The sequence below is a fragment of the Canis aureus genome, chromosome 2, assembly GCF_053574225.1.
Source record: "Canis aureus isolate CA01 chromosome 2, VMU_Caureus_v.1.0, whole genome shotgun sequence".
Lineage (NCBI taxonomy): Eukaryota > Metazoa > Chordata > Mammalia > Carnivora > Canidae > Canis > Canis aureus.
The window spans coordinates 83,168,240-83,240,328 of record NC_135612.1 but is presented as its reverse complement, the minus strand read 5'-3'; the positions used below and the strand labels follow the sequence as shown (position 1 = coordinate 83,240,328).

The 72,089-nt window shown below is 35.6% G+C and overlaps 1 long non-coding RNA gene across 1 annotated transcript; it reads left to right on the top strand.

The window, feature by feature from the left end:
* Positions 1-34,000: 34,000 nt before the first annotated feature.
* On the top strand, positions 34,001-41,916 carry LOC144291111 (uncharacterized). The gene is made up of 3 exons (XR_013358486.1): positions 34,001-34,150; positions 41,137-41,199; positions 41,848-41,916. It is a non-coding gene; the product is annotated as an uncharacterized LOC144291111 (long non-coding RNA).
* The last annotated feature ends 30,173 nt before the right edge of the window (positions 41,917-72,089 follow it).

Genomic DNA, 72,089 nt, shown 5'->3' with positions numbered 1-72,089 from the left:
TGTAACTCTGTGGGAGAGAGGACTGTTTCTGATTCTTTCTTTTGAGGTGAGGTTTTCCTTCTAGTCATTTTGCTCAGTGCAGAGTGGCCAAAAGCAAGTTGTACTGGGAAAAGGAGAAAAAGAGAGGAGAGAAAGAAGGAAAGAAAAGAGAAAGAGAAAAAAAAAAAGGAAGAAAAAAAAAGAAGAAAAAGAAAGAAAAAGAAAGAAAGGAAAAAAGGGGGTGGGGGAAGGAAACAAATCAAAAAGCAAAACGAAACAAAACAAAACAACAAAACAAAAAAAAAAAAAAAAAAAAAAAAGAAAGAAAGAAAAAAAAAAAAGAACCAGGAGGGAGTATCTTCTGATTCTGTGTACTTTAAGTCCTTTGACTTCCCCTGGAACTTGTCCGTCTAGCTGGTCTTCCGGGGGAGGGGCCTGTTGTGCTGATTCTAAGGTGTTAGCACTTGGGGGAGCTGCTCTGCCCCTGCCTGGTGCAGGGCTCAGTGGGGGTTGTTTACCCCGTGAGGCCGCAGGAGGAGCAGCCCCAGTGGCGGGGCAGCTCTGGAAACCTGGATTCAGCTCCGGCAGGAACTCCGTCTGCAGGGCCTGGAGGCTCCGGGGCGGGGCCGCTGATCTGCTCAGCTCGGGGCAGGAGCGTCCTTGCTGTCCTGGGCCCTCCCTGTCCCGGGGGAGGCCGGATCCTGGGCTGTGTCCTGGCGCCCTGTGCTCCGAGGCCTGCGCTGTTGGAATCGCGCTGCCGCCCCGCAGCCCCCTCCGCGGAGCCGCCCCCGAGCCCCCCGAGCTGCTCCGGGTCCCCCCGTGCACGCTGCAGCCCTTAGGGAGCTCGGCGCACTCTCCCGGGGCGCAGGTGTCTGTTAGTGTCCCCGGGAGCCCGAGGGCATCCCCGCCCTCCTGGGTCCTGCTCCACCTCCCCGCGAGCCCCTCTCCTCCCGGGAAGGTCGGTGCAGCTCCTGCTCCTCCGGGACGGGGCTCTCCTGTCCTGGGGACACTCGCCCCGGCCTCAGCCCGGCTCCTCGCGGGCCCCTCCCCCTTGGAGGCCTTTGTTCCTTTATTCCTTTTTCCCCGTCTTCCTACCTTGATAGATGCGCGAACTCTTCTCACTGAAGCATTCCAGCTGGTCTCTCTTTAATTCTCAGGCCGAATTCATAGTTTTTCAGGATAATTTGAAGGTTTTCTAGGTAATTTGGTGGAGACAGGAGATTTGGGGACCCTACTCTTCAGCCATCTTGCCCCTCCCCCCAGATTCTGTTATTTTGGAAGCATGGTTTTATAAATTTGTTAAAATACAGAGACCTTTACATTACAATACTAATAAGAGTGAAACTTCATGTATGCAAATTAAAAAAAAAAAAAAAAAACTTCAGGATGTTGAGATGTAGAATGTGACACAAAAATCTAACTATATTACCGTGTATGAAACAGCCTTTCTAAAATGGAGAAGGGAGAAATGTTTACCTGAGTAACTTTGGTGATGAGTGGAGTATGGAAGCTTAAAGGCAAAAGAAGCTGTACATAAGCAGTGTATTCTAATTGATAATTCTTTCTCACCATGGCACTCATGAGCAATTCTAATACTATCATACAATTGCACTAGAATTGAACAGTAAGTAAATGAATGACAAGCATTGAACTAGGTTTCTCTCTGACTATGAGTTTAAAGATAAGCAAGGGGAATAGGCTACAATGATCCATTTTTTTTAATGAATTAAAGGTGGAGATAGCAGTATGAACTCATGTTTAGCTGGATATAGATATAGATGGTTACATGTATACATGTTTAGATATAAGTACATACACAGATTAGTCCACATATATATTTCTTGCTCTGTCACCTGAAAGAACCTAGAAACACTAATAGTACAGTAACAAAGACCACATCTAACTCACAAATCTGAGTTGCTAACACTATTTTCCAATGAAAAGACCTAGATCTTCTTTAAAAAATGGCTGATTTTAAGACTGGGAGAGGAAATATATAAGATGATCCTGGAGCATCATCTTCTAGTGTCAGAAAATAGAAATGACTCAAAAATAAAACAAAGGAAACAGCAACACTGTCCACAACGATGAAGATATGTCAAAAGAGCATGACTTCTATGAAGGATGTTCCAATGCCCACAGTTGGAAAATTTGGGACAAAATCAAGTATGTTCATATTATACCACAAAACATAAAATAAATGTCTATAAGTTATTCTGATACAAATAAATACTTGAATGTACAAATACATGGGAAAGAAGAAATCTGTGGGATACCTGGGTAGCTCAGCAGTTGAGTGTCTGCCTTCGGCTCAGGGTGTGATCCTGGAGTCCTGGGATCAAGTCCAGCATCAGGCTCCACCCAGGGAGTCCTGGGATCAAGTCCAGCATCAGGCTCTGCTTCTCCCTCTGCCTGTGTCTCGGCCTCTCTCTCTGTATCTCTCATGAATAGATAAATAAAATATTTTTTTAAAAAGAGAAAGTTGTAAAGAAAATTCCAATAGTTGATGTAGATACATCTCCCTCAAGAGATGAAGTGTAGCTCCCCACACATAAGTGTGTGCTGGGAATAATGGCCTCCTTCCACAGAGTTCAATTTGGAATGGGGGTTAAGTGAGGAGTAACTTTCAGTGAAGAAAATTGACAGACACTACTTCAGCCAGATGCTCCAGATCAACATCAACATTTGCAAGTCAGGTTGATAGCATGTATTTTTGATATGATGTGATGAAAATGGCACTTTACTTCTGTGGTCTTCCTCCCCAAAACCCATATTCCAGTCTCATCATGAGGAAAACATCATAAAAATTCCAGTTGAGGTGTATCCTGCAAAGTATCAAACCAGTACTCAGTGGTCAAGGGCATCAGAAACAAGAAAAGTCTGTGGAACTGGTACAGCCCAGAGGAGCCCACAACAATCTATGACTAAATGGAATGTGATATTCTGGATGAAAGCCTGGAATACAGAAAGGACATTAAGCAATCATAAAGTATAAAAATATGACATACTAATAAAAGATGTTGCCAGCAAGGGAAACTAGGTGAGGAATATATAAGAATTTGCTGTTACTATCTTTTTCAACTTTTCTGTAAGCCTAAAAGTGTTCTAAAACTAGTTTATTTTTAAAAATACACTTTTAAAGGAAACCCAAGTAAATAGAGAATAGATTGCTCAGACTGCTTTCTTTTCAGGAGCAGGATTCTGCTGTTGGGAATGATAGGCTAGAAGTTGACGACTTTCCTTTAGAAACTTGTAGAAGTTTTCAATTAAATACATTTTGCTCATGATTTTGTCTGCAAAGAAGAAGGAGCAGAAGGAAAGAGGAGGAGGATGAAGAAAATGAAGAGGAAGGGGGGGAAGAGAAGGAGGAAGAGAGGGACAGAAGAGAGGGAGAAGGTGGGGGGAAAGGAAGGGAGGAAGGAAGGAAGGAAGGTAGGAAGGGAGGGAGGGAGGGAGGGAGGGAGGGAGGGAGGGAGGGAGGGAAGGAGTGATAGGAGGAAAAGAGGGAGGAAAAAGACTTAGGCTAACCTACCCCAAATTATCCAGGTAATAAGATAAAACTAGGGCTTGAACTCAAATCTTTCTGATGCTAAAGCCCATGGGATTAATCACTTTTTCTTTTCACTTTTGTAAAAAGAGGATGAAATAGAAGGGCAGCTAGGTGCCTCTTAACTGTAGCTAAAAGGTAAAATTTCATTTCTCAGTCTTTCAGCAATTTTTTTGAAAATGTATTCAGTGCCAGATGTTACTGAACTGAACAACTCATTATAATTTTAAAAAGGAAACTTGGAACTTGCAAACAGTTAAGTCAACTCTACCCGCTTTGCCTTCTAACGCTACTCTGAAGCTGATCTTCAGGAACCCCTTTGTCACATCTTATCCGTGTCATCTTAGAATTTTGATTTGCAAGGCCAGTTTTGGGGATAGAACTTTAGTTTACGTTGATGGAAAGAGATTTATCAACTCTACAAAAGAAAATCTTGTTTGGGAAGCGTAGGAAGGAAATAACCTCTGTGTGATTGAGTGAGAAAGTTCTCATTGCAATCTGTAAAAGCTGCTTTGCACATAATTTTATTCACTTCTTAATCAGTGAAGAATGATATATGATTTTTTTTTTTTTTTTTTTTTTTTTTTTGCCAGGGCATAGTGTTATTCTTTAAATGTTTTGTATTACCCATGTAGCTAAGAAAGGGAATGGGCTAGATTACCTCCTCATCTCCATTTCTTTTTCTTTCTTTTTCTTTTTTTTTTTTTTAAAGTAGGCCAGAGGGATGAAACTAATTTTCTGTGTAATTATTTTAAGACTCAGAGAATTATCATTTTCTTGATTCTTTCTCCTGTTGTGTTTACGATTGAGGAGGTGCAAAACCTTTTTAATGAGTTGTGTCTAGACTAGAAACAATTCTGAAGATTTGTACCTAACCACTGGGGTTATTCTGGTTGTGGCAGTTGTTTTAGAGCACAGTCTGGGTTTTCAGGAGCCACAGGAGCTTCCTCTGCTTTTATAAGAAGGGAGGAAATGTCTCCACTGCCAGCATTCATAAACATGACTCCAGAAACAAAACACTAATTATTTGTTTATGTGGAAGGATATTATGAACAATAATTAGAAAAATGGTCATTTGAATTTATCCTTACAACGACTAATGTAGGAAAACTAAAAAGACAGCATCCTGTTAAAATCTTTAATAACTGCTTTTCTTCAGTTTCAACTGATGTACAAATGACATAAAAACCAGTTCTCTTCCAAATCCCGTTCCAAATGTTAAAACAACACCCAGATTGCAGCATATATACAGTTACAATTAGGTGTGCATGGTAGTCTTCTTAAATTTTAACTGACAACATATTTCTGTGTGTATATGTAAAAAATTATCCTTTTTCAATCAAATTAATAAAAACAGGTACTTGAAAGATTCTTTATATTATGTGATAGTAATCATCGTGTTTTATTTTTATTGGATTATATCACCATTTCACTTGATTCATTCAAGTCTTTTTTTTTTTTTTTTTAAGATTTTATTTATTTATTCATAGAGACACCCTAGAGAGAGAGAGAGGCAGAGACACAGACAGAGAGAGAATCAGGCTCCACGCAGGGAGCCCGATATGGGACTTGATCCTGGGTTTCCAGGGTCATGCCCTGGGACTGAAGGTGGTGCTAAAGCACTGAGCCACCCGGGCTGCCCCAATTCATTCATGTTTAAGGGAAAGCACCAGAGGGGCTCAGGGGTGGCTCAGTCAGTTGAGTATCTGCCTTCCACTCAGGACGTGACCTCAGGGTCCTGGGATGGAGCCCGGCATCAGATTCCCACTCAACCGTCTGCTACTCCCTCTCCCCCTGCCTCTGCCCTGTCTCATGCTCTCTCCTATGCGTTCTCTCTCTCTCTTTATCTCAAATAAATAAATAAAATCTTAAAAAAACAAAAAAGAAAACAAAAACACCAGAATAAGAGTCAAATTGTTAGTAGTTTCCCTGAATATTAGCTAAATTACCTTGGATAAGCTACAAGGTCTTTCAGAGTTTCACTTGTTCTCAAATTTAAAATAGGAATAATAACATCTGTTCCGCATCTTCCAGGGTTATTATCAATGACAAATTGCATGTCAGAATTTTTTTGAAATTCTAAGATACCAATTATTTTAAAATAAATATTATAATTAAATATTTTAAATATAGGCCATCACTTTCTTGTAAAAGATTAAACCTTTGTTAGTGAAGATTTAAATCTATTCACTTAAAGATATATGAAGTTTTATATGCCCATAAATTCATATTTTGTATATTAAGGCAAATTAAAGAGGCTGTCAGAATTAAAGACAAATTTAAAAGAAGACAGCATTTTGACTCCGTGTACCAAGTTCTATAAACAGAAGATTCATAAAATATTGCTTTAAAAAGGTTTAACTTGAGAATAATGTAGTAAATAAGAATGATACACCATTAATTTAACATGTACCGATTATGAATATTCTTTCAATATTCTTAAAGATATTTGAAAACAATTTGCACATCCCTGTATTTTGAATGAGTTTTATATTTTATTTACACAATTTTATTATTTCTACTTAACATTCTGAAGATTGAACCAATTCTAACCTTTTTAATTACCATAAATAAGAATTTATACATTATATGTATCTCAGTGTAGAGAAAATTTATTACAGAGGCTCTGAATTAGTATTTCTAATACATTATTTATAAGTGCATTGCTAAAACTGCAATCTTACAATAATTCTGCAGCAATATTCTCAGGTATTAACTTCTTCCTCTGTGACTAGTACCCTTTTCACTTGAGATGCTATATTTAAACTTGATCCATTTCAGATTTAACAATTCCAAATTTATAAAAATTTAAATGAGAGCTTGTTAGAAGCTTATCTTTACTTATAAACCTACTTATAAATTCTGCAAAGTGGTGTTACAAATAGTACCTGGGATGATTATTAAAAATATTTAGCAAAACAAATTGTTTTGATTGACACATTAGTCATTTGGAAGCAACCATGTATGTGCTACAATATCGTTATACTAATTATGAGTTGTTACCTATTAAAAATAAATCCCTTGAGGATGGACAATTGCTAAGTAACATCAATTTTAAAGGTAGTGTAAGTCTATCGATATGTCTCTATATCTCTATATAATTAAGGTAGTTAAAGTCAAACTAGCTCTCCTCCAAATAGTTTCTGAAAGTATTAGCAATTCTGTGTTGTTAAATCATAAAATTGTCAAGATCTTAAATATTTGCCTTAAACTCCATTTTTATCTCTAAATTTGTTTATTGTAAGATTGAGAGGTAATATCTGTGATCCAGGAATAGCCTGTAATCCTGTACACACCTCAGTGCATCCACTACTTGTGGGAGATAAGATATTCATTTCTAATCAGTCTGTGATCAACTTTATGATTCTTATAAATATAATTAAAATTTTTGCCATTTTTGTTATATAACTGAACTGAATATGCATGGGTATATATATGTGTATATATGTGTGTGTGTGTATATATATATATATATATATATATATATATATAACTTAATTAAAATAATATTCATGGGAAAGCAAGCTGGTGGTGTTAGAGCTTTACAGTGCATTAGAAAAGCACCATGTTTTTCCAGGATGGATCCCTAAATAGAAGCCATATCTTACTGTTAGTTTATTACAGTTATGTTCTGTTTGGAACATTTAGAAATTTTCTTGTATATCCAGAAGCTATAAAGCCTAGAGTGGCTGACTCTTTCTACTGAACTGTATAAAGACTAATGTATAAAATCAGAAGATCTGGGGATTCATTTCAGTGAAAACTTGAATTAATAACCAGATCAGATATTTATTTGGGTCTGGAGACATCATAATTTTTGTTTTCTGTATGTAAGTCAGTGGGAAGTCAGATGGTAGATGGTTGCTTGGAGATGATGAAATCAAAATAAAGAGGTATTATTTATAATATTCACATTTCTAACAACATCAAACCCATATGCCCTGATGTAATCATCTTCTGTAAAGGGATGTCAGTAAGAAAGGGTCAGTTGGCCTGCTGGATATTCTTGGACTTTAATGCTGATAATGCTGGTCTGTGTATTTTTTCTTCTCTTTCATCCATTCTTCCCTCCTCAACTAACCTTTTAATTGACCATTTTATTAAGTGAAATTAAACACTATTAGTTACTTAAGTGACAGCCATGTGCTAAAAAAAAAAAGAACAGTCTAAACATTCTATATGAAAAATCTCATTAACCTGTCTCAGTAGTACTTTCAAAATCCAAAACTTTACACATTAAGACATGAAATTTTGAATCAGTAAATTCTCAAGATGGGATTGACATCGTAGGTAAGCAGCAGATTTAGTACTCTCACATGAAAATTTGGCTTTTTATTTCTCCTTGTGATAGAGCCACGTTGCCTGTATTTTTATCTACATTTCTGGGAGTAGAGCCATTTCTCAATTGTTTACTAGTACAACCAACTTTCTTATTACGGATGAAAACAGTTTCAAAAATGTCAAATTAGGGCAGCCCCGGTGGCTCAGTGGTTTAGGGCCTCCTTCAGCCCAGGACCTGATCCTGGAGTCCCAGGATTGAGTCCTACATCAGGCTCCCTGCTTGGAGCCTGCTTCTCTCCCTGCCTGTGTCTCTGCCTCTCTCTCTGTGTATCTCTCATGAATAAATAAATAAAATAAATTTTAAAAATGTCAAATAGCACTCAAGTTGCTCAGCTAATAAGAAATAACGAGAGACTTGAACCTGGATTGTCTATATCTAAAACACATCCCTGGTGCAGTGAAGGTGTCCCTCTGGTGACCCCTGGTCACCCGTATGTGTACAAAATTCTCTGGGTGAGCAAAAGATCTCTGAGTTGCTGTTTCATTTGCAAGTCACACTAGCTAAGCCCCCGGTAGGAAATCTGGAGAGTCTCATCCTTATAAAAGCATGCCGAGAGTCAGTTCAGGATATATGTTTTTTCTTCAGTTCGTTTATACTACAAATAAACCTATCAAAGCTCTCATTTCACATTTAGGATATTCTTTTCCTTGAAATCACTTATTACTGTAGGCCTCTCAATTATCACAAGGACAGCTGGAGATTTCCATTTTGGGTAAAATAACTTTTTACCTCCCACCTCAGCTCTTCAAAGCTACTCGCTATTGTTGCAATCCAAATCACTCAGGAGTGAAAAATTGTAGCAATGGTGAGAGAAAGGATTCACTGTGAGGTCAAAGCCTTTCTTTTTCTGTTGGAGAGAAAATGGTTGATGTTGTCAAGTATAAATTTACCTTGAAAGACGTTCAGGCAACAATGCAGTGGAATATAACATATCCTATAAAATGATCTCTGTATTTTTTCTTTTTTTCACAAAGATAAATGGAAATAGGATGCACATATGTGTGTTTGGGTTGTGTATGTGCAACTCTAATGCTAGGTGAGACTTCCATTCACAGCATTTGTTCAGATTAAATTTAATGGAAAATCAAGGAAGATTAAAATCTGGGCATCAGTGAGGCATATTTGTAATTATAAGTCACTTCACTCAATTCCATCATGGAGATCTAGTTAAAATCATATCCCCTCCCCCACCATAAAAAGCTAAGAAAATAAATTGATTCCTAATTAACAAAATTTATTGAGCACCAAGCATAGGGCTCGTAAATTGGTATGAAATGAATAAGTGGATAAACGGAAGGGTCATGAACAAATTATCAACTTCATTGAAGAAAGAACAAACTAAAGAAGAAACAACTGTCATCTAAACTGTAAAGCCTTCTTCCCATTTTTTAATCCAGTCCCAGGATCTGACTTCTTTAGAGAAAAGCTGAGACTGATTTCAAAAACAAAACCTCTATAAAATTGTTTTAAAGACATTAGGCCTGCCTAGTTGTTATTTCTACAAGGTTGGTTAAAATCATACAATTATTATTTCCAATTTTCAGTTAACTCATTTTTTAAAATTACATCATTCAATAAAATTCTTGTTACAACCTAAAATATTCACACTGTCTTAGACTTCAAGGTGATGAATTTATCCTACTATATATGCAGTACACTTTTTCTATAGGATAAACTGTGTTGCTTCAAATTCCCACGTTGTGTATAGAAGTGGTTCCACTACATCACATTTCACTCCATAGGATACTGGGTATGTGGACTTGCTTCTGCTCTGCTAATCTGAATTTGCTAACAGCTAAGGGATTTTGTATGTCTTAGAGATGCCCTTGGTTTTCTACTTCTGAGTCGTCTCCAACTATAGGTATGTAAAAATTTAAAACACATGATTTATAATCAAACATTGTTATAAGTACTTTTTTTTTTTTAATAAACAAGAGCTCATATAATCTTCACAGCAATTTAAAAAAATGTATGTTTAGGGGATCCCTGGGTGGCTCAGCTGTTTAGCACTTGCCTTTGGCCCAGGGCATGATCCTGGAGTCCCAAGATTGAGTCCCACATCAGGCTCCCTGCATGGAGCTTACTTCTTCCTCTGCCTGTGTCTCTGTCTCTGTCTCTGTCTCTCTGTCTCTCTCTGTGTGTGTCTGTGTGTGTGTCTCATGAATAAATAAATAAAATCTTTAAAAAATGTTTGTTTATTTTATTTTATAGATGAGGGTACCATGTCTATTATATCACAATTGCTCAGTAAGTCATTACTAAATGAATAAAGAAAGCTAAAAAAAATCAATGTTTTTTTTTTTTTTTTTTTTCTAAGTTCACATAGAAAGTGAATGTCACTTTCATGTTCTAGCTTGGAAACTAGACCATCTTACTGCTTACAATCTACCCTTGGGAAAGCATGTACCGAGTACAAGTTATCCACCTTGTGGAACAAAAGTTCTCAAAACTCATTTGTGACTCAGCTTTTTTTGCCTAAGGGCATCTTCTGTCTCACTAGACATGAAAGCATGATTTTTTATTTACCTGGAGAATTGATCTATTGAACGTTGTTGTTTTTTTAATATTGTAGTAAGTATTTGTTGTTTTGATAGTCTCTTCAATAAAGCAAAATAGAGGAGGCCAGTAGAATTTCTGAATCACCTTAATCTGATCTATTCTCTTATAATAAGGTTTCCAAATGATAGATCCTCTATGTTAACATGGTCTTTCATGAATCACTATCTGCTCTGTTAATCCTTCCTTACTTTAATGACTAATGACATTTATAAAAGTTTCAATGTCTCTGTTTTAAAAAATGGCATCTGAGATTTCTATCATCCTAAAAGAAAGTATATTGATAACAATGGACATTATAGATTGTTCTCTTGGCCCCAATTTTTCTTCCTTCCTTCATGAATCTAGCTTTGCTCCATATACCAGGTGTATCTGCAAAAACCGATCTCATCTCCACTTTGGCAGTAGGTTTAGTTTAGGCAACGACAGTCAGCTTTGGAATTTATCACCAAGTGACTTCTGGCATGAGCACTGGGACTGTTAGCCCATTACACTGAAGACAAGGACTTATATTTCTCTCTCTTGAGAAATATGACTCTTGTGATTATCTATTGCTATATTATGAATACCCCCCAAATTTAGGGATTAAAACAACAATCACTTATTTTATTCACCTGTCTGCAATTTGGACAAGGCTGGTGAGGATGGCTTGTCTGTACTTTCCATGTGGTGTTAGCTGGTCAGCTGGAGTAGGAACAGGAGACTAATTTCCAAGATAGTTCACTTACAAGAATCATAAGATGGTGTTGACTGCTCTCTGGGAACTTACCTGGCAATCTTCAATTGCTTTTCATGTGGGCCTCTCCAGGGCTGATTAAGCTTTTTCATAACATGGTCATTGGCTTCCAAAAGCAGCAGCTCAAAGAGAGAGAAGTCCAAACTGCCAGTCTTTTAAGGTCTGGTCCTAGAAGCAGGCACAGAACCATTCCTGCCATATTCTATTGCTCATTTAGTCACGGAGCCCACCTAGATGCAAGAAGAGGTTACACAGACTTCATCTCATGATGGAAGGAGGGTCAAGTTTTTCATGGTCATCTGTAATGTTACATAGTGAATAAGAAAGCCTATTGCATTGACAGATGCTGCTAGCTATCGTGCAATCAAGAGAGGAACAAGCCTTAAAATACATTTAGCTCAGTGAACTTCAGAGCTGATGATAGAAAGGTCCTAGCTTTCGGAAAGCCGTGAATCCTTGAAATTTCATGATGTCTAGGCTTCCATTTTATAAAATAACTTACTCATTTTTAAGACAAACCTAAATGGGGATATTTTTAATTGCTATTTATATCATTCTAACTCACACAGAGGTATGGCAGGATTTAGAGGACAATCTAAAAATTTTTTATCTAGTTTATGATTAAAATATTTACAGTTAAATCTCTTATACACTTGAAACTGATATAGCATTGTATGTTAACTATACTTCTATAAAAATTTAAAAATAAAGATAAAATAAATAATGCATTAAAATTATAATTAAAAAGGAGAACAGAAGTATGAGAAACAGTAAAAGAAGGAGAAATACAAAACCACAATTGACCCTTGAACAATGGGAGTTAGGGTAACCCTCACACAGTTGATAGTCTCCGTGTATTTTTTAACTCCTATAGAAACAACTATTAATAGCCTACTGTTGACCAGAAACCTTACGGGTAACATAAACAATTAACACATACTTTGTATTATATACTATGTTCTTATAATAAAGTAAGTTAGAGAAAAGAAAATACTGTTAAGAAAATCATGAGAAAATACACTTATAGTCTTGTACTGTATTTATTTTTAAAAATCTGCATATAAGTGGACCCGTGCAGTCCAAACTTGTGTTGCGCAAAGGTCAACTGTATTTAATTTCTGTTTATTGGATGTAATATGAGTCATTCTATATTAATTATTCAACAGTAAAAGAACAACTAAAGGAACACTAATTAATAATATGTCAATTCCCTAGAGCCCACTGAAAATTCCTTTATTATCATGGGTGGGTAGTCATAAATTACTTGATTTGTTTGTTCTACAATTATCTGTGGCAGATTTTTAACTACATACTAATTAATTTGCTAATGGGATTTGAACAATAATTGATATCTTACAAAGTCTTTAGAATCATTAAAAAACTGTGATATTATACAAGTCTTAAAAATAATTGACTTATCTGTCATGTTATCAATCAAATAATTTTGTTATCAAAAACCCCAAATTTACCATCAATAATAATTTGGTCTCAGTATTATTATCTTTAATAAAAAACTAAATGCCACAAAATGAAAATCTGTATCTGCATATTTATTTTCTCTCACCTCCAGTTGCCTTATTGTAAAATGGAAATAATAGCCAGAGGGGGAATCCATTATTTTATCTCCCTCCTTTCCTTCCTTCCTTCCTTCCTTCCTTCCTTCCTTCCTTCCTTCCTTCCTTCCTCCCTCCCTTCTTCCTTCCTTCTTCCTTCCTTTTATTCCTTTGTTCTTTTGTTCCTTCCTCTCTCCCTCCCTTCCTTTTTTAATTATTAACTTCTTCGTGTAACAACTGGTATTGATATTATTCATATCCACTAAGATTGAGGTGTTAAAGCTGTTTTCTTTATAAGTATCACATGAAGAATGTATGTTACAGGGGATCCCTGGGTGGCTCAGCAGTTTAGCACCTGCCTTCAGCCCAGAGCGTGATCCTGGAGACCCAGAATCGAGTCCCACATCAGGATCCCTGCATGGAGCCTGCTACTCACTCTGCCTGTGTCTCTGCCTCTCTCTCTCTCTGTATCTCATGAATAAATAAATAAAATCTTTAAAAAAAATGTATGTTACAGAGTCAGACTCTACACCCCCAGAGATTATACTTTGATAAGTGTGGATGAAACCTGCAAATTAATATATGTAGATGTATCTACATATATTCAGAGTTTCGTTACCAGCTTACAAAAGTGTGATAACTTTGAATATAGTGAATTTTAAACAAATAGAGCATACTTCAAAAACTAGAAGCTGGGTTAATATTTTATTGTGTGGTCTCATGTACAAAAAGTACTTAGCCTCTGAGCACAGGAAGAGTATGTTACTGCATAAATGGTGAACATAGGAGTCATTAAAATTTAAATTCTCAGGTAATTCTGTTAAAGAATGATTCCTAGAGAAAAGATCTGATTAGTGAAATGAGGAAGGAAATAGAATGAAAGAGAAAAGCAAAGAAAGAGCTAAACGTAGTTCTAAATATAACTAAATATAGAACAGTTAGCCCACAATTTTCCAAAACTAGGTTTTAATTCCTAACAAGGACCAAGAGATGCTGCAGAATTTTAAATTGTGACATAAATCATTAGAAAAAAAATTTAGTCAATATAATGTTATTGCTACTGCATTCAGGTATGACTGAAAATATTTTTAAAAAGGAAAAACATGATTTCGATTAAGATTATTTGAAACAAGAGACTTAATATCTTAGAATGAATCAAGACATGATTTTGAAAAGCATATTTTAAAAAAATATATCATCTATGCAATATATTAAAGTAGGGATATGATTAGATAAAAATCATCTTTAAAATCTTTTAAGCCATTCATAAAATAAAGTGTGTATACTTATAAAATCCTGAAAGTAATAGCATATGGAATATAATGAGAAAACTTATGCAAAATATAATTTTACAACCATGATTACATTCCCCTGCAGACCCCATCCCATCATTCTCTTTCTTTCCCCCCAACCCAACCCCCAAGCCTGACACTTTTCTTTAAGTAGGCATAGTCAAATTTGTTTTCAATTAAGATGAGACTGTTATTTGGGACACTGGTCCAATACGTTATTCCCTCAGATCCTTAATGTCCTCAGTAAAAAAAAAAAAAAAAAAAAAGACTTTTATGAGATGTTTTAAATGTCTCTTTTCTCTCCTTAACCCCTCACCCATACACATATGCATCTGACCACTGTACTCTGATGTCAGCCTCACACACACAAACACTCACAGACACATCCAGAATTATTACATATTTAATATCATTTCAGAAGATTCACATATAAGATAATTCAATCTACTGATATATAAAATTAGCTCTTGCAATGCCATATGCATCAGCATATGCAGATATTTGTATACCGCTGAACAACAAAATAAATATTCTACTATTGTATTTCATATATCTCTAAAAATAAAATCTATAAATTTGAATTTAGGTTTCATATTGCTGAATCTAATAACCAACAATATGAGAATCTTTCATCATCCCTCCAGTCCAAGAATTTAATGTTTCTTTGAGAAATAGAGTATAGCTCTGGTACCAGCACAGATGTATCTACATATATTCACAAATAAATCTGAGAGTAGTATGTGGTAATAAGTTGCTTCAGTCTCCATTGGTAAAAACTGAAAAAAAAAAAAAAAAGAAGAATGCAGTATTGACAGGAAACATATAACAAAACATTTGTAATGTAAATATGTTATACCAGCCACAATATGGAGCAGATATAGAATAAAGTAGTGGAGTTTCCTTTAATTTTTTTCTGTAGACCCTGGTGTGTATCATTTTTACTGACTTAGATAAGAATCTAACTACACTGTATTTTTGAAAAAAAACTTTTATGGCCTTTTTGGTGTTGTAATTGCCAATTTATACAAATTGTACTTATTTCAGAGTTTCGTTACCAGCTTACAAAAGTGTGATAACTTTGAATATAGTGAATTTTAAACAAATAGAGCATACTTCAAAAACTAGAAGCTGGGTTAATGTTTTATTGTGTGGTCTCATGTACAAAAAGTACTTAGCCTCTGAGCACAGGAAGAGTATGTTACTGCATAAATGGTGAACATAGGAGTCATTAAAATTTAAAGAAGGGAACTCTAGGGGAAATTAAGGAAAGGAAGTTCAAAGGAAAGTTGGAGATTGAGCACTTTAGAAAATGTTCCTCTTCTTTTTATTCTTCCTTATTCTATCTCATCTCTGTCTTCAAAACCTACTTCCTGAGGCTAGCTTCAATAGGGTGAGAATCTGATTAAAACGCATGATATTGAAGAATTAATACTCTGCAGAGTTGACTCCCCTTTGCGGTGCATTTACTTGTTGGAAGTAAAATCTTTTATCTGCTGTCCTTGGGGCATGGTGTATCAAGCACCAGTCTCCTAGCTCTGGGCAAATCCATTCCTTACCCATACGTGCACATATACTCATTAATTACTACCTACAGACCCAGTTATAAAAAGTCACCAATGTTGACCAGTACCAGTTCAGGTTAGAGACCTCAGCAACTATCTATTCTTCATCTTAAGATCTGATTATAAGCACAAAAATGCAAGATTAAAGTATCATCTTGGTGAATGTCTAGGATGTTGTGCTAACCTATTAACTTGTGTTAACTTGGCCTAAAAATAGAACTGGACCTAAAATAGAAATCCCTGAGAATCTTTTCTAGTGATGAAAAGCAAAAAGAATAGGTCTGTTTCTGAGAAAGCTAGCTAAATTTAATGTTCCAACCAGGAAGATGTGCTTCTACACGGAAGCCTATGTCAGTGTAGTATAAGGTCAATCCACTGCACACAGCATCATAGTATTATCAGGACGTATTATTGCTAAACCCTGTTGCATTAAAACCAACACTCTGAATTCTTCCCTACAGTGGTTTTCATTAATGTGCACGTACCTCCTCAATATAAATAAACGGGAGCATCATAAAGAACATTCCTTTCCACAGTCTCTCTCAATACTTCCTCAACTCAAATTTGGTTAATTGATCTCAATATTTTCTCACATCAAATTTCAAAATCTAGTATAAAAAATAAAAGTCAAGTGCTAATGATTATATTAACCTGGAAGAGAGCAAGAGGTAGAAAGCATGTATTTGAGAATGGCTGATCATGATGAGACTTACAATCTTAGAAAGCCATGAGACCTCACTGTATCTGTTTTTTTTTTTCTCTATAAAACATGAAAAATCTTGTCAGACTTATAAAATGTTATAAGGATTCCAAAAGAAGTATTTGAAATGAATTTGAAGCATGTTATAATAAAAGATATTACCATTATCAAAACAATTACTGTTATTTGATAGGAAGAAACCATATGCTTTCATTGTAAAACCTTTTATGATATAACTTACAAGACGGGTATAGTCATCAGCAGCCTATCTTTCTGTATGATAACTGACTTAAAAATAATTTTCAATAAAATTCTGTAATATATTCTTGTCAAATTCAACATCTTTGAAGGGAATTCAAGAAGAGGAGACTCTAGAAACATTCCCCTACCCCCAGTGTGGTCCACAGATCAGTACCCATGATGACCCAAGTTTAGAAAATGATAGCAAATGCTTTAATGTTCTTTTTACAGAATGTTGTTGGAGTGACTTTATAATTATTGAGTCTAACAAAACATCAGGGCTGCATTTTATATGGCATTGTTTTCTATTTCATTTTCTAATAATTAATTTTTATTCTATGTTATGAAATACTGGTGAACAACACAGTGAAAAAAAAAATCTTTCACCAGAGATAGTTTGAAAAATATGACTTCATAAAACATTTCTGCAGCTCTTTCCTTAGGAATATTCAAAGAGTGCCATTTTGTAAACAATAGTGCTAAAGACAGAGACCATTCTCTAAAGCATTATCTGTGTTACAATGTACTTTTTCCACATTTCCTATAGAACTTACCAAGGTTAGCTATTGTCATTATGTAAATACACAAATAAATATTGGAGCTCATGACTCCTTAGATATTAATTTAAATAGATTGTTAAAGTGAGCATTATTTGAACTAAAGAAATAACTATATAACAATTAAAATCTAAAAAAAAAAAAGAAGACAAATTAGAAAATTATAAAAAAAATAATAGGGCAAACAGAAATCATGCTAGAAAAAGAGAAAGAAATAAGATGCAATTTTACATTTTTTAAAAGCTTTTATTCATTTGAAAGAGAGAGAGAGAGAGAGCACAAACAAATACACAGTGTAGGAGGAGGGGTAGGGGTAGAGGGAAAGAGAGAGAGAATCTCAAGCAACTCTATGCTAAGCCTGACACAGGAAAATATCGATCTCACAACCCTGAGATCATGACCTGAGATGAAACCAAAAGTCAGAGGCTTAACCAACTGAGCCACCCACGTGTCCTTGCAATTTTACATTTTAAAACAGTTTTCTAGAAGCACCTGGGTAACTCAGTCAATTAAGTCATTAACTTTTGATTTTGGCTTAGATCATGATCTCAGAATCCTGGGTTCAGGCCCTACCTCATGCTTCGTGCTCAGCAGGGAGTCTGCTTGAGATTCTCTCCCTCTTTCTCTCTCTCTAAAATAAATAAATAAATAAATAAATAAATAAATAAATAAATAAATAAATAAACAAATAAATAAACAAATAAATCTTTAAAAAGTAAGGTAACAAATATATAAATCTTACGAAAAAACGGTTATCAAAAAAAGGTAGAATGAGAAGATAAACTAAAACGCAATGGAAAATGGAAAGAAAATGAAAAATATTGATTACATAGATAATTTTCATTTTAAAATTGTGGATTGTTTAAGTATTATACACTATAAAAACAATGCATTTTCAAAATCCATCCTTTAATTTTTAATCATAATCTAAGTATATGTACAATCAGAAACATTGAGAAAGGAAGCAAAATCTAATAAGTCATACACTTCAAGTTAATAATGTAAATCAGTTACGTTTTTCTGTTAGGGATTCTCTCTGAAAAGATTATGGAATGTGACCTTAGATACCAAGGATAAATAAGTATTCTGTACCATTCTAAAAAGATGCTCAGACTACCATATTTCTACTTTCTAGAAAATAGAATTTGAGTGTTTATTCAAATCTCAACCTTGCCCTTTATTCAACTGATCTTGACAGTTATTTAATCTTATAAAACTCTTGCTTTCTTAACTTTTTTTTGGGGGGGGGGCTCATTATTTTCTTATTCAACTGGCCTCTTTTTTCAGCCTTCTTTATTGCTGTCATTTCTTAATCCAATCCCTATATGTTGGACTGCCCAATCTGAGTCCTTGTGTCGTTTGCCTTCTCTGTCTATACTCATTCTCCAGGTGACTGCATCTAGGATTATTGTTTTAAATATCATCAAATAGCATATAAAATGTTATCACACTCAAATACTTCTCTTCTCTTACCTCAACATAACTATATCCATTTGCCCACTATACATCTTCAGTTGAGTTGCTAATAGGCAACATTAAACTATTTTACTGAATCTTTACAGCTTCATCCACTTCTCACAAACATACAAAGTCTCCCTCATCTCATTCTGTTCAGTTTACCTAAAAGCCAGGGAAATATCTTTGATTTCTTTCTCTCTCAACACACACACATGCTCACACATATATGTATATAAATAGAAATATCTATGATACCCAAGTTTTATTTCCGTGTTAGAAAAAAATGATAAAACTGTTTTGCAATGGACAGGGTTGTAGAAAAATAATGTTGTTTTCTATTTGTACTCTGCCAAGACAAGCTTTCAATAAACTCCATGCATATGAATTAAATGGATAATTGATGACTGTATAAATGTGTAAATGAAAGAAAGAAGCAGCTTTTTACTCACAACCTATAGTTAATTAATTTATGCAACAGATATTTATTGGCAAGACACTTTTGCAGACATACTAATGGCCCCTCAAAGACATCATGTCCCAATCAACTAAATCTATGAATATGTTACCTTACATGGTAAATGGGCCTTTACAGATGTGATCAAGTTAAGGATCTTTTGATGGAAAGATTATCCAAGTGGGACTAAAATAATCACCGTAGCCCTAACAATAGTCAGGCAGAAGGGTCAGAGTTCAGAGGAAGTATGCTGAAGGAAGAAGGGGTTAGAATGACAATTGTTAGGAGTCATGAGCCAGGGAATATAGACAACCTCTGAAAGCTGGCAAAGGCAAGGAAACAGATTTTATCACCCTCAGAAGGAACACAGCCCTGGATTTTAGGACTTCTGATCTCTAGAAACTTAAGATAATAAATCCATGTTCCTAGAACTGTAAGTTAATCAATTCATACTATATCAAGCCACTGAATGTGTGGTAATCTGTCACTATAATAAAAATCAAATATTGATTCTGTGTGATAAGCCCAGGTGTAGGTGATGGAAATCCACAGATGAGCAAAATGGAGAAGTATGCTGAATAGCGTGCTCTCTGCTGGACAGAAATTCAAGTCTCCTTTCAGAAGATAGGTGTAATTAGACCCTTTTAATAGATGAAGACGCTGGGAGTCAGAGTAATGTGTCACACAGCTAATAAGTGAGGTGCCTATCTCCAGAGCCTGTGTTCTCGACACTCATTACCATTTTATCTCTTCCAAATAAGCAGAGAGTTTATGGGAGACTAATGCAGGGTTATGTGTTAAAGATTCACTTGCTGCCATATGGCTTATTTGGCCATTATGGAGGGAGGGAAGAGAAAGGAAAGCAAGTAAGGAGAAGAGGCTTCATGTGCATCAATACATTTGAAGAGTTGGAATGGAACTCACGTAACACAAGATGAATCTATCTACATACCCAAACCCACAAACTAAACAAAACAAACAACTTTTTGTTTAACTCGTTCTTTAGTAGATAACTAACCCACATACATTAATTACAGATTTTCATTTGTATTTTAGTGTGGCTTTTTATTTATGTTTCAAAAGGTCAATGTAAAACAAAATCTATGTCCTTATTTTTTTAATTTTATTTTTAAAGAGATGGTGAGCAGGAGTGGAGGGGAGGGGCAGGGAGCAGGATGCAGTGCTGAGATCATGACCTGAGCTGAAATCAAGAGTTGAATGCTTAAAAGACTGAACCAATTAGGTGCCCCTAAAACATTTTCCTCAATGTTTTCTCAACATTTATCACTAGGTAAGTATTTGGGAAACCATCATGTAAGAATGAATTTCAGTAATTATTTAAGAGACTGATAGAATTTTTTTTCTCATCTCAAATGCTTTCTCTCCAAACATTTGCCCCTGCTTCTTATTTCATTTTTTTCTCTTGTATTTGCTGCTAGGCTTAGGTTTCTGTTTATGAACCTGGCAATTATAGATGCATATTTCTTTTATCAGCTTTTCTTTTAAATAGGAGATAAATGATAACTACTTTAATTCTATTTTAAAACTACTTCAGTCCCTGGATAAATCTCATATTGATGTTTAGTGATAAAAATACCTTACATAGACTGTGAAATTTTCATTACTTAAAAGGGATAGGAAGAGCCTGGGAATATACAGAAGAGGGCCATGTTTATGGTCTCGAAAAATATTTACCCAATGAGAAAAATATAAGCTGATTTACTAGGTTTTAGTGAAAAAAGACTCACAAAAAATTTAACTTTCCATCTTAAGAAAGAATAATGTTTGAACTGCACTAAAATTATAGACACTGCTTTATATTAGGAGACAAATGTTTAAACAATAAAATTTTTAAACAATGGAAAATTGAAAAGGGAAGGGAAAATGCATTTTAACAAAGCTATTTGTAGATAAGATATATTAATACTTTTCCACTTGTGCTGAATATTTTTTACAGTTTTGTTCAAAAGCAAGTTGAGGAATCACAAGATCCACAGAAGTTGCTCCTTGCTCTGGGCTGCTATTATTATTATTATTATTATTGTTATTATTATTACTGATTGGAAAGCACATTTCCTAAAAATGAAAAAGTATCCCTTTATAAAGCATGTCTTGCCTGGAGATTCTTTGACTAGGGTGAAAACAACAGTTTTTCAACCTCATTAGTTCTTTTCTCTAAAATAATTCATTTAAAAAAGTCATTAGCTTAATAGAAAGGAATTGATAGAGGGCCTATAGGGATTCTACTCTAAATCTCAGGGATTTGCCTCATTAAAAGTCAATTGCAGAGCCAAAGTCTCACATATGCATGTATGTGAGGGAGAGAGCAAAAGAAAAGTATGGATACGTAAATCTTGCCCAGTTTTACTTAATATTTCTGAAAATTAAAAAAAATCTTAAATGATATTAATAAAGACTTCTTTGAGATATTGATGTTTTTATAATACAAAACATAATGTTCCTTCTGGGTGTTATCAGTATAAATTTACAAAAGCTAAGTCTCATTATGTCTCATAGCCAGGTTAGATATTTCATTTTCTGATAGTTTCCTTATAAATTAGCCTTAAAATTGCCTCCATTATTTCTGTGACTCCACCACAAATTTAGCAATGAGCAAGCTTAATAAATTGCAAGCATTACCCAACAATGTACATGTCATGGAGAGAAAATAAATATATCCCACCGATGTGGTTAGCTTTTCATTCTAGGAAAAATAAAGGAGTTGGGCTGAAAATGGAAACCTAAGAATCTTGGGAAAGGATAATGATCACATACCTGGCACTTTAGTAAGTACTTCTTTTTTCCATTATCTTAAGCTATTTACAAACCTGTGTGCTTGATAACCTGGGCTTTCTAAGAAGTACTATCCAGAGGAGAGTGAAGCAGTTAACGTATTTGTTTCTCCTCTCATGGGACGTTGATGAGCTATGTTGCTATCAACTGCTGTTACTGCCAAAGATTTCATATGTCAGAGGACAAAAACCATAGGGCCAAGGGTCATCCTTAAAGTTAGACATGGGAAACAGCTATACTAACATAATGATAGCTACAGTTGTTTAAAAGAAACAAAAGTAAAATATGAGAATGAATGTTGCCTTCTCTTGCACCTAATGAAGCTGTTTTGTTCATATGAAAGGAGGCAATCTATGCAATATCTTAGAATACATGTCTTGGGTGTTGCCATTATTTCCTTCTTCGTGAACTTTTAGATATGCAGGTGCCATGGCAGATATTGCTTGCTTCTTTTCTTTAATGATTTTATTTCTTTATTCATGAGAGACACACACACACACACACACACACACAGAGAGAGAGAGAGAGGCAGAGACACAGGCAGAGGGAGAAGCAGGCTCCATGCAGGGAGCCTGACGCAGGACTTGATCCCAGGACTCCAGGATCATGCCCTGGGCCAAAGTCAGGTGCTAAACAGCTGAGCCACCCAGGGATCCCCTGCTTGCTTCTTTAGCTTCAAGAGGACTAGTCAGGTTTGTAGTCACACATCAGTTGAAAATGTGTCATATAATCAAAGGCACTTGTAGAATCTCAGAGGTATAATAAAAGCTGATATAAATGATATGTCAATAACACTGGAGAATCAGGCCAGCAAGGGACTTCAAATGTGGAAGATAGATAGATAGGTAGATATTCTGATATGACATTATCATAATATTGGCTAAGAACATAGTCCATAATTTGAGGTGATTTTTTTTTCTGCTTATATTATTTGCAAATCCCTTCTGGTTCGGTGATTGTTTTCAGGAAAACTACCCAAATAATCTAATACAGGGTAAATTCCAACAGGACGCACAGAGATTCTTTCCATTCATTTTTTTAAACCAAAAAAAAAATTTTTTTTGAGGGGAGGTGCATGGGGAGATGGAGTAATTGGTGATGGGCATTAAGGAGGGCATGTGATATAATGAGCACTGGGTGTTATATGCAAAGGATGAGTAACTAAACTCTACATCTGAAATTAACGATACATTATATGTTAACTGATTGAATTTAAATACAATAAATTTTTAAAATAATAAAAATAGAAACATTTTTGGAGCAATTACCAAAGTAATTATTCTCTCAAAAATATACAGAGAGAATAACAAGGAGTATAAGTGACTTATTCAAATTTAGCTAAGACACAGAGAAATGCAAAGATCTTTTGATATTATGGCAAGAGGTCTGTGGAGTGTTTCTTGTCCTTTTAATTATGTGAATGTATTTAGCAAAAGTAATGCAGTAGTAGGTACTCAGCAAAAGTCTCATAAACAGAAATAGAACAAGACACTCTTAAAATCGCACACTTTCTATAAATACATTATTATATGAATTCTTTCAAGGTAGACTATCAAATTGTACTGACTTCAGAGTAAGGACACAGTGGTGCTGTTTGTTTCCCTTACCTTATTCTGAGTGACAATGCTTTGTGTTCTATTTTGAGTTTTTCTTTTCTTTTAGAATCTTTCCTGAAATAAATCTGAAAACACAAAACCACAAAACTCTGAGTAAGCAGGTCTACAATGTAGGAGTGCCCTGAATTTGGATGGAACAGGAAAGCTCTTTCAATCTTTTAAGTTTCATCAATATATTTCAATATATTTAGTTTAGAAAACAACTCAATGCATCAATGTTATATGATTATAGTATTACCACACTAATGAAGAAGACATGCACATTAAGGAAAAGAAAAAAATAGCTCTGTGTTAACAAAAATCATGGGGTAGTACTTGCATAGACTTGTTCCAACTGTATCCTAAACACACAATGGGAGAATTTAGCGCCAGGCCCTAGGTTGGGCCCGTGGCTAACATGTGATAAATGAAGTTAGATTTTCTAAATCTAACATTTTCTAAATCCGTGTTCCAGAGGTGACATCACTGGCACTCCAAGAAGGCAATAGTCCTGTGCCTGATAATTCCCCCAATCTATTATTTTCTTTCAAGGCTTCTTCTATAATCCGATAAGAAGGAAAGCAGATGGTTTCACTCCTGCTTCATTCATGACCATAGCAGAAAAGTTTCTTAGGAATGCAGCAAAATATTGTAGCTGCTTTAATGACATGTCTTTATTGAGGGAGTAGGTTGAAAAGGCCAAGAAATACTTCTTTTGGAATTTTTGCTGAAATGTTCACCATCAATCAAATCAGCAAAGGAAATCATTTAAAATCCAAATTGTTTTTTAATAGGAAGAAGAATCCAATTGATTATTAAGAATAGGTGGAATTCCCACTTGATGTTTAACAGTGACAGAAGGATCAAGATATTTTCTGCCATTTTCACTTGTTCTTGAAGCCTACTTTGCCTGCTTCTAAGAAGAATGGGATACTAAGTGATCAAATACAAGATAAGTTTTGATTGGAGTTTCAGGAAGTTAAGCATCTATAGGGCTCCGTACAATCTTACAAAACAATGATTTGGTAGTACCTAATTTTTATTCAAGCTTCTAGATCTATGTGGATCATTGTTCAGAGTTCTGAACAGGAATATGAAAAAATGTGGAAGAGGCATAATAGAAAATAGATCAGAAACAACAATGACTTTGAAATAATTATTCAAAGTTTTGTTTACAGATCAATCCAACCTCATTAGTTTGAGAGTCTTTCACTTAATAGGTGATCATTAAACTCGCTGCTGAGATAAAAATACCCTTTAAATGTGTAAATTATTTATCCCTTCCTTGTTGTAATGATAGAGATAACTTAGTTTGGTTTTAGACAGCTCTAGTCCAAAAAGGAGAGAAAAACCTTGGAGGTTTGATTGTTTGTGCTTGGTTAATATATGTATGTCCTACCCTAAAGAAATCTGATCTCACTTCAATATTTGCAGAAAGATATGCCATTTATTAAAAACTCTGGGGCAGTCTTTTTATTGCAAGTGTTCTTTGCTTAACAAAATAGATTCATTCAGCAAATATTTATGGAGCATCTTCTGAGCTAGAGGCAATGAAACAGAAGAGATTCTGAAATGAATAGGATAAACTGCATTTCTTTGAGGAACTCATAATCCTATGTAGGATGTATACATTGGGAACACTCAAACACAAATGCCACCCGTGTAATAGAATTTTAGTACAAAGTTTTATGGGAACATTGAAGAGAGTGATTAACTCTGACAGAAGGGCCTTGGAAAAATCTTCACAAAGACATTTACATTTCTAGTGGGTGTACAGGGACGAATAGATGATTTCCTGGTAAAGAAGTAGCTGAAATCCCATGAAGAATTCCTCTTAGAGCAGGTTCAAGTAAAGTCAGTTCATTGGCAATTTACATGTGATTCCTTTTATAAAGTAAAATTAGCCTTAAGAGACAAAACAAGAGAAGGAGGAGGAGGAAGAGGGAGAGGAGAAACTGACCACCACTTTCTTTTAGGAAATAAAACTAATTTCATTGTGGCTTACATCTTAATTTATCTGAGTCAAACCCATAAATTATAAGAAAACTTTAAAAATCATCACCCTCTTTAACACATTTTTTCCCTATAATGGTTTCATATTTATCCTGAGCCCAGCCGTTCAATCCATGACCCTTTATCAGTTTTTCACTGTTGGTGGCTTTGGTGAAAACATTGCATGCCTCCCCACATGACTTATCTTTCCTAGCCTGTCTCTGTGAATATCATCCTGCACATGTTTCCCACTCCCTGTCTCCTCTGTCACTCTCTATTACACTAGCCTGACATAAACCCAACTGCTGCTAAACCTAGCTGAAGAATATGGCTAGAAAATACACAGACTTCTTCAGGATAAATCACTAGTAGGGATCCATCATTGCTGAAAACCCTATTCAGCAACCCTCGAAAAAACCATTATCTTTTCTCTTATCAAAGTATTAATTACTACTTCTTTTCTCTCTATTGACTCTAGGAAAACTCAAGTGTTACCATTAGAACTATTCCATCACCAAATCTCTTTGCTTGCATTAATCACTAAAAATATTCCTTGCTTTTCTCCATAAAAACTAAAAGATCTCTGCCTGCTTTAACTAAACCCAACACCTCTATTTGGTTTTTGTTTGTTTCATGTTTCAAGTTTTATTTTTATTTATTCTTTTAAGATTTTATTTATTCATGAGAGACACAGAGAGAGAGGCAGAGACACAGGCAGAAGGAGAAGCAAGCTCCCTGTGGGGAGCCCAATGTGGGACTCGATCCCAAGACCCCAAGATCACGCCCCAAGTTGAAGGCAGACGCTCAACTGCTGAGTCATCCAGGCGTCCCTCAAGTTTTAATTTAAATTTTAGTTAGTTAACATCTAGTGTAATACTAGTTTCAGGAGTAGACTTCAGTGATTCATTACTTGGTATAATATCCAGTGCTCCTCACAAGTGTGCTCCTTAATTCCCATCACCAGTTTAGCCAAATAAAATAACTTCAAATACTCTCAAATTCTATATTCAAATAATTCTATATCAAACCTCATATTGTATTTGCATTCTATATTCAAATACAATAAAATGCAATAGAATCCAAATAAAATAAAATACAATAAAATAAGATTCAGAATGAAAGTTAGATAAATACATTTTCAGACTCATAGAGGCTGAGAGATTCCAATTCCAATAAACCACAATGAAAAATGCTGAAGGACTTTCTGTTTCCTGAAAAATATGGCCCCGCTTGTATATATGGTGAGCAATCTGATATTTTCCAACAGATCTCACATGTACTATTCTTTTTTTCTACTCTCTTGTTTTCTCATAGTGTATTTATCTTCAAGTTCAAGGTCATGCATTTTCTTCCTTGTATTTTGTTTATTTATAAGTTTATTTAATGAATTCTTCATTTGATATTATCTATTTCTTGATATCTATATATATGCATATATTTATACCTACATTTACATTTACATATGAATATTTCTATGTATATCTTTCCCTAGTATTTACTTTTGGTTTGTTTTTGTAGATTCTATGTCTCTGCTAAAATTTCCCATCATTTCACATTTGTTTTCCATATTTCCTGTGAAGCCCACATTTTTTTCAAGCTCTTGTCTGATAATTCTAACATCTTATCTCTGGGTTTATCTTTATTAATTATTTCTTCTTTTAAATATAAATTATACTTGCTTGCCTAGTTGAGTGTTCTACAATTTTTTATGGAAGCTGATCTCTCTGCCGTATCATCTAGCCACCCAGCTTTGGAATTGCTGTATAGTTCTCTTCACCTCTAGATCTGCCTTGAGCTTTCTATAACTCCAGAGATTCTTTCTATGATTCTACTCTTCTCTCAGCGTTCAGAAGATGGGAGGCCTTACTCTCTGTAACGCTGGAGATGTTTTATTTCTCATACTCAGCACTCAGCCTTCTGGAGGTGAAGGCCAGCCATCTGTCAGATAGATGTCTTTCAATGCTCCTGCTTGTTGGCTGCTCAGCCTTTGGTTCCTGAGAGCCCAAGGTGCTTTGTATGGCTTATAACCTGGACACCAATGGTTTATTAACTTTTAGTTAGGCTTTTTCCTACTCCAGACTTTGGCAGGTTTATTATTTTCTCGTCCTTCTGCAGGGGTAAGAGGAGCTGAGATCTCTTTCTCCTATAAACATCTTTTTTTTTTTTTTTCAGAAATTTACTTTGTTTAGGTTTTCTTGCATTTTCAGATTTCTGATAAATTTAAATATACACGTATTTAGTACATTTATATATAATATAAACTATATGTGTATTTATATATAATATAAACATATTCAATATGTTTATTTAATTAAATAAATAAAAATGATAATATTATGTGGTTGTCTTCTGGTGTTCACTCTGGTCCCTAAAAATAGAAGCAGATATTCACTTATTTGCTGTTACTTTTGACTCAGACCCACCTCCCCATCCTTTTTATCTTTAGATTTTATTTGAAGTCTAATATACACAAGTTAGAAATTGTCTTGTTCTGTCCATCTTCATCTAGAGAAGAAGTATGAGGATGTAGAGCTAGAATATCTGTATTAAATGTCATTGATCATGGCTTAATCATTAAAATTTCTTGACTTTCTGTACTTTTTCAATCAAATGGGAATATTAATTAATGCTGCTTAATAGAATGATTTTCAGCACACTTTCCAATGGCTTCCAGAGTAGAAGTGAAGATGAACTAGAGTTCATAAAAGTTCTTTATGAACTTTAAAATAGTATACACCTGCTGATTTTATACCTATTAAGAAATAATACTTTTTGAATTAATAGTCAAAATCCTGGAAGAGAACACAGGCAACAACCTTTTTCAACTTGGCCACAGCAACTTCTTGCAAAACACATCTATGAAGGCAAGGGAAACAAAAGCAAAAATGAACTATTTTGGGACTTCATCAAGATAAAAAGCTTCTGCTCAGCAAAAGAAACAGTCAACAAAATTAAAAAAAACAACCTACAGAATGGGAGAAGATATTTGCAAATGACATATCAGAAAAAGGGCTAGTATCCAAGATCTGTAAAGAACTTATCAGATTCAACACACCCAGGAAACAAACAGTCAGGGACACATGGGTAGCTCAGCAGTTAAGCACCTGCCTTTTGCTCAGGGTGAGATCCTGGAGTCCTGGGATCAAGTCCCACATGGGCTCCCTGCATGGAGGCTGCTTCTTCCTCTGTCTGTGTCTCTGCGTCTCTCTGTGTGTCTCTCATGAATAAATAATAAAATCTTAAAAAAAATCCAGTCATGAAATGGGCAGAAGACATGAACAGACATTTCTCCAAAGAGGACTTACACATGGCAAACAAGCATATGAAAAAAATGTTCCACATCACTTGCCATCAGGAAAATACAAATCAAAACCACAATGAGATACCACCTCACACCAGTGAGAATGGCTAAAATTAACAAGACAGGAAACAACAACTGTGGGAGAGGATGCAGAGAAAAGGGAGCCCTCTTGCACTGTTGGTGGGAATGCAAGCTGGCGCGGCCACTCTGGAAAACAGTGTGATTTCTCAAGAAGTAAAAAATAGAGCTACCCTATCATCCAACTATTGCACTACTAGGTGTTTAGCCCAAAGATAGAGATATAGTGAGGTGAAGAAGCACCTGTACCCCAATGTTCATAGCAGCAATGTCCACAATAGCCAATCTGGAAGGAGCCACTATGTCCTTCAACAGATGAATGGATAAAGAAGGTGTGGTTTATATATGCAAGGGAATATTACTCAGCCATCAGAAAGAATGAATGGTTCCTATTTTCTTCGATGTGGATGGAACTCAGAACTGTATTATGCTGAGTGAAATAAATCAGTCGGAGAAGGACAATCATCATATGGTTTTACTCATATGGAGAATATAAGAAATAGTGAAAAGGACTATAAGGGAAGGGAGGAAACTGAGTGGTGAAAAATTAGAGAGGAAGACAAACCATGAGAGACTCCTGACTCAGAAACAAACAAAGGGTACCAGAAAGAGAAATGGGTGGAAGGATGGGGTAACTGGGTGAGGGGCATTAAGGAGGGCACATGATGAGACGAGCACCAGGTGTTATACTTTATGTTGGAAAATTGAATCTAAATAAAATTAAAAAAAAAAAGTGGTCTAATAGACCTTATTTAGAAGTCTAAGTAATTTATCACTTAACTTGTTTATATCATGATTATAGCATATCATCAAAAGGAGGAACCAAATATGGTAGAGAAAAATATTTCTCCAAATTATAAAAATTATATGTAAAAATGGTAATAAAACTTAATGTGTCTATCAATGCTACACGATAATGGCAAGATAATATAAATACTCGGAAATGGGATATTTAGTAATGGCATTTGATACTTCGTATGGTATGAATAGCAAACTTTCAAAAACTATATTTATTCCGATGTATTGTATGTCTGAAATCAATTATAAGCCATTCTGGAAGATGGTTTTTCTGAAAGATGCACAATCTTGGAGGGAATACATAAATAGCTCCGAGTTGATCTACTTTTATTTTTACATTTTGTATAGCAAAATAAAATGTTAAGTATGCTTCCAGTATGAGGAACGAGACACAGTGTTTCTTTCTTTCTTTTTTTTTTTTTATGATAGTCACACAGAGAGAGAGAGAGAGAGGCAGAGACATAGGCAGAGGGAGAAGCAGGCTCCATGCACCGGGAGCCCGACGTGGGATTCGATCCCGGGTCTCCAGGATCGCGCCCTGGGCCAAATGCAGGCGCCAAACCGCTGTGCCACTCAGGGATCCCGACACAGTGTTTCAAGGCAAAGAAGTTCACTGCAATGGCCCAGGTCAGTTTGCTTCACCTTGTCACTCTGTCCCTTCCATTTGGCATGTTATCCCACCTCACCTGCAGCCCAAACTGTCCCAGTTCTGAGCTTATTTTCATTTCCTCTGATGGGCACGGCATTCCCTGCCCTTATTTTTCTCTTTTTAAACTTGTAAGCCTTACCGTGAAGTTTAAAATATTAATGACTTTGCTGGCTATTATTTCAGTTTCTGAATGTCTGGCTGAGCAAAGGGAAAATGTTCCTTCTCTGTGAGTAGTCTTACTCTATAAAAGGAAATGATGGTCTTAAATATTTCCTTCCTTTCAAATATCATGAGTTTTCATCATATGTCCAGTTCCCATCTATTCAAGCCCAGACCACCTCAAATGGCCCCTGAAGGCTTTGTGTTTTGCTCTTCCTCTTCTAAATCATCTCACAAATTACAAATTCTTTGTAAAGTTATTGGATCATGCTCATTCCTCCAGCATCTTCACTGGTTTTCTCGAATCCTCCTTTCTTTAGCATTTGAGCCCTTCCCCATCCTGATAAGAACATTTCTTTTCTTTTACCGCTTCTCACATCATCAAAACGTTCTACAGATTATCTCGCATCTGTGTTTCCTTTCCCCAGAGCGTTTCCTCCTCCCTTCCCACCACTGAAGATCCTTTTCTTCTCTTAGTCACTGTTTATTGATGGCCCATCCATTTATTCCACTGAGGCCAACTCTCTACAGGCTATCTGCAATGATGTAGGTATTTGAAACTACATATAAATATATAGTTTATATATTTGAAACTATATATATATAGTTATTTGAAACTATATATATATATAGTTTATACTATATATATATAAAATTTCATTTATTATTTTGTTAGTACCCAAACCTACATGCCTCTTTCTGTGACTTGTGTCCCTTGGTTAAAACAGCAACAGGAAGAAAAAAAAAAAAAAAACAGTCATCTACGTAAGAAATCTGAAAACACACTTGGCTCCTCCTCATTCTACAAATTCTGTTATGTAATTTATTGCTTTTAAATATCATTTGAATATGTCCTTTCAATTATATCTCTTGCAAATACCGTCTTAGGCAGGTATTTTTCAATTTTCACCACGGTGATAGCAATAGGTCTCTCTGCTCCCCAGCAATCCTCCCACTCAACAGCCACTAGCATGAGCATCTGTATCTGGATGTCTCATAAGCAAATTACAGTCAGTATATTTCAAACTAAGTTCACAACGAATCTCTCTCTCTTTCAAAACTTGTCTCTCTCTATTTGCTCCAGTTTTTGTTACATCTCAGTCAACTTGATTTTTTACAAGGAAGTGATCCTAGGAAGTGGTGTTCTGGAACCAGCTCTTTACTGGCTTGTGAGACCCAATTGTGCATATTTTCCCCAATTCCACCTTCAGTGACATCAGGTTGACAGCTTGTAATTCACTTCACTGGAAAATTTATACCATGGAAATTGGCAGATACTACAATTCAGCACTTTTGATTTTGTTCTTATCAGGGAGCCAGTTTACCAGCACATCACCGTCTGGGGACATCCACCATGATAGCTGTTCATCTTTCCCAATTCATCTCAAATATGTTTGGTTTTTAAGGATGTTTAACTTGTCTTATGTCTGTTTGTTCTTTTCATTGTAATACATTCATTTATACTCAGGTGGTTTCACTGAAATAATTTCCTTGAAATGTTTACCCTTTCTTCCCTGGAGTACTCCTACATCACTGCCACTACAGTGATCTTTCTGGAAGGGAAATCTGATTATAAAGCTCTTCTATTCAACATTTGCAGGAGCTCTCAAATGCTAGAAAATAAATACAAAATTGTGAGCATGTTGTTGAAGGCTGTTTGTAGGCTGTGTTCTCTTTATCTGTGTCTCCAAAACACTCTTCTCCTACTGGGTGTCAGGTACCTGAACACTATGCCTATAGAATTATTTTCAAGTCCCTCAGGTTCAACCACTATTCTTATGTTATTTCAAATGCTGTTCATTCCCATTTCAGTATCCATTTTGCAAGCTCAGATTGTCTTGCCCATCCAAAATCCAACTATAAAGCCTCATTTGGTGAACAATTCCAGATTTTTTTTCAGATATGCTCATTCTCTTCTTATTCTGTAAATAAGACTTCTATTACTACCAATATAATGCCTTGTAACATCAACACACACACATATTTATATTTATTATTCATTTTTGTATTCTTGGGTCCTGGCCTAACCTTCTTGACTGTCCCATACAGAACAAATACTCTGTCAATATGAAAATATCAGAATCAAATGACAAAGCTCTGTTTTCTTCCCGCCTAACTTCAAGTCACTGAGCATTTCCTATGGGCTTTCCGTGCATCAAGAATGGTGCATATTTGTTTTAGTTCCTTAGAACATGTGTACTTTTAGTGCTGTTATATAATTAGAAGTTTTTTTGTTGTTGTTGTTACGTGTGTATACAAGTTATGGCAACAGGTTTGAGCTAAAAACAATATCTCTTTAGTTTTGAAGATAATTTCAAGATTTGATAAGGCACATACTGTGCTCATGAATTGAGGAATTATGGCTAACATATTCATTGCACTTGTGCCTATCCATCTATCTATTATTTCTATTACCAAGGAGAATTCTAATTACTCTGTGCCTATGTGTGTATTCATTTAATTCTAATAAGTTAATTTAGTATTATGAGCCACTTTCTTCAGATGAATTCACTGAAAGGAAAGAAATTAGGTAAACTTTTTAAGGTCACACAGAAAATAAATGAAAAAAAAAAAGAAAAAACAAAAAACAGAACATAAACCTGTTTGGCTCTTTAGAATCTCTGTAGTTTGGCTCCAGAATCTCTGCTTTTAATTGCTACATATTGACTCAGTCAGTTGTTGATAAAACAACCCAGACATTCAGTAGTGAAGTGCAGATAGGTCTTTCTTTAAATTTTTAAATCACTTCAATTTTTTTCCTGTATCATAAATATAAACCCAATTTCTGTTTGGATTAGAGATAGCATCATGGTACCTGAATCTACTCTTTAATATACTTTCAGATGAAAGAATAAGTGGTAGCCAGGAAAAGCATGCACAGGGAAGAAGCATGCACAGGGAACACACTACAGATTTAAAGCAGTAATTATTTTTTTCACAAATTATGTGAAATCATGGAAGTCAAACTTAAGTAAATAGGATCTGAATATTGTAAAGTAAAAAATTGTTGAGCAAGACCAAAAAGGAATGAAAAAAAAGGATACTTTTAACCTATACCAATTATTTTCAACTTATGGAAGTTTGAATATAATCAATTATTTGGAAAAGAAGTATTTTCTCTGTGTAAAGTTTCAGTGAAGCACTTTCAGAAATCAGGATTCTTTTGTTCTGAAGATAGACATTATTAGTGTATTTTAAATGCACTATTCAAACTTGTGGACTTTGCTGATTTTACATTTGAGGGGAGACATAGCTCATGCAAAGTATTAATTGATGTATAGCTCGCTCAGTTGACTGTGATTTCATGGGGCACAAATGTACTTACAGTAAGTGTTCTAAGCTCCCAAAGGAGAGTCCACAAGATTGAACAAATCAGCTTTGAGCAAAACAGCTACTGGAGAAGTATTAACCAATTTCTGCCTAGCTTTTAATGTGTCTGAGGGGAGCTTTTGTTTTGCAGATGATCGTGCTGCTTTTACTATCATGTAGGATTTTTGGCCAGGCTTAGAATATTTTCCTATTACGGGGGAGGAAAAAAAAAAGATGAATAAGTAAAACTAAAATATTGAGATATGAGCACAGAATAGGAAGGAAAAGAGGCAGGCAGCCAACCAAATCCCATCTACACACCCTATCAGTCTGCTCTTCCTCCTGTGCTGTACTACCGAATTCCTTCACTCACTTCCTCCCTTCTCTATTCACTAGAGCTCGCCTTCAGCTCGCTGGGCCGAAAAGATAAGGACCCATTTCCTTAGGGGAATCAGTTCTTGTAACAGTTAATCGACCTGCTAAGTGCTGAAGCACCCAAGGTAAGACGCCCGTGGATCTGGAAAGGACAACCTGCCTCACAAGAAGCATGGCTTCCCAGAGACATTTGGAAGTTTATTGATTCCAAGAGAATTGAAATCTTGGACGTGCGTGCTGTTTTCTCAGAGGGGTTTATTAGAACACTATGACCTTTCTGAGCTCTGTGTCTCTGCTTTTGGTGACGAGGGAGAGTCATTGGCACAGTTTACAGATTGTTCTAGGACAATAAATATCACAGAGGAGTTTTAGGAAGAGTGAAGGCTCAATACTTTGAACTCAGGTAGCCAGGATCCTGGACTTGGGGTATGCCTTGGGCTACAACTTTTTGGTACTTTGTGTGGCTTTACTTTGTTGCTGTTTTCTGTGTGTTTGTTTTATTTTAATGATTCCAGGGCCAAAATTGCTAGAGCCTTTTGCTATTTACTGAGATGTGGGGGCCACTCTGTCCTTAAGTTTAAAACAAAGAAATGAACAGACATCCAGTTTACTCCTTGACTCCAAAGGGTTATTTTTAAAATTATTTTCTTACCAGAAGTAGAGAACATGATTGGTATGTTGAGAGTAGCTAAAGAATTTGATGCCTGTTAAGACAAAATAACGTAGATCCATTTTTTTGCTATTGTCTTAATGTTCCTAAGGTTTTTCTTTTCTTTTTTTCTCCACATTAGGTTATTATGATTTTACTATCAGTTACTATTTTTAAGCTCACAAATCTAGAAAACACTATTTAAGATCATATCCTATCTATTCTAAGAAGGACGAGACTCAGGGCTGTATAGAATGATCTAGTTTTTTTTTTTTTTTTTTTTTTTTTTTTAGAATGATCTAGTTAAGCAGAAATGCATCAAATATTAATATGCCACATAATGCCACAAAGCCAATGTTATATGTTATATAAACAAGCAAGAAAATAAAATAAGAGCTGGAATTTGCTTTGATCTCATTTGTCTTGCAGCTCATTTGTAACACAACGCATCTGACTGGCTACCTCAGACCTTTGTACTTCTAGTCATTCTTTAAGACTTTTGATTTGAAACAGAACTTTTTTCAGTCAATATTTCAATTTTAAAAATGTAGATTTTCTTAAAGATAGTTCCTAATGAAAAAGGAAATACTTTGTGTAGATTTTGTAACTTTTTATCCAATCTGATTTAGAGCCTCAAGCCATTCATCTACTGGTTTGAAGAACATTTAATCAGATTTTTTTTTCTTTTCTAAATGTTCTGAGTGAATCAATCTGTGACTTTAATTTTCCCACTTCACTTTCTTTTACAATGGATTTTGAATCTTTGGATCCCCATTTGGTATCGTGTGTGTGTGTGTGTGTGTGTGTGTGTGTGTGTAATTACATATAAATATATATTATTTGTATATAATTTGGTTATATATAACAGCAAAATGGGATTTAGAGATTGCATATATAATATGCATCTAACAAAATACACACACACATTCATTATTCAGCTGTTCAACTCTTTCCACAACTTCTTTCTCTTTGCTACTTATGCATTGTTGATGACAGGAAGATAGCTTACAACTGATTAATCTTGAATATTGCTTCATCTTTTGAGGAAAAAAAAAAAAAAAAAAAAAAGAGCCCTATCAGAAGTATGTGATTATCTCCATGCTGCTTTCTTGGCAACTCAACTAAGTTTTCAGCAGTTGCAAGGCATAGCTTTCCCTTAGTCTCCTGAAAGCTGGAGAGTGAATTGTTTTTCTAAATAGTGATGAACAAATATATAAATGTCATTTGAGCTCATCAAAAATTAATACATTCTTTTGGTTTTTTACTTGTTCCTTCATTAATTCTGTTTTATATCTTCATTTTTAATGACTATAAAATATCCTGCTATGTGGTACAAATCATCTTTTACTTAGGGAATCTTCTACTTCTGGATATTGAGGAAAATTTAATTTTTTTTCCTCAAATAGATATAGTAATAGGTAAATTTACATAATACTTGGCTATTATCCTTTAGTTCTTTATGACAATTTATAATATGTAAAATTGATTTCACCTTAAACAAGAAAATATTTTCTAAGATTTTCTTTGTTACTTCATGCTATAATGCCTTTCTCTTTTTTGAAGGATGCACTTTTTGTTTTATTACAACTCTCTGAGATTTGTAATATCAATTTGTTTGGAGTTTTTTATTTTAATAGACCTTTAGCTTTATTTTGAGTCACATAAAAATTGAGAGGAAAGTAAGATTCCCTTATATATCTTGTCCTCCACACCCTCCTCTCCCACTATCAACATCTTGCAAAAGAATGATACATTCGTTGCAATCCATGAACTTACATTCCCACATCATTATCACTCCAAGTTCGTATTTTCTATTGAGGTTAATTGCTGGTGTTGTACATTCCGCAGATTTTGATAAATGCATGAAGATCTGTATGCAGTATTATAGTATCAGACACAATAACTGTCTTAAAAATGCTGTTTTCTGTCTATTAAGCCCTCCTCTCCCAATTCCTGGCAACCACTGATCCCTTAACTTTCACTATAGTTTTTCTTATCCAGAAAGTCATATATCGTTGGAGTCACACAGTACATAGACTTTCTAGACTGGCTTCTATCACTTAATACTATGTGTTCAAGTTTTTTCCATGTCTTTTCATGACTTAGCTTATTTCTTTGAAGTGGTGAATAATATTCCACCATATGGGTATACCACAGTTTATCCTTTCACTTTCTGAAATAACCTTGGTAATTTCAAGTTTTGAAATTATGAATAAAGCTACTATAAACATTTGCAGGTTTTGTGTAGACATAAGTTTTCAACTTATCTGAGTAAATATCAAAGAACACGATTGCTAAATTATAGGTAAGAGTATATAAAGTTTTATTAAAATGTGCCAAACCATCTTCCAAAATGGCTGTACCAAGCTATATTACCACAAGTAATGAATGAGAGTTCCTGTGTCTTCACATCCTCACCAGCATCTGGTGGGGTCAGGTTGTTGTTTTTTTGTTGTTATAATAGATGTGCAGTGGTCAATTTTCTTTTAAGAAAACTTCTAACACCTGATCTCCTGTTATATTTTGAAATCTCAGTTATGTCTCTCTCATGTCAATGTTCACATTATTAATGGTAACAAGTTCTTGCTGATAATTATCTCTTTTACCCCCTTCTCTCTATTTTTTATGGCCCCTGAATATGTCTGACTCATACTTATATCCCTATAAGTCCTAATGGAACCTCCATCTAGTAGGTTCTTAATAAGGAAAGAGGATATTTCTCTGAAATCTGCATAGTTCCTGATATATTACAATGAGAAGTACCAGATACCAACTTGACAGTTGACTTAAAAACCAACATTTGATGCTTTATTTTTTAATTTTTTAAAAAAATTATTGTCAAGCCTGTATATGTCTTGAACTCTAGATTCCTTTCAGAAGTTTTCCTTAAAAAATCAGTTCGGCATTCAACCTTAAAACATGTATGCCAGTCTTATTATTATTATTTTTAAAGTGAAGACATGAAGTACCCAATACTTAATTTTTTAAAATATTGACTAATAGAATTCCAACTGGGCAAACTAAAGACCAAGATTAGAACTTTTCCCACTGTACTACACCTACATCATTTTTTTTTCAATTATTTAATCTTAAAGACCAACACACAACCATATCAAAACAGGAATTTCATTGTTTTGAAAAGGAAAACAATAAAAGTTGATATATTTAAAGAAAAGATTTGTATGGATAAAACAAAAGACGGCAGGGGATGAAGGACTTAACATGTTTGATATGAGGTTTTACAGAATTTTGGGGTGTGTAATTCATTCTAAAAGTGTACCAAATAGAAGGCAGAAAATGTGCAAATTGGTATCAAAGATCTGCTACCACAAGAAAATTTGTTGTGTCCTATTACCTTGCAAGTTTAAATGTATCAGGGCAAATTCTGATTCATAGTAAGAAATATGTGTTTGTGTCTTTGCTTATTGAATCAAACTTTCTTTACTACCTTAGGATGAGACATTCCAAATATTTTAAATAAGAATGTTTTAAATTTATATTTCACATTCTATGCATTTTTGTTCATTTCAATCTTGCCAGTAATTGGCTACATCTTTAAGATGCATTTTTATAGGCATTTCTAGAAATTCAAATAATACTTTGGCAAAACCTAATAACCCAACTTACCATTTGCATGGTCTAGAGGGCTATTAATATATTTGTAAATTTAAACATTTTTCTTTTAGGAGTCAATGTAACTGCAGTTAGAGAAATGTGCTTTATTTTCACAGCAAAGCACACAAGAGCAATGTTTCTTCCAACTATTGTTTGTGGTTCCTACTGAGTCTTTCTTGACACAAATTCTTTAATCTCTGCCCACAATACACAATGGGATAGAATGGAATAGTTTGAGACAAGATAGGGTAGGTTAAGATGCTAGGATAGGATAGGATAGGATAGGACAAGTAGAACATAAAGGATAGGATAGAATAAAGCAAAATGATAATATAATAAAAGGTATAGTAGATAATGGAGATTAGTATTATTCTGTGAAACATTCGTATAAGTTGTGTATCCATATCTTCTATAGCAGGAAGAAATCCCCTGGAAGTAGAATCTGGAACAAGTTTAGTATAAGGAAGGTTTGTAAGTGAGTGCCCTTGCAAGCTGTGTAGGAGGCATCTGGTAGGGGAGGGAAAGAGAAAGATAGATGGGAGAACTGCATGAGGCAGATTGAGATGTCAACATGGAATGCAACCTCAGTGGAAACCTGAGCTGACCCTGCATAGAGCAGTGAAGGCATGATGTCCCTTGAGAGCTATCACGAGTGGAGGAAAGAACATTATGTCTTCATCGCCTTTCCCCCATCAGTCATTGGATGCAACCCACTCACAGAATCTTGGATGAGGTGGTCCTTTTCAGCTAAGATAATTCCCAAAAAAGATTACTGATGTTTGGGGGTCTCCTGCCAACAGCACATCCAGTGGGTCCTTCACTCATGAAAGATCTTAGTGGCTATCACAGCATCCATCCAATCTTGTAACAACTCTAAAATGCTCACCTTTTGCATTAATGCATGTAGTGGGTTTAGCGGTGTCCCTCCAAGAATTCATGTCTACCCCCAACCTCGGAATATGCTTTTATTTAGAAATCGGGTCCTTGCAGGTATAATAAAGTTAAGGATTGAGACAAAATCATGCTGGCCTGCAGTGGGCCTTAAATCCAATGTGAATGACCTTCTAAGACAGAAAAGGACACCCAGAGAGATGGAAGAAGGTCACGTGAAGACACACGAAGGTTGGTATTATTCAGCCACAAACCAAGGAGCACCTGCAGACACCAGAAGCTGCAAGAGCTAAGGAAGTTTTCTAATCTACACCCTTTGCAAGGAGGGTGGCCCCGAGGAAAATGTGATCTCAGTCCTCTGGCTTCCTGACTTTTGTGAGAGCTAAATAAATATTTATCACTTTAAACAATCAAGTTTTTGATAATTGGTTACCGAGGCTCTAGGAAACTAATTTAACACGTTTATATGATTTTTACATTTCCCTGTCCCATACAAAGGGCACCAATTATCCTCAACCCCAAGGACAAAAACATTTGTGTAAAATGTTGAATCATATCATAAAAAGTGAAATGAGTTTGTTTCTCATTTAAACCTATTGGGTTACATAAGTAATTAATATAATTTTTATATAATTAATTTTATATAATTTTTATATAATTAATTTTAATATATCAACTAACATATTTTAATATTTTAAAAGTATATTTTAGCAGGAAAATATAATCAAGCTGACAGCCATAAATCAATATGTTGGCTCTTGGCCTTGAGGCAAATGAATTAAATTTTGCGCAAAGAAGAAAACCATACAGCACAAATCCTTGGTATGGATAAAACTTCATCGCTCATAAGTCATCAAAAACAATAGCATAATAAATAACTTCTGTATTATTTTGTATATGCTGCTGCATAAGTATGTGAAGGGATGAAGCAAGGGAAGGAGGGAGGAAGAAAAATTTAGAAAAGAAGGAGGGAAGGATGGAAGGAAGGAGATACCTTATAATCTAAAATAATACCTGCCACATCTCCCACTGTAGGATAATGGTGCTGATGGCTGGGCCTACAAAAGATAAAAAAGAAAGGTTATAGAAGGATTCTGCAGAGGGGCACCTGGCTGGCTCGGTAGTTGAGCATCTGCCTTTGGCTCAGGTCCTGATCCTGAGGTCCTGGGATCAAGTCCCGCATCGGGCTCCCTGCAGGGAGCCTACTTCTCCCTCTGCCAGTGTCTCTACTTCTCTCTCTGTATCTTTCATGAATAAATAAATAAAATATTAAAAAAAGAAAGATTTTGCAGAGCAACATGGACCTCTTATTGATGCTTTACCTTTTTCATTCCTTGTATTTTACTAGTGGGTCATAGGGAGACTTCAGGGAAGGGTAATCAATCTTTTTGTTGTTGTTATTCCTGGAGTCACAATGGCCCTGGGAAAAGAGGATTTCTGAAAGACTAAGAATGTATATTTCATATTGAGGTTGACAAATAATAACATACGATATATAATGATGATGATGATGATACATTTATATAGTAATTTAAAATATCCTTTGTGCCTTCACAGGCAGACACACATGCAATAACCTATATAAAGACTTAGCAAAATCTATGTGCTCAGGGGACCCCTACTCAGTCTCCTTCTTCATCACCTCCTTTATGTAAGTTCATTTCCTCTTTTTTGGAAGATGCTTCCTCGTGATTTTCTGCCTCTGCCCTGTACTGCACTATCCTGACTCACATGGCTTAAACATGACTGAAGTCTCAGCAGCAAGAAGAGCTCTGTCAGCTAATACAGATTCATGTTTGCATGTAAGAAATTTGCTCCTCTGGGACGAAATCACAGATGCACAAATGCTCAAAGTGTTCCCACTTCTCCCAAGAGGGACGGCTTACACTTCCAGAAGACATCCCCAGGGTAAAGGGCTTTTAAAATAATGCTTTTAACCTTTGCCTTTGTTCACAGTGCAGCTTTAAATTCCAGCTTTTCTCTGCCAACTGTAGATGCTCCTTAACTGACCGTGACCAGGTAAGTCATACTCCTATTGGTGGTTGTGTAGTTCTAAATCTTATTTAGAAACAGAGGTAATGGTGTAAATCGAATAATTGTTGTAATTATGTAAAAGGAGCATGGTCTCATGGTGGGCAACTAGAAAATCAATATTACCCAGTAGCCAGACCCTGACCCACTAAACTATGTCATGCTCTTTTTCTGAGTTGGGATCATGACCTCAACTCCTTGCTTTAGCCATATGCTGACATAGATAGACAATATTTGATAGAGGTGCTTGTGTGAGGGAATATAACGTGTGGGATGTGGATGCTCTGTGTTTTTGCACAGAGAAACAGGAGGCAGAAACCTCTACATGCCTGTAGTCAGGAACTAGAGGAAGATGGTTGGGCTTTGTGTGTTGATCCAAAACTGTTATTGGAATACTAAAAATCTAGCACTGTGATTTCCAGTGGGACTAAAAAGCCATGCAGCTTTCTCCTACGAAGTGGAGGAGAAATATTTGAAACATTCCTCTGAAGTTGCTCCTACAACATTTCACTGAAGCTAGGAATCTTCTTGGTTGACTAAGACACTTGCTCCACAAAGTAGAGCAAGAACCACCCATCACTATCTGATCTGCCATTTTGTCAGGTCAACTGTAGTGATACATTTCTTTGTTTATAGTCGAAGCTGTGCTGTTGTCTTCAGAAAGCCACTGTAAGACTCCTGGAATGTCATCTATGTGAGAACAGATAAGTAATCTATTTTGTTTGCTGCTGCATCACTGTGGCTGAGAACAGCGCCTGACAGAAAAGAGGAAATTCATATATGTGTGTTAAATGAGTAACTTCTATCCAGCTGAGGGTGTAATTATAACAATTTCTGCAACTCACTTTGGATAATTGATACTGGTCCTAAAATAGATACTTGACTTGCCCTTCAGAACAGAGTCCAACATGGGGCACTTGGGTGGCTCATTTGGTTAAACATTTGACTTTGGCTCAGGTCATGATCTCAGAGTTGGAAGATCAAGCCCGCGTGTTGGGCACTGCACTGAGCATGGAGCCTGTTTAAGATGAGATTCTCTCTTTCCAACTCCCTTTGTCCCTCCCTACCTCCTGCTGTAAGAAAATAATAATAATAAAAATTAACATTCTGACAATATTCGCAATGCGCTTTGGACAAAGGTGATGCTATACTTTGAATTATTTTATCCATAATTCAAAAAATAGGTACTTTATATTTGCTGCATACTGTATATGGTGCTATGATGACTACGAAAGAAATATTAAACTTTATTCCCATAGTATGTAGCTTATATTCTAATTAGGATTACAAGAATGAAACTTGTAAAGTAACGATACAAATAAAGACCACTTTTTAAGTAAGTGCCTATTGTAAGGCGGATATCAGCGTGGTATACCCAGAAAAGAACCATCCAGATTTTCCCTCAGGGAAGGATTCATTGCATCTCCAGGAATGTGGTCAGCAGACAGCTTCCAGCTACTGGCCCTTCCAGTTTGAACATGGGTCACAGACCTTCTGCAGAGGAGACACCTCATGGGGGTTACTCCATTGCTTTGGGAGCCATATCTGGTGACTGGGAGAGTCAGCTATATAAATATCTGGCATTTTGGCTCAATATAGGCCAACACTAATAGGTGGTATTCACTCCAGATTCCCCCAGGAGGTTGACCAAAGCTTTATTGGGCTTGTATTACAATTCAATTTCTTCTTCTTGCCCCTTCCTTCCATAGGTGTTGATTCCAAATGAATATACACCTCCATTTCAGTGTCTCATATTGGTAAACATAAGCCATGACCTTTAGAATAGCTAGATATGAAAAAAAAGGTAAAACAACAACAACAACAACAAAAACACAAACAAAATCTTGATGGCAGAAAAGGCCAATGGATTTGGCAATGTATTCTTGAGGAAGAGATTGTTAATACAATAATGCTAAAAGCCATGCATTGAATACACACTCCGTGTCTTGTCCTACGCTAAAGATTTATACAGTTTATACATATCATTTCATTCAATATACAAGCAAGTATCTGATTTAATAAGTTAGGCATGGACATCCATGCTTTGTGGATTAGAAAAGTTAAGGGTCGGGAAGACAGCTGATTTTCTTGTTCTTGTGAGGGGTAGAATCTTCAAACCTAGTTTGATGAGTCAGACTCAACTCTTATAACTAGTGTGAAGTTCAAGTTGGACCAGATAACTTATCAGGTAACATTTATAGGATGCACGGAAAGGAGGTTTAATGGAGCAGTCCCAGATCTGGGCTTCTCATTGTTTCATATCCTCATCTCTCAGCTCCTTATAGTAGAAGTTCTTGATATTGGGTTAGTATTTCTTTGGATACTTTATTTCTGCTTCTAGATTGCATCCTGCAAAAGCTTCTTGAAAATAACATCTAATTATATCTATTTTATTCCCCCTGCCCCCGGTCATATTTTATTCATACCTTCCACACCTGGATCTATAGACTAGTTTCAACCCTTTGCTTTAATGCATGGCAGCAGTTAAGATGTTCACAAAGAGACTACTCGAAGATGTGGTTTTCCTTAACTTTGTCTCTTCAACCGCCTACTGTTCCTTTCTACTTAAACAATCTATTCTTAGCATGACATCCTAAACTATGTCACTGTCCAGCGATATAGTATCTTTCATGTATTAAAATCTGATCGTCCTCTGACCAATTCTAAATAACTACTCCTCCAAAATCTCCATGCTTCTCTCACTGAAATTGGTGTTCAGCTTAGCATTACCAAAATAGCTATTAACTGTCCAGTTTTCCAATATTCTAGAATGTCCTGACTCATTTTCCTTCTAATTTAATCCTGAAAATTTGCTTATTTCGATGATTCTTACTAGCATCTTCCATCCTGATCTTCTTTGGATTGTGCCATATGCTATATTGACCAACCACATTTTTGTTTTCTGTTAATGCAAAGAGCAGGCCTCTTTGAAACTCTATTGCTCACTGGAGGTTTTAGGAAGAGTCAGCTACTAGGACTCCTGCAGGCAAAGAGCTGCACCTGGCTAGAATTTCCATGGAATCAGTGTCTTTTTCCCCCCTCACAGGTGAAAGGACCACAGCTTCTCATGGATCTCGGACTCTACATCCTGGATGACTGGCCCTCAGACATCTGGAAATAGAAGCATTCAAACATAGATTGCTTGTTGTCACAATAATAGTTTTATTTTCAAGTTTGAACTGCAAATAGAAAAGGCAATAGCATATGGGTGCAATATGAGGAGTTTCTAATATCTACATTTACTCTTATTGTTTTAAAAGTAGATCCGAGTTTCCTGGGACACGGAGAGATTATTATTGTTATAGCAATAATCACATTGATTCTTTGACTCACTTCTCCTCTCTTCTAGGGCAATGTGATGAGATCAGATATTATCGTACACTTACCAGGGTCTGTATTATAGGACAGGAACCCTGAAAATATGAATCTGGTACCTGTACACCTTTCTTCCTTCACCTCTTTAGAGTAGATGAATTTAATGTCTCTAATGTAAACACATTCTCCTGGGGAAGAGAAGGGTAAAGCCTCTGTTCTTACCCTTTTGGAAGGCCAATCAGTGTCTCCAGAGGGGGAAAAAAAGGTACGTCTGCAGGTTTAGGACTCAGAATTTCTCCTGGGGAAAGATTAGTTTTATCTTTTGAAGAGGAATAGATGGCTCTAGATCTAACGTGCTTGAAAAGTGAAGAGCAAATAGATCTGAGGTATAAAACAAAAACAAAAACCAAAACAAAACAAAACAAAAAACGACTTTCTATAGCATGTCAATTCACTTTGCTCAAGAAGCCAAAAAGGCACACAGCATTTTCAAAAAACTTCCACCATTCCACAGTGTTTGGAAACATAAGTGCATTCTGAGGATCTGAGTACTCCTGGTCCCACTCACTTCATCAGGGGGATGATGAAAGAAAAGCTGATTTATAACCTCTCTTCTTAATCTTAAAATTAAGATTCTTCAATAAAATGTGTTTCTTATCTCATTTCCAGTGATACAGTGGAAGTTGAGCCCAGTGCCCTATATGTGGTGACCATGAAGGGTCCATTTTGCACATTCCCGCCCCCCGCCCCCGAGCTTCCTGATGCTACATCTGATATTTTTCACCACTCTATCAACATTGCTCAGCAAATATCTTGTTCAGCTTTATCAGCTGCATTCCTGATTCCTCAGAAGTTTAAAATTCTCTAAATTTCATCATCCTTTCAGGTTTAAATTCCTTGCTGTTTACATCACACACACACACACACACACACACACACGAAAAAAAAATAATTTTATTTCTTCACTCCTTCATCATTATTCAGTTTCAACACAAAGCCTTCCCCAGTCTCCTTTGCTACTAACTCCACCCACCTACCCTATAAGAATTGCAATAAAGACCATGGTTTTTGCTTAAAAAAAATTGTACTTAAATATCATTTCCACGAAGTGTGAGCTGTGTGATCTGGGCCATGTGATAATTGCTTCAGTCTCCTCTGGAAAACTAAAGGTACTAATAACTCCTCTGGAGGAAGATTAGGAAGTAGAAAATGTAAACCACTTAACTTAGTACCTAGTACTCAAATTGTGGTTATTATTGTTCCTGTATAATTATTTCGTAATTGTTTCATCTTCTGCCTTCGTACTTAAAGTATATGTCCTTTACTTGCCTTCATCTCAGAAAAAAAAAAAATAATAAAGTCCTCCTGTTCCTAATAGATAATTCTCTAACCCACACCATTCTCCAATTACACAATTCCTTCCTTTCTGTCTTTTCTTGCATTGCTGAATCCCTGAAATCTGATTTATTTGCTCACTGCCCTCACAGCTCTCATGGCCTCATCTCCAATTGTTTCCTCATTTTCCCATTGTTCTGTGCTTAGTCACGGCTTTCTAATACCTGAACTCACAGGACCTACTTCTCAGGTCACAACCACTTTGCCCTCCTGTAATAATTGCAAGCATTGACCACATGGCCTTCAAATCATCTTTTGCCAAGTTTCCTGCGAGTGTTTTCTAATTCTTCATCTACTTCTCTGGACAATATTTGTCATTCTTTTTTAGACCCTTTCCTTGTATCTTTATGTCCCCTGGAAGCATCATCTTCCTGATTTAACCCTTGCTGTAGTGTCTGTAAGCCAATCACTATGGACTAATCTCCCTTTCTCTGATATGAAAATGCCTTCCCACATACTTCTTTTATTTGCTTGTTACGTCCATCTGGTAAACCATTGGCATCGCCATCATTCTCAACCCTAACTAGACAACTAAAATTATATGTATAGTCTAAGACATAGAACTCCTTCATCAAAGAATTTCCTGTGTAACTCAATTGAACAAAGAAATTCAAAAAGAGGAGAAAAGACCAAAAAAAAACAGTAAAAAAGAAAACAAGGGTGAACTTATTGTCTGTCCTTTGAATGTTCTGAATTGGTGCGTGTGTCTTTGTTTTGTAAAATTGCAAGAAGAAAAACTAGTACTCTTCATGATATTCATGATATCCTAGACATTTTGTCTTTGCAAATTCTTCTGGAAAGCCTCTGCGAGTTCTTAACGTGTTAAAATAACACTTCACCATCTAATATACCAAAATGAGCATAGAGGGAAAAAAAGTTCTTGATCTCTGTCCTGAAAAAAAATTCTTTACGATGTCATAAGCACATAAATGCATACCCTTGACTATGAAGAGGTCTTATTCATGGTTCCCACACTGCATCTGCTTTACTACATTTATGAATCTTAGTTAAGCCTTTGTTCATGGAAAAGCAACATTTGGTGAAGCTAGTTATTTATTGACTTGCTATGACTTAAGAAAAATGTTGCCTCTGTTTTATTTCTCCTACTTTTCTTCATGCCTGAGCTTCTGTCTTCGTGATACACAGTCAATGTGCTTAAAAGCTTCCCCTTCTAGAGCTGCCTTTTCCCACACTGGTATCTGATGCCTCATTTCTGGCCACTCTGCATTCATCCAGTGTGCTGCTCCCTGGCCCTTCTGCGACTTTAGCCTGCCGCTACAACAGCTTTAGTGGAATTGCTCACAGCTTTTCTCCCTCCTTCCACACATAATGACCTTCTGGCACAATCTTCCTTCCAGGACTCGGAGTTGCTGCTTAGAAACAGGAACTAACAGAAGTGAATGAAAATGACAATGCAAAAAATTTTATAGCCATGAACTACAGGACAAATCAGATATTCATATGCACTAGGCTTCAGTTTTTTAAAGAACTTCAGTATAGGTTAGACTTGTATCTTTAACTGGTGAGAATCAGATAAAGGGAGATACCACACACGAGCCAGCTTTGCTACAGCTCTTTTCTCTGCCTGGGATGAGTTTTCCTGAGATTTTCTATTTGGCTCATCCCTCATCTCTCTCACATGTTTGCTCAGATCTTGCCTTCTCAATGAGATCTATTCTGACATCCCCATTTCATACTTCAGCCTGTTCCAACTGTCCCCTCTGGTGTTCTGGATCATCTCTACCTTGCTCAAATTTTACTTATTTTCCCCGTAGGACTTAAATCTGATAATATACTATCTAGGCTAGCTACTACATTTTCTAATTCTTAATTCTTAATTACACAACTTAGCTCCAGCAGGGCAGAGACTTTTTGTTTTGTTGGATCCCAAACACCAAGAGCCTGTCAATAACAAGCGTTTAAAAAATACTCTAAGGATGAAGAAAAGGAAGAAAGAGTGAAAGGAAAGAAGGAGGAAGGAGTGAAAGAAGAGAAAGGTGGAAGCAAAGAATGAAGGAAAGATAACAATCATAAACCAAATAAATAGTCTCTCTGCAAAGTTAATGCATATTTATCCAGATCAATTCAACACGTTTTCTAAATAACACTATAATTTAGGTATTACTCAGTGTTACAATACATAGAAATATATTCACCCTTAGCTAAAGGAGGCTGTAATAATTTGGGAATACAACCATCTCTTTATAATGCAGTAAAGTTTTATAGATGTTGGAATACTTTGTAATGAAAGTGCTATGACAGATTTGTACCCCACCTCATCCTAATTGCTTCTAGATAATACAGTGCCCGGGATGGGGGTGCTGTTGGAAATGCAACTGTAAAGGCAGGGACACCAGGTAGGAGGTTCACGTTCTTTACATAATACAACGTGTGTGTGTGTGTGTGTGTGTGTGTGTGTGTGTGTGTGTGTCTGTGTCTGAGAGCAGTGGTAATAAATAGTAACAGGAAGGCAGGGGTGGATTTCTGAAGTACTTAGATCATATCAGAGGAACAAGGTGAATGGATGATCATGCTTGAGATATTTGCTTATGGATTTAAAAATAAGCAAAATCAAATCCATTCATCATCGTGGTGACCATTGTAGCATACTGCTACAAGAGAGTAGAAGAGATGAACACAGTCCAGTGATCAGAGCAAAAACATCAGGAGGACATGAGACAGGGAAATTCCAGTTTGGAAGGTTTCTAGTGTTTCCGGCCATTGAAAGTGAACTGATACCACCAAAAGTAGACATTGGGAAGAAGTAAGAAGTGTCACTTCAAACAGCAGCAATTACTCAGTTTTTGTGTTTGTTTTTATGTCACTTATTTCATTTAATCTAAGACAAATCACTAATATGTTAAAAATTCCAAGAATGAGGGATGCCTGGGTGGCTCAGCGGTTGAGCATCTGCCTGTGGCTCAGGGCATGATCCCGGACTCCCTCCCGGGACTGAGTCCCACATCAGGCTTCCTGCATGGAGCCTGTTCCTCCTCCCTGTGTCTCTGCCCCTCTCTCTGCGTCTCTCATGATAAATAAATAAAATCTTAAAAAAAAAAAAAATCCAAGAATGATAAAGGAGTATGCCAACTCAGCCCGTTTTTCATGGGACCAAACACCTAAGGAAATTAACTAGAAAAAAAAAATGCATGAAAAGTGTTGCTCTTATTTAAAACAAGAATATCATTGAAAGTTTCAATTATTAACTTCTATGATTTGACAAATATCTATTAGTCACGTGATGCATAATTAATCATTCCATGAGGGATGCACATTCTCTTGTTTGCCCGTCTCCCGCAGCCTGCAGGATTTTAATAATCTTCTGGTGGCTGAAGAAATGAATGCATAGGCAGATTATTAATAACATGGGATTTGGAATCAAAGAGAAATGTTTTAAATCCTAGATCTGCCACCTACTAGTTGGGAAAGCTATTTTACTTTCTGAGCTTCAGCGTCCTCACATGTAAAATGAAAAGAACAATAGCTTTACCTCACGGGGTTGCTGACATTTAAAAGTAATGATCGGTTATTATTTAAAACAGTTAGCACAGTGCCTAGCATATAGTGTTTTCAATAAATGTTAATAATTATTGTAATATTCCAGTTTGTATGCCAGGTAGATTATAAACCACAAGTAAATTTGAATATTTAAGGCACCTTTCAAAAACAAGTAACCACTGTGTGCTTAATAAGCCAGAAGGCAAATTCCTTTCATGGACTCTCAGTGAGGAAAACATATTTTCGACTCTTTTTCTTATGAATCCTCAGTTCATTATTTCACCGTATTTTCTCTTTTCTTTGACTGTTCTTAATCAGAGATAAGAAATGTGTCATATAACAAAATGCTTAAAATGAATCTCTCTGCTTTAGAATGGGAAGTGCTGAGAAATAACAGTTATTTTCTAAAAGATTTTATCCTTTTAGGGAATAGAGTTGAATTATATTTATGCAAGAAACATGTTCAGTGGCTTCTACAAACTTCTGAAGTAGATGTCTCAGAAGGGTAACAAAAGTCTCACTACACTCCCTAGAAATTGATGGGATCCTATAAAGCAAATGTGGTAGCTTTAATACTCTTTAGGTATATTCCAGAATCACAGTAGGCCTAGGACACATTTTAGCTGTTAATGAAATGGGTATAAACTGCTTGACTAAACTACCTTCTTCCTCCTCCATCAACTTTTCTTTTCTTTTCTTCTTTCTTTTTTTTTAATTGAAGTATAGTTGACACAAAATGTTACACTAGTTTCAGGTGCACAACATAGTGATTGACAACTCTATACATTATGCAATGTTCACCCCAAGTATAGCTACCATCAGTTACCATACAATGCTAGTATAATACCCTCAAAACATTCCCAATGCTGCACTTTTCATCACTGTGATTTATTCATTCCATAATTGGAAACCTGTACCTCCCAATCCAATCCCCTTTAGCCATTTCATACGTGCTCCCATTACTCTTCCACCCCTACCCTGAGGAAAGGCGAGTTCGCTCTCTATGTAATGGATCTGTTATTATTTTATTGGTTATGGTAGTGGTTGGTTGGTTGGCAGGGTCTGTTTTCTTAGATCCTGCAATTAAGTGAAATCTTATGTTACTTGTCTTTCTCTGTCTTACTTATTTCAGTTAACATAATACCGTTTAGGTCCATCCACGTAGTGCAAATGGCAAGAGCTCATTCTCTTCTATGGCTGTATAATATTCTATTTTATGAATATACAATTATCTTCTTTCCCTATTCTAATTTGAAAAGGCATATGCCCCGTTATGTTTATTGCTGAATTATTTACAATCGCCAAGGTCTGGAAGCAATCTGTGTCCATCAATAGGGACCATCTTCCTTTTAAGAAGCCATATCATTTATCACAAGGCTGCTCTAGGGGAAAACATAAGAGAAACTATAGAGTTAGATTTATTGACAACATGAGAGCTAAAATATAAGATTTAGATAAAGAAATATAGAAAGTATTAAATACTTCCGGTAAAAGAAAAAAATCTAGTAACTGAAATGGATTCATAAGGGTGAATTCTTTTTGTTTTATTCATTCCTCCATTCAGACAATTACTTATCTGATCAGTTATGCATTCCACTTAATTAAATGCCAAATAAGTGCTAAAAATTTTCCTAGCTGCTGTTGCTGATAGCTAATGGTTATAAGGTCTTTCATTCAAGCAACAAATTATTAGTCATCTCCCTCACTTGACTCTTCTCTGAAATGATTAATAACAATAGCTATCTACCTACTAGTGTTACTTCCATGACTAAATTCTGATGAAGAGTGTATAGTTTTGTTTTTGGCAAAATCAAACAGAAGATATCTGATATACTGGGAACAGATACTCAAGATAGACAATTCCCTCAGAATGTTGTAAACAGATATTCTAAAAACAAACAAAAAACCTAAGTAGAGTTGGAAAATGATTTCTGTTTGGGTGATGTTGCCCAAAGGCAACTTGCCTGTAAGAAAAGTTTCCTTAGTAACTCTTTTGCTACTTTGAATTACTGATTTATACAACTTGACATTAGCCCCCCTTATAGACTATTATTTCTGGTAGTGTTTTGCCAAGAATTCTAAGAGATTACTAAAGCCACTCATGCGTATGGAAACAATTTGATAATTAATAACTCCTCTCAGTCTCCCATTGCACATTGGAAAACATGTTCACTTTCCAGGTAATTATCATACTCTTCCCTGCTGGACATGAGGTTCAGGATTGCAACCCTTCACAACACAAAAGATTCAAAGATCAATCCTTATTCACCCCTCTTGGTCAGTAAAAAGAAGAGCTGACTGGAAACCCGGAAAGCTTATGCTATTGCCATAGCCCATCATTAATTTTGGTGATATCAAGATAGATGTACTTACATCTTTAGTATAGACAATCATGTAAAATTCCTTGTTCAATACTTTTAAAATTAATACTAAATGCAATTTTTTTCATTGAATGTTATCAACAGCCATGTTATAATATGTGTGTCTGTGTTTAAAGTTAGAATGAATGTCAGACGCAATGAGTTTATTATAACATGTTTGTGATTTTTTAAGTATTTTTAATTATTACTTTTTATTAAACTATAGTTGACACGCAATATTACATTAGTTTCAAGTGTACAACATAATTGAACATTTATATACATTATGAAAAGATCACTCACAGAAAGCATAGTTACCATCTGTCACCATGCAATCTTATTACAACATTATTGACTATATCTCCTGTGCTGTATTTTACATCTCTAAGACTAATTTATATCATAACTAGATGTTTGTAGCTCCTAATCAATCCCCTTAACCTATTTCATCCATATTCGCAATCCTTCTCCCTTCTGGCAACCAACAGAAGGTTGGTTCTGTTTATGAGTCTGTTTCTGTTTTGTCTTGTTGTTTCACTTGTTTTGTTTGTTAGATTCCATATATAAGTGAAATTATGTAAATATGTATCTTTCTCTGCTTGATTTATTTCACTTACCATAATACACTCTAGTTCCATCTATTTTGTCACAAATGGCAATATTTCATTTTTTTAACAGCTGAATAATATTCCATTGTACCTATATACCAAACCTTCTTTATCCATTTATCTGTTGATGGACACTTAGGATACTCCCCTATCTTGGCTATTATAAATAAGGTTGCAATGAACATAGAGGTCTATCTGTCTTTTTCAAATTAATTTTTTTTGTTTGTTTGTTTTCTATGGATAAAAACTCAGAAATAAAATTGTTGGATCATATAGTATTCCTCTTTTTAATTTATTAAGGAATCTCCATGTTGTTGTCCATAGTGGCCGCACCAATTTACATTCCTACCAACAGTGCACAGTGTCTCTTTTCTCCACATCTTCACCAACACTTGTTATTTCTTATCTTTTTGATAGACAGGTGTGACTTGACATCTCATTGTGATTTTGTCTGCATTATCCTGATGGTCAGTGATGTTGAACATCTTTTCATGTGTCTATTGGCCATCTATATTTCAGGTCTTCTATTCATTTTTTAATCAGATTGTTTTTGTTTTGTTTTTGATGTTGAGTTATATGAGCTCTTTATATATTTTGGATAATAACCCCTTATGAAATATATCATTTGCAAATGTCTTTTGCCATTCAGTAGGCCGCCTTTTAATTTTGTTAGTGGTTTCCTTTACTATGCAAAAGATTTCTAGCTTGAAGGTGTCCTAATTGTTTATAACACCTTGTGTTGCCCTCGCCTGAGGAAACAGATCCAAAAAATGTTGTTAAGGCCAACATGTAAGAGTTTAATACCTGTTTTCTTTTAGGAGTTTTATGGATTCAGGTCTTTAATCCATTTTGAGTTTATTTTTCTATATAGTGTAGGAAAATGGTCCAGGTTCATTCTTTTGCAAAGCAAAATAGTTTTTCTGCAATCTATGAGTCTGTGATTATCTGAAAAACATATGAAAGTAAGTCAGATAATATATACAAATTCTTTTGCCCTTCTTGAAGGAAAGATAAAATGCAAAGCTTGTAATTAATTCTTCTAAGCACCTAACCATCCTTTTTCCGCTTAACCAACCTTTTAGTGTTAAAATGTGTTTACTTCAATAAAATGTGACTTTCCAAATAAAACACTAAGTCTTTAAAACATAGATCAAATACTAATTATCTATGATTAGCATTCAGTAGTTTCCAAGTTAAATTTTGATAAATTGAGTGGACAATAATCAGAAAAACAAATGCATTGCATAATATAATCTTGAAACCAAGGAAATTGTAGGAATCCAAGGGAAAAAATATTTTTAAAGTCTAACTTAGAAGTGGTTACATTTCATAAGGAGAGGAGGTTGCACACATGTAGTCAATTACCCAACCAATCAATGTGCATATTTTACATATACTCTGTCAGCGTTTGCTGGAGTAGAGGCTAGAATTTGCCTTAATCAATTGAACTTTGTAAAATGCTGATTTCTAATCTCACATGTACTAAACCAGCATGATTGGCAGTAGAGATTGGCAGTGTCTGTATTGACGTTATTTAATATGTGAGAGACTTGCTAGAAACCTACCAGATTCAAACATTTATTAAAGTTTAGAATACTAGCCAGTCACTAGAGCAATTCTGGCTGAATAAGTCTGAGATGAGGTCCTAATATTCCTATTTTTAACAAATATAACCAGAAACACTTGAGAAATATTCTTCTAGTCGGTGAGCACCAAAGTAAGGTGGATGAAATAATTCATTAGAGAAAGAAAAAAATCTGTTTTTATTTATTTTTCATTACACAGTAGTACATGTGTATAATTTATAAAGAAGTATATATCTGTATAGATGTATATTTATTTCTTTCTATATATACTGCTCAAGGTATGGCCTCAGAAAATTTATACTAAGTCCTTAGTTATAAACTCTTAGTTTACACCATCTAGTTGAATAACAGGACAAGCACCTTAAGGCCACGGTTCTCAGTTTATTTATCTATAAAATGAGGATGTTGACTAAACATGATTTTCAAACATTTCTCAACACTTAAATGGTGAAAACAATTTTGTGTATTGTGACAAACACTGTTTAAAAATGAGGTAGAATGGAAGAGAAGAGAAAATATTACAGGGCATCATACACACAAAAGGCAAATGCTATGTTACAAAGCTTTATTTTGGTTGTGTGCATATAAATATACTGGGATGTGATGTAAAAGATTTTTTTTTTATAATGAATGTGGCCAAAAAAATAGAAAAATACTAGGCTAGATGACTTCTAAAATTTCTTTAATTTGAAAATGTTTAAAATGCAATATTTCTTTCCAGGGCTAGAAACCACAAGTGCGGTATCATCAAAGTATTTAGGCGGTAAAATCGATCTACATATCATTATTTCCCTATCTGATATGAATGAAAATAAATCAAGTAGAAACCTACAAAAATTAGTATCGTTTGATAAAACTGCCTGATTCAAGATCAATATATTTCTATGTGCTAGAAATAACAAATGAGAAAATAATCTAGGGAATATATGGCATATTTAATCATAAAGGAAGGATAAAACATTCACAGATGCATGACATTATATATATTTGAATATAATTATATAGGTATAATAATATCAATATGTATATTTAATGTATAAATGTCTAATGTATTAATGTATGATATATAAATATGTATATTTAAATAATACATGTATATATTACTACACATATGTAATTACTTATACATTTAATTTAAATTAAAATAACTTTGGTGACTTAAAAAGGCAAATAAATACAAGAACATAAAAAATACTTAGGAAAAATTAAAATATCTAGTTCTAAACTGCAGATGAATAAATTAGCAACAATTCAAATATTGTAATATCAGAAAACGAATCAGTGGAACTGAATTCAAGAAATAAACAAATAATACAGACCCAAATACATGCATTCTCACATATACAATTTAAAAAAGACTGTGTAATACCACTCCAAGGCAGTGATCGTCAAACTTGGTTGCACACTGTAATCACTTGGGGAACTTTTAAAAGTGCTAATGTCTGGATATCAACCCCAGAGATTCAAATTTAATTGCTTTTGGGTGTGGCCTGGGTGTTGGGATTTTGAAAAGCTCTTGAACTAATTATAATATTCCACCAAAGTTGAGAATTATTGCTTAAGGGAATTGACTCCTTTATTTACAATCACACACCAAAATTTAAATCTGAACAACAACCTCCCAGGTGCATACAATGAACTGGATCATGTATTGATTCTTCTGGATTGCCATCTTCAATTTTTCTCTCCTCTGTTGCTATTGCAATTATAACTTCCATATAATCAATGATAACTTCTAAGCATAGATGTGATAGTTCAGAGCTTAAAAACACCAACAAAACAGCAACATTTTCTTAGTTTGATATATAATAAAGAGAACAAAGGAAACCATATAGTATATTTCAAAGAGAAATGTTTTGAATTTTACCTGTTTATCTTGTAACCAAAGTTATAGGCTTAATCTTAGTCCTATTTTTTTCTTCCATTCCTGTATTTCCTTGACACTTGACACCTTTAAATCAAGGCCAAAGGAATATACATGTATGCCCACTTTGAGTTCCTTCACTCTGTTCATTTTTTAAAAATTCCTTCTAATAATCGTGTTTCTTCTGAAGTGAATTAATATCAGTGGAGAGACCCATATACATAAAGCATATTCTCTTTCATGAAGGGATCAGTAATATAGTACCATGTCCATAAAATTCTTATAAATATACACTTAAGAATTTGTTTTTTTTAAGTAGATAAATAATTTATAATGTTTTAATAATGACAGAGATTAAGAAATATTATATCTTTATTTAAAAGTCATAAAATGTTTTAAGAAAATGAGGGGTAATAATCATTAGTATTGGTTATTGGTGATCAGCTGAGAGGAAAGTCAGGAATGATTCCAATTCTACAATAAAATAAATTCCAGTGAAATTAAAATTCAATGAAAACACCAAATAACAATGAATCAGCCAAGAAAAATAAATGGCAAATTTCTAACTTTTTTTTTTAAAGATTTATTTTTTGAGAGAGAGAGAGAAGAGAGCATGAGCAGGTGGAGGAGCAGAAGGAGAGAGAGAAAGAAAATCCTCAAGCCGACTCCTCACTGAGCACAGAGCTGGACATGGGGCTCTATACCAGAACTCTGAGATCATGACCTGAGGCAGAAACCAAGAGTAGGCCACTTAACTGACTGAGCTACCCAGAGGCCCCTCTAACTTTAAGTTTTAAGGCATGTCTGTTTAAAAATAGAACCAAACTAATTTTAGTAAAGTCTTTGCTCTTTAAATATTTATTGAACATCTACCATATTGGAAGCACTAGTCTAGAGATGGACAACAGAGAAGCAAACTCTGTATAAGAAATTTCATTTTTTTTTTTTAAAGATACTGGTTCTCTAATACATATCAGCCTACAACTGATACAGTAATATTAAAAATTAAATGAAAAAACACCTACAAATCTTAGTACAGTGCCTGGTTCACAGTAAAAACTCAGTGAATTTGGGATCCCTGGGTGGCGCAGCGGTTTGGCGCCTGCCTTTGGCCTAGGGCACGATCCTGGAGACCCAGGATCGATTCCCACGTCGGGCTCCCGGTGCATGGAGCCTGCTTCTCTCTGCCTGTGTCTCTGCCTCTCTTTCTCTCTCTGTGACTTTCATAAATAGATAAAAATTAAAAAATAATATTTAAAAAAAACTCAGTGAATTCTAGGTGTTGTGGTGGTGTTTGTTATTACAAAAACAATATTGGAAAAAATATTGTGTAGCCAAAACAAACTCATGTCTGGAACAAGTACTACCTCTGTTTTGTTTCTGGTTAAGTTTTACTTTTGTTTTGTGTGTGATTTTTTTAAATTGAGGTAGAAGAATTGGTTCTATGAAATAAAAATCACTGAACACCAAACTAAGGACTCTGGTGTTACTTAAGATACAATTCTGGTTTCTGAAGCAAACAAATGATATGACAACTTCCATTAAAAAATGTCTGAATATTTCATGAACACCTACCAAGTGTTTAAATGAGTGTTTCCCTTATCTCAGCCACAGTGTCATCAAATCCACATAATTCATCAAGCGGTATCTTACCATCTTTTCCTTGTTCTGTCTTGTTCTGAATTGAGTTCAGCTTGATGACATCAATTCTGATCTTGACTTATAACTCCGAATTTTCAGAGAAAATTGAAACTTACCATGAAAAAAGTTTTTTGCCTAAGAGCTAATAAGTTAACTGTATCCACCTGCATTTTTTTTTTCTGGACCACCACCATTAGAGTTAGAAAAGTCTCCCTCCTGATGTTCAAGTTAACAACTCTTCTACCCAAACTCTGCACAGCTCTTCACAATTCTTAAGCTGCCATATATATATTTATATATTAATTAGTATATTATTAAAATATATGACATATATAATTATATTATTAAATACACATATATAATTATTATGTTATTAATTTATATATTTATAAATAATGATGATTGTTAGACAGATAGGTTGATAGATAATAGATATATTTCCTTAGGTAATTTTTTTGCTCCAAAGTTTTAAATTATATTTATATATTAATGAACTTTAAGTTATGTACCCAAGATGTGTCACTTGCCTTGACTACCAAAGCCACATATGCTCTCTCTACTTAAATATTTGCATTCACTTGATGTTTCATAGACTACAAACTCATTAAATTCCACTTGAAGTCAAAGTCTTTCTGCAAACTTTTCCTGATATATTGACTGTCTTTGATTGCTGTTTCTAAGGGTACAACAACCATCCACACAGATTCCAAACCAGTCATGGTTTATTTTTGATATCTCATGTCCAACTACTCTATTTCAGTTATCATGACATTTCTTTTATATCAATTTAGCAATTTCAGCTGCTCTCTTTGCTTCGTTTTGGTAGGCAGAATTCAAAAGATATCTGTACCTTGGTTACTTAATCAAATACTAAACTAGGGTCATTGCAGATAGATTTAAGTTTACTAATCAACTGATCTTAAGGCAAGGAGAGTAAACTGGATTTTTTTAAAAGAGGTTTTAACTATTTGAGAGAAAGAGTATGCATGCATGATCTGTGGGAAAGGGAAGCAGAACAGGGAAAAGCAAATTCCCCACTGAGCAGGGAGCCCAACATTGGGATTGATCCCAGAACCCTGGGATCATGACCTGAGCTGAAAGCAGACACTTAACCGACTGAACCTCCAGGCGCCCCAGAGTAAACTGGATTATACACATGAGCCAATGTAGTTGTATGAGCCCTTAAAAGCAGAAGAGGATGGCAGCAGAGATGTGTAAGAGAGATGAGCAGAAGTGTGAGCATAGAGGTAACTGACCACCTGTTGCTGGCTTTGAAGGGGGCCATGAGCCAAGGGAGATGAGTGGTGCTCTAGAAGCTGAGAACAATCCCTAGAGTCTAGTTAGGATCAAACAGGCACCTCAGCCTTCTCACATGGAACTGAATTTTGCAAAAAAACTTGAATAAGCCTGCAACCAGATGATCTCCCAGAACTTCAAGAAAGGAACACAGGCCTTCCAACACTTTCATTTCAGCTTTGTGAACTCTAAGAATAAAGCCAATGGAGCCACATTGTACACAGACTTCTGCCCACATAAACTGTCAGAAAATAAAATAGTATTGTTTTATGTTGTTAAATGTGTATAATTTGCTAGGGCAGCAGTAGAAAAGTAATACAACCAAAGCTTTTGGTGACTTAAGTACATTCAATGGCCATCTATGGCAGCCAGGATGAAGACTAAGTTTCTTCAAATGGATTATACTTTATGATCTGGTCTTTGCTTATCTCTTCAATTTATTCTTGTTTTTTCCCACTAACAAATTTCTAATATATTTATTCTCCATATTTCTTATAACTCCTTTTCCCCCCCGCCCCCCAAGCCCTAACTATCCAGCTTTGGATAACCAGCTCTACTAAACTTGTACATCATAATTTATAAATTTTATGGAAACTTAGAGACTGGGTTAGGCTCAACATTTTTATTAGTATTGTATAGCCTGAATTTATATCATCATAACACTTTTATCACATAGAATTATAAATGTCTGTTAATTTATTTATAATTTCTGTAGACCTATTCTTAGTTCCAGTATACTGAAAGCTTATGAATTTATTTTCCCATTTATACTGTGAAAAAAACTAACATGATACTCCAGATAATAATATTCTGGTAAGTAAGGAATTAGAAAGGTGGAGTTACTAGAGATTATTTTTCTGGGAAAATAATATTAAGAGACCTAAAGTGCTAGAAATGATCAGTCATTAGAATCACTGGGCAAATGAGGATAGGGTAAAATAAAAGTATGATACCTTACTTAGGTTGGGAGGCAAAAATGCCTCAGTTAAATCTTAAGTCTTTGTTAATCATTAGAATAGTGTTTGCCTTTTATTTTAACTTCAGCGTAAGTGCTTTCAAATGTGTGATGGGCTATATAGAGAGTAGTTTGGAAAAGACATGACAGGAGAGTTTGAGTTTATTTCCAAAGTCCCTGAGAGGCTGTTGGTGGACTGGTCTAAAATGTTGACCATGGTCAAAAAATTAATAATAATAATAATAATAATAATAATTTGTATTAGTTCTAAGGAATTTACTGGTAATCCTAATAACTTCATTATGGAGAAGAGGAAATCACTGAAGGACTGATATTCACCATTGTATACCAACAAATAACATAATGTCCATTACATAGTAGGCACTCAAATAGTTATTGAATGAATGAATAAGGGAAAAGATAATAAAATGCCTAGGAGACAAAAAGTGATTTCTTTGAAGAAAAGAAATGCATGTCATCCATATTGGCATGAATTATGTAAAGCATATTCCCTGTCACATATTTGATGCCAATAAATGTCTATGAAAGGAATAAGTGCATTTTCTGTAGACTTAAATGATACTCTAATTCCAATTTCTTCTCACTTTCCATTTTCATGTTTATATATTATATCAAACTTGATTCATAAGATGAAAATACATATATTAGCATGCATTATCCAATTTCTTTGATACAGTGGGTACTTAATAAAAAAAATACAAAATTGAATAACTTTGATGTAGTTCTATTTTCTTTTCGAATTGGTTATATTGATTAATTTTCTTATTTGCTCAGACTTCTTTTAAAGTGTGAAAGCTGAAAAAAAATGTACTTTATAGTTATAATTCTTTTTCTGTTTCTGACTTTTGAGGTCAATGAGAATTCTAAATAAATATTTGAGAGACATTTGAATATTGCAATGACTCCAAAATATTTTTTAATTAAAATCTAACCTATCTAGCTTATTATTATGAGAATAATGTTAACGTTTCTAAAGAGATTGAAAGCCATCTTTTCACTGATTTGATTAAAATAAAACTACATTTTTATACTTTAATGGACTTAAACACTTTTCTTGCCATAAGCTTTAAACAAATATTAAAATTCAAACAATGACTAATGTTGCTTTTGAGGTAACTGTTCAAAATGTTTAACAATCAGTAGGTTATAAGTTCTTACTAGTCAGTATGAAATATCTAGCTATGTTATTACTTTGGTGTCTTTGGAATTATCTTAGTTATACACCCTTTCTTTTTTTTTAAGATTTTATTTATGTATTCATGAGAGACAGAGAGAGAGGCAGAGACATAGGCAGAGGGAGAAGCAGACTCCCTGCATGGAGCCTGATGCGGGATTTGATTCCAGAACCCTGGGATCACACCCTGAACCAAAGGCAGATGCTCAACTACAGAGCCACCCAGGCATCCCATATATACCCTTTCTTTTTTTATTATTTATCATTTATATATCACTATTTTTTTCTTACAGTATTGATTTAATATTATTTGATTATTGTTAAGCATATTCCACAATGATTTGGAATATGCTTCCTTGAAACCATATAAAAGGCATTTTCCATACAATATTTAAAAATGAAATGGTTTATGAAATCAAGAATATAAACTCAATTTAAAAATAAATCATCACAGAATATTTTATGCTTTTGCTTAAGAAAAAAACTCGAGGATCAATAAAGCTATATTTAGGTCAAGCTTTATTTCTGTTTCTAAATAGGTAAACTTCCCTATCCTTGGTGTAAACCCTCAGTTTTGAGCACTTATAAGGTAGAAGGATTAATATGAGCCCTTCTCAGTACATTAACTTTAGTAGGGTGTTCCAAGTTATTCCTCAGACATGGTGGGAGTAGCTGAGGACATAATAATTATTTTAGAATGGGTCAATGAGATTCTTTCTCTATTGTTAAACCACAAGCTCCAAATAGAGTCATTTATGGAAGACCAAATCACCAAACCGAAGCTTAATACCCAACCTAATTGCAGTTTCAACCTCCTCCAGAAATGTGGTCTTAACTGGGCAGTCAGGCATATTCTGGTCAGCTCCAAGGAAATAATCTGTTACAAGGGCCCTTTCCACTCCCCATAGGAAGATGTGGTAATCCAACTAATGAAATCCTCTGCTCTTCTCCCTAAGGGAAGGTGACCTTGCCTGAAATAATCTTTTATTTTCTTTTGCAAATTTTCTCTCCTGTTTCTGCCTATAAAATCATTCCATTTTGTGTAGCTCCTCATAGCATCTCTCTACTTGCTAGATGGGATGCTACCCAATTCCTGAATTGCTTAATAAAGCCAATTAGAGCTTCAAATTTACTGTTGAATTTTGTTTCTAACACTATTTAACAGTATTTTCTTCAGTAATTATTTGATTTACTTGTCCAACTTACTTACTGATGCCAGTGGTGCTCTAGACACCTGGATTTATGCTGCTGGAAATTGTATATATGATATCTGCTCTCATGAACTTATTTATCCTCTAGTCTGGAGCACAGAAAAAAAAAATGTGAACACACAATAATAGAAGCCACAAAAACTAAACCTAATAAATTGAAATTTTTCAGCTTGAAGTTCTTTACCTTTTATTTTATTAATATACAGCATTTTTTTTAATTGTGTACGTAGGCATTAGGAAACCATCAACGAGTTAAATAGTACCACTCCCCCACTCCACCCCCAAGATAGGTCCACCAGAAACCTGTAATTGTGACTTTATTTGGAAAAGGGGTCTTTGCAGACATAATTACGTTAAAGATTTCAAGATAAGCACATCCTAGAATTACAGTGGCCCCTAAATCTAACAGATGTCTTCATAAGAATGGGCAAAGGAGAAATTGAGACCAAGATGCACAAGGAAAAAGCCATGTGAAGGTGAAGGCAGAGATTGGAATTACATGGCCACAAGTCAGGAAAACTCTGGATCCAACCAGAAGTTGAGAGAAGTGAGGGAGTGTTTTCCCCTAGGAACTTCAGGAGATGAGGATCCCTGGGTGGCGCAGCGGTTTAGCATCTGCCTTTGGCCTAGAGCGTGGTCCCGGAGTCCCGGATGGAGTCCCACATCGGGCTCCTGCATGGAGCCTGCTTCTCCCTCTGCCTGTGTCTCTGCCTCTCTCTCTCTCTCTCCCTCTCTCTCTCTCTCTAATGAATAAATAAATTAAAAATATATATATATAAAAAGAAACTTCAGGAGAGTGCAGCCCTGCTAACACCTTGATTTAGGGCTTCTGTCTCAAAGAACTGTGAGAAAATACATTTCTGTTGTTTTAAGCTATCAACGTTGTAGCAATTTGTTATGAAAGCCTTAGGAAACTAACATAGAAGGACATGGCTTGATTTTTATTTGCATTTTTAAAAGATTATAGAAAGATAATTATGAAAGTATGACGTCCGCATGGTGGCTATTTCCATTACCTAACGCAGGAGTGGTTATGGGCTGGACAAACACTTGAGTTGAGATGGAACCAGTAGAGACAGGACAGCCAGGGTGCAAGGGAGGGATGGGGAAAGGAGGAGATCATATGACTCTCAGAACGTGTGTCAGAATAGTTGAGTAGATGGTGATACTCTTTACTTGGATGTAGAGAGAGGCAGAATAGTAGGGGAGAGGGTAGTTTTTATTTAAATATAATATGGGGGCAGCCCGGGTGGCTCAGCGGTTTAGCACTGGCTTCAGCCCAGGGGTCCTCCATCGAGGGGTCCTGGGATCGAGTCCCATGTCAGGCTCCCTGCATGGAGCCTGCATCTCCCCCTGCCTGTGTCTCTGCCTCTCTCTCTCATTCTCTCTCATGAATGAATGAATAAATAAATAGATAGATAGATAAATAAATAAATAAAGGTAGAAGATGAAAAAGAAAAGGAGAAAATTTCGCAGTGAACATCACTTAGAAACATGTACACACACTCTTATGTTCTGAGCCTTTTACATTATCAATGCGGATTATAGTTCCAAATATTAGATACCCCTTCATTTAATGAATAAAAACATTAATACAAAAAGCTTCCTTCCTTAAAGGACTTCCAAGTTGTTTGGGGAGGGAAGCAGCCATCAGAAAAGAGATTCCATGAGAGGATGATAATGCAAAGAGGAGGGAGTTCTCAACTTGATCTGTGGTGGGGTGGCCGGAAGATCAGAAAGGTTCAAGATTTAAGTCCTGAATATGGATAGAAATAAATCATGTCACCAAGGGAGTGGAGAATGCCTCCTAATACAGTAAGCATCATAAGCAAAACCAATGATGTAGGGAAGAGCATGCTTTGTTGAAAGTAATGAATGCATAGTAGCAGATGTTCAGAGGAGAGCATATGAAGAAGGGGGCGGCCTAGACGGAGACAAGAAATAGTATCCAATGGTCCTAATACACCATATGAAACCTTCTGGCCAGTATCTTTGAGATTTGAGAAGCTGCTGGAAAATTTTAAAAGGTGGGGTGCAGGATCTGAACAGATTTTCTGAGATATTATCCTGGTGTTAGGAGATAGCACAGAGAAGCTACATCCTGTGTCTGCAGATTGTCTTACTCCCAAGAAAAATCTAAAAGTACATAAATGTCAGCTTCAATTAGCACAAAGGGAATGTTATTGCTCTATTTGTTTGAGACAAATATACGTACAACAACTGAGGATAACAGTAGTGTCCTATTACTCCCTTCTGAGGACAGTAGCAGTGTTTGGTGATACTCTTCTGTTTCTATGCTCCAAAATAATAAACATGGATAAAGGTAGAAGAACCAAAACCATTTTTTGAGATCACATCAGGAGGAGGCAAGGGCTTTAAACCTGAAGGAGACATCATCAATAAGAGCATTGAAATCCAAGTTTAAAATCCAGGGTTTTTTATTTTTGGCACCACCACCCCGCCATCCCGATAAATTGGATCTGTGAGCTGTGTCACAGGTATAGAAGGACAATTTCTTAAGGATTTTAAAATGTTATTTTACCCTCTAATGGAAAAAAAAAAAAAAAGCTGTCGTGTTATTTGGCCTATATAGCATTATTTGATTAAATAAGACTTCATGAGTTTCTACTAGGTATAAAATAGTCTTCTAAAAAGTGAATTACAAAGATGATAAAGAATGCACTTAGATTTTTCATAGCCCAAATCTAATAAGCAGAAAAAAATATAGCTCTTGACTATCAGACTGTAATAGAGCATATGGAAGAAATTAAAATAATTTTCTTTCATACTGTATTCTGATGGGGAAAGGATGGTGTTGATTACGACCAGTGGGGTCTGGGGAGACTTTGTAGAAGAGGATGAATTAATGGGAAATCTTTAGGACTGTGTGGAATTGGGGGTGGGGATACAGCATCTTTTTGATCAAGGGCTCTCTGAGTGCAAAGGTGATTGTATTGAGAATCAATGAGATCTTTTTGAACATGCTAGGGGCATCAGCATTTCTCTTTCTATAACACGTGCTCTTGGCAGTGCTTAGAGTATGTCAGAGTGGGGTGCTGGAATAAATCACATTGACTCACAACCCTCTTTACATTTGCTAACCCCTCCCTTCACATATTGTTTTGTTTTGTTTTGTTTTGTTGGTTTGTTTTTTGTTTTTTGCCTTTACCTATGTCTTATTTGTAATGCACTCATTTACTCTTCATCAGATTGAAGGGTTTTGTTGCAAATTATCAGGACTACATATTCAAATAATTTAAAGAGAATGACCTGGATTATATCATTAAAACATTCAGAGGTACGGGAGGTTTCAAGCTATGTTTAATCTCCTTGCTCAAATTATATTAATCTCTTTTTATGTTTCTTGACTCAGCCTCCTTGATGTGGATGCTAATCCGCTATAACTTTCTCTTCATGGTCTCGAATTGATCTCTTCAGTCTCAGCCCTAGATACTTCCACATTCAATAAACACTTCCAGATTTATATTCCACTGATAGAGCTTCATTCTCCTGACATCTAAGAAAACCTTCCACCTTTTGTCTGGTTAGATCAGCCTAGATCAGATGTCCTTCTCTGAAGCAATACCTGAGGTTAGAAAGATGAGATTAGATCAGGGTTTTCTGCATCTGTACTACTGGTATTTTGGCCAGATGATTCTTTGATGGGAAGAGGGTTGATTCTCTGCATTATAGATGTGTGCTAACATCACTGGCTTCTACCCACTTGATGCCAGTAACAACCCACACTGCCACCTGTCCCCTCATAAGAATGTCTCTAGATCTTGCTGAATACTTGGAAGGAAAAATATTTCTGGTCAAGAACCACCAGATTAGGCTGATGGAGTTAGGTCTGAACCCTAAATGAGGGGTAGAGCAAGAGTCCCCTGAAGCCAGATCCACGGAAGAAAATGAAATAGTTAGGTTGTAATTTTTATTTGAGGATAAGTAAGAGAAAGGAACAAAGGTATTAGTAGTCAAAGTTATCAACGAACTTTTTTCTCCTTTAGCCATTGAACATATATGGATTACAAATCTATTATATGCATGATAAGATGATAGGAAACGTGAAGAGTGGGACAAGCCTGGAGTCTATGCCTCAATGGCATATACAGTCAAATCACAGTCTCCTATTTTCCTATTCAAGTTATTGCCTTTCTGTGGTTTTATTTATCTTTATTTTTTAAAAGATTTTATTTATTTATTCATGAGACAGAGAGAAGCAGAGACACAGCAGAGGGAAAAGCAGGCTCCATGCAGTGAGCCTGATGCAGGACTCAATCCCAGAACCCCAGATCACGTCCTGGGCCAAAGGCTGGCGCTAAAACACTGAGCCACCCAGGGATCCCCCTTTCTGTGGTTTTAAAATAAGACTTGTCCCTATAGCTTTTTGAGCATAACTTTGGCATAAATCAACATACTTTTTAATCATTGATTTACTTCTCTGTTTTATCCCTAAATATAATCTCTTTGAGAGCAGATATTAATTATCCCCGCTATATACTACCAATGCCTAGCACAAACTACGTACTCAATAATGTTTTATGAATGAAGGGAGCTCTTTTTATTCAACAATTACCATTCTCATTAATGCCAAGCATTCTTGATATAGAATCTCTATATCTTGATAATTATTACTTTGTTGTAAAATCTGGTGATTAATGGTCATATACCTATCTTATATCCTTGTTTACAATTTGGTTTTACATAAGCTTGTGAGAAAATATGGACAAGAAAGAATTATGAGCTCCCATACAGCTGCCATAACCTGATCTAATAGGTACTATGCCAAAACTCCATCTGATACAATCATAATTTATATTAGCCAACTACCATGGCTTTTATATCACTTGTGCATAAGACATAATATGGAAATATATATATATATATATATATATATATATATATATCAGAAAGATGCTATAAATTCCTCTTGGTAGATGTATAAATTGATAATCACACATGGAAGATAAGAATGAACTAGTACTAGGGAATTTGGTAATATATGAAAGGGACAAGAAAATTTATAAGACAGGGAAGACAGGGGTTGATTCCAAGAATATCAGGTAGGATCAGAGAGAAGCTGCATACCTTGGATGCAATTAAACTAGCAGTACAAAGCCTGGAATTCAATACAGAGAATACTGACCCTATTCCTATGTCTTAAAATTTGGTCTAATCCCTACCTAACAAGCTTCCAATATCCAATAAATACATTGTGTAAGCTATAAATATTAGAATTTATCCCCAACAAAAAAATCCTGTACCCCTCACTGTACATATCAGTCTTATTTCTTATCTGGGTTACTTGACTCTGCATTTCTGATTTTATTGCCTGATTTGATCTCCATGCATGTCCCTTAGACCTGAAAATAAGTCTCCTTTTGTGGTATCATCATTATCATTACCATGCATCATCAAGTGTCATATGCTAATAATGATGCTCAATTCATCACTTAGGATTATTAGCCTTAATTTTCACAACACTTTGAGATTGTCACTCATTCCTCATAGTCAGAATGCTAACATGGTCCTCAAGCATGGTCCTGCTCCTTGTGTAGATGTCTTCGATAGTACCTGGAGCTGAGAGTAGGATGCATTTTACTTCTGTGACCAGATTATATTATGTGGACCTTCATATGACTTTAAGAAAGGGAGGTTATCCAAGTGGGCCTGATTTAATCTCATGATCACTTAAGAGCAAAGAGATTTCTCCTACTAGTCTAGTAGCCAGAAATTGCTGACTGGCTGGCCTGGAGGAAAGAGAACATCCAGGTTGCAAGCTCCCCAGGGAAGAGATAGTAGCTACAAGTAGTGCCCAAATGAGAGCTCTAGGGGAAAATAAGGACTTCTGTCCTCTAATTGGAAGGAATTGATATCTACCTACCATAAGAATGAACTTGGAAGCAAATTTGTTATTGCTCTGAGCCTCTAAGTGAAAAACCACCCCAGCTGACACCTTATTTTCAATCTTGAGCAGAAAAACTAGCCTGTTCAGTACTTCTGACCTATAGAACTATGAGCTAAGAAATAGATGTTGTTCCCAGATATTAAATTTATGGTATTTTGATACACGGCAGTAGTCAACCAATACTTTTCATATGTATTTCACATAGTTAGGAACTAAGTGAGAAATATAGTGATTGGTAAAGCATAATCAATAAGAGTATGAGCTTTGGAATGAGACTTTTTAGGTTGAATTCTAACTCTGACATTTGCGAGCAATGTGAGTTTGAGAAAACTGTATACTCACTCCAAAACTCCAATTCCTCACTTGAAAATTAGGTAGATAATGGCAAGATATACCCCTTGAATTATTAAAAATATTAAAACAATTGGAAGAGGAAAAGCTTCTAATTTGGTGCCAGGCTTATTTATATGTTCAATATATATAGTAGTCGCCCCTTGCAGGGTGTGGGGAATATGTTGTAAGACCCCCAGTGGATTCCTAAAGCTATGGATAGTACCGAAATTTAACATATACTTTTTTCCTACATATGCATACTTATGATAAAGTTTAATTTTATTTATTTTTTAAAGATTTATTAATTTGTGAGAGTGTGTGTGTGTGTGTGTGTGTGCTCGCTTGCACGCGTGAATGCATGTGCATGAGCTTGTGCCCCCTGCAAGTGGCGGGGGCAGGCAGAGAGGGGATGCAGACTCCCTGCTGAGTGTAGAGCCCAATGCTGGGCTTGATTTCAAGACACTGACATCATGACCTCAGCCAAAACCAAGAGTCAGATGCTTAACTGACTGAGCCACCCAGGTACCCGGATAAAATTTAATTTTAAATTAGGTACACTAAGATATTTATGATTAACTATAATAAAGTAGAATTATTCTAATTATAAACTGTAAAAAAAAGTGCTACTGTAGTCTTTCTCTCTCTCAAAATATCTCAGTGTATTCACCTTTCTTCTTATTGGCCTGTGCTCACCCCTTCTCGTGCAGATGCAAGATGATAAAATGCCCACATGATGAGATGAAGGGTGGTGAATGATGTAGCATGATGAGGGTTAGGCTGCCATTGGCCTTCTAACAAGACTTGAGGAGGATCATCTGCTTCCAGACAGGAGACTGAAACGCAAAATGTCAAACTAGATAAGGGGGGTGGGGTGGCATGAGGCTGTTGTACTAGAAATTTCACCAATGTTGCAAACATACTAAGTTGTTTCCCACCCAAACCTTGTGGTTCTCTGATCTCCATGCCTACTGCTACTGAATTAGCCCACTGTCCTTCAACACTTCCCTTGGAAGAGTCCTGACTATTTGTTTTTAGTCTGTATTGGCTTCTCCCTCCCATAGAAACAAACCTTTCCAATGTGGGAGAGGACATCTCATAAATGTGGAGGAGACCTAGATCAAAAAACAATATAAATCCAGGTCCTTCCATAATTCATCATGTTTTTAGATCCTTAGATCTCTAATAGAATAAACAGCCCTTTCAAACATCCTGTGAAAAATGCAAAGGAAATCTCTTTTCTACATTTTTTGGCTAGGACTCGAGGGGAAACGTGTTGTTGTATGTTCCTGACCTTTTCTCCTACCTTTACTTGCTAAGCTTTATCTGCCTTCAGGAAGTACTAGCAGTTACAACCTACCCCCAACCCGACTCCACCCCTCAGCTCCTGCCTGCAGCAGATCACGGGGAGCCTAACAGACCAGCTCTGGGTGGACAGATCACTAAGAAGTAGCTCAATGCTGTAATCTGTCCCCACCTGCTGCAATTCAGGGGGAAGGTTATATTTACTCATCCAAAACTCTTTAAAACCCTTCTCTGTGGTTAATGAAGCCTGAGAAGGGTGGGGGAATCATTATTACACATCACATTATTACTCATTATTACACATCACTGATAATAACTGAGTAAGGGAACAACTTCTTGCTAGAGAAGTCAGGGTTTTACAATTTCATAAACCAAAAAAATAACTCTAAAATGGAAATTTGGCCGCCACTCGGTATCCAAACAGGAGGATTTTTCTACCCAGCTTGCAGACGATGTAGCAAGGAAAATATGGACAAATCGATTGGGTTAGAAAGATAATCGTCTGGTACAAAAGTAATTGCTAAAAGTTAACGAATTTAGAGCGCTCTAGTGGAGGAGAAATAGCCACAGGCTACAACAACTGGCTTCTGCAAGTTCTATTTCACACCAATAATTATTTCAAGGAACAAATGGAGTCTTATTTATTGGCAATCGAACATGGATCCTCGGTGATCACTGGTGAAAAGGGAAACTGTGAAATTAATTTCTACTAAGCATAACTGCACTCCATCCAACAAAGCTGTCCTGTGAATTTCTGCTGATATTTTGGCAAATGATGATCCCCTCAGGTCATTTGATCACTGCGGCTGGTGGTTGGTCAGTTTCCACAGCAATCTACCAACTGGGTATTTCATGTTTACCATCCATTGATCTGTAACATACGACTAGCATTATTATCTGTGATATTTAATAATGAGACTATCACCTAAGGGGAAAATGCTTAAAAGTCACTTAACTTCAGTCAAAATGATCACTCTAATAAGTTTATCTGATACCTTAATAAGAAAAGCATTCATTAGGAACTTTGAATTATTTATTGCATTTTTTTCCTGAAGGTTCCTGGATACAAGTAAATAAAACAATCACTCTAGAGCTATCACCAGCATGCAAAGCATGACTTTGGAGATGTGAGAAAAATATATATAAAATGTTAAGCTGTCCTAGCCTAAAGACGTAAAAGTATCTTCCTCTTCTCTTCAATTATTTTATTTTAGAATTGTACACAGTAGTACAAAAATATCACCATATAAACATTTGGAAAAAAAAATGTTTCTAGGTATTGCAGTAAAGGAAAGTCTCGATTTCTAATGTCTGTCTATTTCTTGGGTGTGGATACCCACACCATCCCCAACATGATACCACTGAAAAAAGAGTTGGGAAATGATGCACACAATCAGCCCACCTGAGCCTGTAAGCGTTGGTTCCAGCACACCGCTGGTGTTAGAGTTTTCTTATCATAAGATCTCAAGAGTAAATGCCTTGAGAAAAATGACTCAAACATTCATTATCTCTAGTGAATTTGCATTGTATTTGCCTTGATTTTTCATATATTGGTATTATTATTATTTTTATTTACTTGTCTGCATTTTTCTTTAGAATGAAAGATTTTTCTGTTGATTTACTCATATCCATCATAGCAGAATTCCTAAATAAAAGGGTTCAATAAACATTTTTAAAAGAATTTCCCTGAATTATCTCATCTTACTGGCTCCCAAGACTCCCAGACAGGAGCATAATGAAAACATATTTTCAAGTGCTCAGTGTGTCAATACTTTAAGGAAAATCTCATGCCTGCCGCAGATCCCTCTCTCCTTTAATTGCCTGATTGTCCTTATATTTTCTTGGATATTGAACACAAAGCAGTTATTCTCAAGGATATGTAAGAGCATGCCAAAGCCCTTAACCATACTCGGCATGTCTATTAGGAGATACTTTATCACTTTTCATCTAAAAACAACTCAAACCGTTGTGTATCCTTTCATGAACATAAAAAAGGAGTTCTTTTCCCAAGGATACAAAGTTAGTCAACAGTGGACCTGGAAGTGGAAGAAATTATGTTCTGTGCTTAATCCCCCCTTTCTTCCCTTGTATCATTTTATAACCATTTTATTATTTAACAGAAAGATCAATCTCACTGAGTTCTGCTATCAGAAGGTCAGTCTTGTGCTAAGTGTTGAGACCACAAGGACACATATAAGCTTCTGTTTTAATTGCCTCAAACATGAGCCTGGGATACATGCCCCCTCCCCACCTCGTTACTAAATAATATACACCGTTGTTTGTACTACAACAGCATTATTAACGTATCGTTATGAAACTAAGAACGGCAGAGGATTATTTTTACCTTGTGAATCAGAAAAAGTGTCACAAAGCAATTTCTGTTCAGTGATGCACAGAATGAAAGTACCTAG